Source organism: Elaeis guineensis, chromosome 5 (genome assembly GCF_000442705.2).
Source record: "Elaeis guineensis isolate ETL-2024a chromosome 5, EG11, whole genome shotgun sequence".
Classification (NCBI taxonomy): domain Eukaryota; kingdom Viridiplantae; phylum Streptophyta; class Magnoliopsida; order Arecales; family Arecaceae; genus Elaeis; species Elaeis guineensis.
Genome location: NC_025997.2, coordinates 48,727,770 through 48,799,858, shown reverse-complemented (window position 1 = coordinate 48,799,858; position 72,089 = coordinate 48,727,770). Strand labels below are relative to the sequence as shown.

Genomic DNA, 72,089 nt, shown 5'->3' with positions numbered 1-72,089 from the left:
TATGGGTTTTACCCCTTCAGGTGGATCAATCAATGTCCACACATTGTTGATCTTCATGGACTTCATTTTGAATTTCATGGCTTCAAGCCATTTTTCAGAGTCGAACCTCTACATTGCATCCATTTAGATGACTGGATCCTCATTGTTCTCATAGAGCTCAACAGGATCTCCATCCCGGATCAAGAAACTTAGGTATCTATCTGGCTGATGTGGTACTCTACTAGATTACCTTAAAGATATTTGTATATTGGGCTCCAGATTTGATCTTATCAAATCTAGTTCAAATCAGTTACTGGTGTCGGTTCTTCTACCTATCGAACTTCGTCAAGCTTGACTTTAGAGGCACTTGTTCCTTCACTAAGAAATTTTTTTTTCAAAAAATGTGCCTTGCTGCTGACAAATACCTTTTATTCAGCAGGGAGGTAAAAGTAGTATCTCCTCATTTCCTTAGGGTACCCTACAAAATTACACTTATCAGACTTAGGTCCGAGCTTGTTCGTTTGTAATCATTTGATATAAGCCGGACACCCCCAGACCTTAAGGTAAGTGAGGTTCGGCTTACGTCCTGATCATATCTCATATAGTATTTTACTAACTGACTTGCTCGAAATATTATTGAGTATAAAATAGACTATCTTAAGTGTATATCCCCAAAAAGAGATCGACAGACTTACAAACCCCATCATGGATCGAACCATGTCCAACAAAGTTCGATTCCTTCTTTCTGAGACATCATTATGCTATGGTGTCCTTGGAGAAGTCCATTATAAGAGAATCTCATTCTCTCCAAGATATGTCAGAAATTCACTAGAAAGATATTCACCCCCTCAGTTAGACCGAAGAGTCTTAATATCTTTTCCAGTTTATTTCTCTACTTCATTATGAAATCGTTTGAACATTTCAAATGATTCGGACTTATGTTTTATTAAGTAGACATACCCATACCTAGATAGGTCGTCTATGAACGTAATAAAATAGCTATACCCTCCTCTGACACTAATGTTCATAGGTCCACAAATATCACTATGTATTAGACCTAGAACATCACTAGCTTGTTCACCTTTTTCAGTAAAAGGTAACTTAGTCATCTTTTCAAGAAGACAAGACTTACAGATCGGTAATGATTCACAATCATTGATATTAAGGATACCCCCTTGTGCTAATCTGTTTATCCTGCTTTTGTTAATATGATCGAGCCTGCAATGCCAAAGGTAGGCATCTGTGACATTATCTAACTTTGGATATTTATTTGGAGTGTACATTACACTCATAGGCTGTGACAATATATAAATATCATTTCTTAATTATCCTCACATTATTGTAACATCATTCATAATGATATCACAATAATCATTCTTTATTAATAAACTATAATCATCTTTGGCCAAAAGATCAATAGAGATTATATTCATCAAGAAAGATGGATAATAGTGATAATCACTTAAAATGATACTATTAGACTTAAAAACAAGCTCGACAACTCCTAAAGTCTGGATTGAGACTTGACTTTCATCTTCCATATTTAGGAATCTCTCATCGTTCTCAAATTTTTTACTAACTTGAAGTCCTTACAACGAATTGCATATGTGAACTGGACTTTCGGTATCCAATACCCAGGTAGTTGTGTCATATATAGAGAAATTACAAGGTATTATCATATAAGCACCTTGATCAGTAACTAATTATTCATTTTTCTTTGGCTTATTTGGGTCATAGTCTGCTTGACTCGATTCAGCCCTAAACTTTTTAGCTAGATTAGACTCAAGACCCATATTTAACTTCCAATACTGGCTATCGAAGTTGGGTCCAATAAGCTCATCACTGCCAAATAGTGAGTGGAGCGATAAATTACTAGCCATTTTTTAAAAGAAAAAAAAATACATACCTAATTAGTATATGAATTAATCAAGCCTAAAGACATGGACTTTAGTCTAAAGGTTCTCCCACTATTTCATACGAATTAGTAGCCTCTACCTCTAATTCAAAAAATTATCTTAATTTTTTAGTGGGTACTAGAATCCACACAGACTGCGTACAGATCCGAGTATGGCTCGGCCAACCCATATGTATCTAGGGTAGGTTCTTAATCAATTATTTCTCTAAATAATTTTTAGTAATTGGTTTTGCCCCAGATTTTATTTCAGTGGGCGATGGGCCTCCACTGAAAGTCTTGGTTAGGTCCAACCATTAACATGAATCTACTCAGTGATTCTAACTAATGAATAATCAAGTTCGAGTATGGCTCGGCCAATCCAACCATTTATTAGATAGTATAATAGAGTCATCATATGATGAATAATAATTCCATCATTCAGAGAAACACTAGATGGATGGCACCTACAATGTCAATCAAAAATAATAGACCCATTATCATTTACCTTAATGGGAGGCTATAATTTAGTTATCACCATAACTAGCTCATTTTTTGAACCTAATAATTTAAAAAATTTGGTTAACATAATTTATCAAAATTAAATACATAGACCAACTAATCTCAATCCTCTCACTGACTTCACCAAATCAGATCAGGGTGGACTAGAAACAAGCTGGTCCAATTGGCAAGTCATCAATCCTCCCACCGACTTCATCAAGTTATGTCGAGGATAAAGACAAGTCAAACTCGGGGCACCTAAATCAGTCAAACTGATTTCTTAGTAAGCATGGGTCAACCCTAATCATTAAGCAATCTGATCAAAATATGATTCACCATGTTGGTCAGGTAAATGAGATCGGTGGGAGGGATATGCCATTAACTCATCATAAACTCAATCTATATGAGTAACTCCTAATTAATGACCACCAATCAAAAATGTCAAACTTACCTTAGACACCAACTGGTTAATCAATTTCAATTGGATCTACTTATGGATTTGGGTTCGATCACTGAGCTCAAGATCAAAGTCCATTTGGATCTAATCAAAGACATGGACTCGATCAACTATAACTATTGTATTAGCTCTAGAGAAATCTTAATTTAATCTAATTTCTCTTCTTAGTTTATTTGATCTTTGATTCTAATCCTAGATCTAATCCAATTACGAGGACCTGATCAAGCTAACCCATAAACCCATCATCCACATTTTATACGAATGATATTAGATCTTTAATTCACAATTCTAGATCTAATAGGTTCAACTTAATTCTCAATTAAGTTTGAGACTGTGGGTAGAGACTCGATATTTAAAAATAATTATAAATTTATAAAATATTTTTATAATTAATTTTATGCACAATCATTTAGATCTGAAACTTGAATCGGCTCACCCCTGGATTGAGCCTACTCATCACAATGGGTCGACTAAGTTTCAAGACTTAGTTGACTCATTGATAATAAATTATTAATCATAATTTTTAGCCTATAATAATGAGTCAGCTCAATAAAAATTGAGCTGAGGAACCAGGGTCTTGAGTCGACCCAAATAATACTGAGTCGACTCAACAGGCGAATTACAATAATTACATTAATTTTTGATCAAAATAATTCTACATAAATAGTAATAAAATTAATTATAAATTATTTTAGAACTATTCTAAATATATTCATGATTCTAGATTTTATTTGTAAAGATTAGATACAACTACTTTTCATACAATGTATCATATACACAATCTTAGAATTTTGAGAAAAGTAAATTTTTTTTTTCACATTCATCTTCATGGGATATAATCACAATGAAACTCCTACACATCATAAGATGATCCAATTGAATGAAAAAAAGAGAGATCTAATCTCTATTACCTCCTATGACCGGACGGCCTGGTGACAAACCCGATCCGATTACTTCACTACTCAGATCATCTAATCTAAATAATTTAGATCTAATTTAAATTATTTCAGATCTAATTATTATATTTTGATCATATTAAAATCAAATAATAATCATCATAAATAAATTTTATATACTTCAAATTAAAATCAGATTTTATAAAGATCAGCACAAAATAGGACAACCATCGTACTGTAAGAGGTAAATCTTACAGCAGGATAACCTTATATCAGTTTGTGCGATCAGATATACAATTAATTTTAGATCTTAATATCATATATTAGATCTAATCTAAATTAAATTATAGATCTAAATACATATAATATCATGTCATATCGAACCTGGCTCTGATACCACTGTTGGTTTGCGCAGGAATTTCATGCATGCATTTCAAAAATTTTTCAACAGATGAACATTAGATTAAACTATCTAATCTATAAATACATGCATAAGATCTGATCTTAAAACTTCTATAAATAGATCGATGATATGAATTTATATGCATAAAAATCTGAATCTAAAATGATAAGTATGTGAACCAAAAACAGCATTTAGTAATAGATCTAATCTACTACTTCTAGGGTTCTGAACCCAATACCTGAGCATAGGTAGTTAAACTCCATGATTGAGAATGTAGATCTAAAAGTTTTTTCTGATTGCTTGCAATCGCGCAAGCGTCCGGCCTCTATGGATGGTCCACACGAAGCCCCTCGAATCGATTAACCTTCCACGGGAGTACTAGCTCATGCAGTCGGCTTCTAATGGCAGATCTGACTTGATCTCCTTCTTTGATCATCTCAAATATTTTTGATATCAAAGATGGATCATAGGAGAATACTAGATGATAGAGAAAAATTAGATGAAGACTCTTTTCTCTTTAATTTTTCTCTCACCCAAAAATCTAGAACAGTTTTAGGTCTCTCACCCAAGAGAAGAACGGTCTCCTATTTTGTTCATGCTAAGAAAGAAGGAAACCAACCCAAAGCTTACATTCCAAAGAAGGATTTTCATCCCTCTTTCTCTCTAGTATCTCACAGTGAAAAGCTCTCTATTTTTGGTGCATAAAATTATGGCCTTTTTATGGTTATCGCACAAACCAGGTAAGACAGGATAAGGGCTGGAGTTTGTTACAATTCAAATTATTTTGAATTTCAATTTGACTTCAACTTTTTTTCACCCTTATCTAACTTAAAGAAAAATTTACAAAAAGAAATTAGATATGAAAAACCATCAGGAAGACTTCCTTTTCTCTCACACAATGGGCACCTTCAAAAACTACAGACGTGTGGAAGGATATGGATAAGATTTTAGGTTGAAATTCAAACCAATTTGAATTCAAATCAAAAATAATCAATTTCTATCCTTAATAGATGACAAAAGAAGGATTATTTTTTAGTTTTCTCATGCATAAATTGATTTTGTATGATAAGAAAAGGTATGAGACAATTTGGGTGGCGCAAGGGAGAGAGTCTCACTTATTTGAGACTCTAGGGTTTAACCAATTGAATTTCTTTCAAACCCAATCCAATTAGACTCAAATAAAATATAATAAATATAATCTAATTAGGCTCCTACAATCTTAATTAAATTTAATCAAATCAATAAATTAATTGAGTCATAGATCCGATCAAATCAGGATCATTTTTCTCTTACAGATTAGGTCATCTCATAACCTAATCAGATTTGACCTGATTGAATCCAATTCAATCAAACTTGATCCAGACTTTAATGCTCAATTAAATTGAGCTAATTAATGATCTAATTATTAATTAATCCTTCATTAATGATAGAGTCCAAGTCTAGTGGGACTCTTCTCTAGAGTCTCCATCCAGTGGGACTCTTCAGCAGAGTCTCCATCCAGTGAGACTCTTCATTAGAGTCTCCATCCACTAGGACTCTTTAGATTAGCCATATAATCAGAGAGAAACTTTTAATATATGTGACCCCATAGATTCGAAGCTAAGTCGATAGCACAAGAACTAATTTCTGTACCAATTGAAGAAATCATCTAGCAATGATATCCGATATCTGGATAGATCGAATGTATGCAAAGCAACACTCAAGAACCTATTTGGATATAGTTATTATATAATTCATCCCTTTGACTCTTGATGCTAGGATGACTTAGAGTTTAAACTGTTAACTCTTAACAGTATATCCATTATGTGTCTCAACCTAATAAATCCTGTGACTCCTCACAAGGATTGCCCTGGCCAAGGTCTTACTAAATTGAAGCACAAAGTATTCTCTCCAGTCTCTTGGAGTAGCCAATTCCATCTTGACTCACGCACCGACTTCACAAGTACTTGACTGTGCTCAGAAACCTTCCGATCCTAAATTAGAAATTCAGGTAGTCCGGCACCAAAGCATAGTGAGTTGCTTGCAAGTCATCGTGGTGATCTCAGATCGGAGGGATACTTATACTTATACCTTTTGGAGTGACTCTTGACACCAGAGTGCTTCAGAGTTGATCATATTCAGTAAAATATACTCCTACATTTCACCTGCATACCATACCAGCGTCTCCATGCTCTTTGATTAAGAAGACAACCAACCTATATGGCACACAAGGACCTACACTTGATATGTCTATCATCCTAGTAATAGCATATCATTTGATTGCAAACTCATTTAAGAACTAAATGATAAATCTTCTTTTATCGATTTAAAATAGTCCTAAGAACTTTCATCATAACACAGAAGTTCGATGTAGAGGATGTATAAGCTTATGATAAAAATTATCAAATAAATATTTTATTAATTAATTCATATATAATTACATCAAATAACACAACCGTCAACAGGCTGATGATTGACTTTGAGACATATTTCTCAATATCCAGGTGAAGAACACTGGATTGTTGTTAAAAATATCCTTAAGTACTTGAGAAGGACTAAAGATTTGTTGTTGGTCTTTGGTAGAGGATCGTAGCTAAAAATTTAGGGATACACCAATTCAAACTTCATGACTGATGTCGATGATGAAAAGTCTATATCGAGGTGTATCTTCTTGTGTAATGATGGTATAATTAGTTGGAAGAATTTCAAGCAGTCGATCATTGCAGATTCTGTTGGAACCAGATCTAGGGTTTCAGGATTAGATCTTGAAACTTTTTCAAGATCATACAGCGGAAGACTAAAATAAATCAAAATTTATTTTCTAAAATCAGAAAATCTCTAGATCTAAGATCCTATTACATGATTATTACATAATATTAAATCAAAAATTAAAATATATAAATATAGCATGAACTACATGTTGATCATATCAACATGTTTTTATACCACATCTAATGTATATATTAAACAATAGATCAGATGTATTACCTTGCAAGTTAGATGCTCTAACCTCACTGATCCAAGCTTAAGGATGATGTTGCAAGCCGCACACGCATCCGGCCTCCAGGAGTCATCCACACGAGCCCACGAATCTCGATCAGAAGTCCTACTTCAGGAAATCAGCACAGTATGCTAGTACTGCGATGATCCTTCTTTGATGGTTGATCAGGTGCCTCCTTCTTCTTGATTTGGACTCTTCCAAAGATGAAAAGTAGAAAGAGGAGTTTTAGATCTGAGACACTCTCAGGAAACTCAAGATGGAGGGAGGAAAGAAATGAAAACAAAAACCCTAGAAGAAGACCCTCTTCTTCTTCACGTTTTTCTCTCTAGACACCAAACTTGCATCTTTTATATCTCCACGACCCAAAGGTATTTATCTTTGATTTTTGGATGGCACAAAGGTCTCTAAAATCTCTATCTTCTCCTAAAATTTCATGAAAAAAGTCATCTTATATAGAGAGATATGATAGAGTCCTTATCTAGGTCAAACACCTAGTCGAGGCTTATCCAAACATGGCAAGTTAAGGGGCGCCCAACTCTTGAGCACCTCCTCCATATTTTCATACATGGATCACCAGAAAAGGGTTCACAATCTATATCCTAAAAGCCATGAAAATTCTAAAAAAAAATTGGATAAATTTGGTACAAAATTGAAAGAGTTTTGGATTTCTAAAACTCTATCTCATAGAATTCAAAATCCAAACTTATTCCTTTTAGATTTGATCCAAACCACCTTCCATGTAAGAAAGAAGAGAGGAGACCTTTTGTGAATGTTGGAGAGATCTGGGAGAGGGCTTTTGTCGCACAAAATAAGTGAAGATTGGCATTGAATAAAAGAGAGGGCGTGGAGAAGGCTTATGTGGCGCAAGGTGGAATCCTAGTCTTACTAGGATTCTGTCTTATGACTTGTTTTAATTTGGTTTCCCAAATCAAATCAAATCAAAATTAGATCAACCCAATTAAAATAGGTCTTAACCCAATTAAGAACCTAATTTAATCAGATTAAATTAGATTTAAATCTGATTTAATTTTCTAATCAAATTAGAAATTAGATTGACCCAAGTCCTAGTTGAACTAGGACTAGTTTTTTCTTGCACTTGGCTTATCCAATAAACCAATTGGACTTGATCCAATCAAGCCCAAATCAAATCTAATTAAATCATATTTAATTAGACTTAATCTCAGCCCATTGGCTTAATCAAATTAAGCCAATTAGCAATCAAATTGCTAATCGATCCTCCTGCAATACTTGCACTGGGTTAAATGTCAATCGTATTGATCATTTAACCCTAGAACGATTCTCAATCGTTGATCAACCATCCGATCGGATCATGAACTCTAATGTGTGTGACCTCATAGATCCGAACCTAAGCCGGTAGCATAGGAACAAATTTCTATACCAATCGAAGTGACCATCTAGCAATGGTACCCGACAATCGGATAGGTCGAATGTGTAGAACAACATCCTTAGAACCCATGCGGATATAGTTTTCATATAATTCATTCCCTTGACCAAAATGATCATAGGACACCCCAGAGTTTAACTGTCAACTCTGATCAGGTTGTCCACATTGTATTTCAAAATATCAAATCCATCTGATGGATTATCCTGGCCAAGGTTTTGCTAAATTGAAATACAGCGACTCATTCTTCTCCAACTCTTGGAGTGGTCAATCCCATCTCGATCACACTCTGACTTCGTAAGTACTTAACTGTGCCCAGAAGCCTTCCGTCCCTGAATTAGAAATTCAGTTAGTCCAGTACCAAAGCACAGTGTCACTGAGACGATCTCAAGTCTAAGGGACACTTATACCTATATCCCATCAAAGATATTCTCGACAGCAGAATACTCTGGAGTTGGTCATGTTCAATGATGATGTACCCTTACATCTCACCTGTATGCCATACCAGTGTCTCCACACTCTTTGATTAACAGGACAACCAACCCATATGGCCTACAGCGACCTATGCTCGATAGAAGCTGTCGTCCTTATTAACAGCCTATCATTTGGTCGTAAACAGTTTTAAGGACTAATCGATAAATCCTCTCTTTATCAAATCTAAATAGTCCTAAGGACTTCATCATAACAACGGAGTTCATTAGAAGATGAAAGCTTATGATGAAGATGCCAAATATATTTTATTTATTAACAAATCAATTACAATACTTGGTTGCTCAACCATCTTGACGATTGGCTTTTTTGAGACACATTTTCCAACAACTCCCACTTATCCTAAAGCCACTCGGCACAGTATCTAATACCCATCTTTGACTTGTGGTTGTCGAACTCCTTTATCGTCAGGGCTTTAGTGAAGGGGTCGGCCAGGTTCTCCTTTTCGTCGATCTTCTAAAGGTCGACGTCACCTCGATCCACGATCTCTCGGACCAGGTGGAAGCGGCGCAAGATGTGCTTCGTCCGCTGATGTGCTTTGGGTTCCTTCACCTGAGCTATGGCACCAGTGCTGTCATAGTAGAACAGGACTAGACCATCAAGGGAGGGTGCTACTCCGAGCTCGTTGATGAATTTTCTCAGCCACACAGCTTCCTTCGCGGCATCTGATGCTGCGATGTACTCCGCTTCGCAAACAGCGTCTGCCACAGTATGCTGTTTGGAACTCTTCCAGCAGATAGCTCCACCATTCAGAGTAAAGATATAACCCGACATGTTCCTGCTGTCATCATGGTCAGATTGAAAGCTGGAGTCTGTGAACCCCACAAGTTTTAGATCTGACTCGCCATAAACCAACCATTGGTCCTTAGTATTTCTCAAATACTTAAGGATGGCTTTAACCACTTTCCAATGATTTTCTCCAGGATCAGATTGGTATCTACTCACTACTCCTAGTGAGTATGCCACATCTGATCTTGTACATGTCATGGTGTACATGATAGATCCCATGACTGAAGCATATGGGACTCTACTCATACGCTCTCTCTCTTCAGGAGTTGTCGGATAATCTTTCTTAGAGAGAGAAATTCCTTGGTCTATCGGTAGATAGCCCTTCTTGAAATTCTCCATGCTAAACCTCTTCAGCACAGTTTCTATGTACATGGACTGGGATAACCCAAGCATCCTTTTAGATCTATCCCTATAGATCTTCATCCCTAGGATGTAGGATGCTTCATCCAAGTCCTTCATGGAGAACTGTGATGACAACCAAACTTTTATTCCCTGTAGTGCGGGGATGTCATTCCCGATTAAGAGAATGTCATCCATGTACAAGACAAGGAATACCACAACTGGACCATTTGCCCATTTATAGATGCAGGGCTCTTCTCCATTCTTAATAAAGCCATACGTTTTGATCACCTTATCAAAATGCATGTTCCAACTCCGAGAAGCTTGCTTCAGTCCATAAATGGATCTCTGAAGCTTGCACACCTTGGACTCATCTGTGGATGTAAACCCCTCAGGTTGTATCATATACACCTCTTCAGTCAGCTCTCCATTCAGGAAAGCTGTCTTTACATCCATCTGCCAGATCTCATAATCCAGATGGACAGCTATTGCAAGCATTATTCGAATGGATTTGAGCATTGCCACAGGGAAAAACGTCTCGTCATAGTCAATACCATAACATTGACGATACCCCTTGGCGATCAGACAGGCTTTATAGGTCTCCACCTTTCCGTCTGTGCCCCTCTTCCTTTTGAAGACCCATTTACACCCAATGGGTTTAACCCCTTCAGGTGGGTCAACCAATGTCCATACATCATTGACCTTCATGGACTCCATTTCGGATTTCATGGCTTCAAGCCATTTCTCAGAATCAGATCTCTGCATTGCATCCATATAGGTGATCAGATCCTCATTATTCTCATCAAATTCGATGGGATCACCGTCTCGGACCAAGAAACCGTAGTATCTGTCCGGCTGATGCGGTACTCTATCAGATCGCCTTAATGGTGCAGGTACATTGGGCTCCGGATCTGATCTAATCATATCCGACTCAGGTTCAGCTATTGGTGTCGGTCCTTCTATCTGTTGAACTTCATCAAGTTCAACCTTAGAGGCAACGGTTCCTTCACCAAGGAACTCCTTTTCTAAAAAGATTGCCTTAAGGCTGACGAACACCTTTTGTTCATCAGCATGGTAGAAAAAATATCCTTTTGTCTCTTTGGGGTACCTTATGAATGAGCATTTGTCAGACCTAGGTCCAAGTTTGTTAGGTCGGGCACCCCCAGACCCTAAGGTGTGAAAGTGCTGGCTTACGCCCTATCTATATCTCATATGGAGTCTTAATTACAGACTTACTTGGAACCCTATTTAACAGATAACAGGCCGATTCGAGTGCATATTCCCAGAAGGATATTGGCAAGCTAGCAAAATCCATCATGGATCTGACCATGTCTAACAGAGTCCGATTCCTCCTTTCAGACACACCATTATGCTGTGGTGTTCCTGGAGGAGTCCATTGGGAGAGAATCCCATTCTCTCCTAGATATATGAGAAACTCACTAGAAAGGTATTCTCCTCCTCGATCAGATCGAAGAGTTTTAATACTCTTTCCAATTTATTTTTCTACTTCACTTCATAATCGTTTGAACATTTTAAATGAATCCGACTTATGTTTCATCAGATAGACATATCCATATCGAGATAGGTCATCCGTGAAAGTTATAAAGTAGAAATATCCACCTCTAGCACTGGTGCTCATGGGTCTGCATACATCAGTATGTACTAGGCCCAAGAGCTCAGTAGCTCTCTCATCTTTTTCAGTAAAAGGTGACTTGGTCATTTTACCAAGAAGACAGGACTCACAGGTTGGTAGTGATTCACAATCACTAACTTCGAGGATTCTCTCTTGAGTCAACCTGTTTATTCTGTTCTTGTTTATATGACCTAGCCTACAGTGCCATAAGTAGATATCTGACACACTATCTAATCTAGGGTGCTTGCTAGTTGAATAGACTCTTATCAGGCTTGATCTTTTTGGTCTGGCTCTGCACTGATGTCCCAGCCTGAACTTGCACCTTCTTCACTTTCTTCTTCTTGTTCTTCTTCCCTTTCTCAAAAGGTCGAGAACCAGAAGACGAACCTCCCACTAAGTTCACCGACTCCTTGTGAAGTTGGTGATCCTTCTCAAAGTTCTAAAGCAACTTCAGTAATCCGTGGTAGTTTACTTCAGGCTTTGTCATTCTATAATGAGTGAGGAATGAGAGATAAGACTTGGGCAGTGAGTTCAGTATTGCATCTTTTCCAAGCTGCTCATGCAAGGGAAAGCTGAGCTTGCTCAATCGTTCCATCAGCTCGATCATGTACAATACATGATCAGTGACAGAGGCACCATCCCGCATTTTGGCGTTGAAGATGGCACAACTAGTCTTGTGCCTCTCCACGTCATCGGGTGTGCCAAAGGCATCCTCCAATACTTGAAGCATGTCCTTTGGCTGAGCCGTCTCGAATCTGCGACTGAACTCATCGCTCATAGCAGCCAGCATGATACAGCGCACCGTGGTCCAGTCACTGAGCCACTTCTGGTAAGTATCTCTGACTGTTCCACGTGCATTGACAGCTAGCTCCTCAGGTACAGGATCCATTATCACATATAGGATCCGTTCATGCTCCAGGACTATCTTCAACTTTCGATACTAGCTACCGAAGTTGGGTCCCACCAACTTGTCATTGTCCAACAATGATCGAAGCGATAGGGAAGTGACCATATTTGCACAAAGGAGAACCATAACCTAATTAGTAATTGATTCATTAAACCTAAAGATTTGGACTTTAATCAAAAAGTTTCTCCCACTATTTTATTCGAATTGGTAGCCTCTACCTCCAACTCGAGGAATTACCCTAATTCCTTAGCGGGTACTAGAATCCACTTAGACTGCACACAAGCCCAACTTTGGTTGGCCAATCCATGTACATCTAAGGGTAGGTTCATAACCAATTATTTCTCTAAATAATTTCTAGTAATTTTAGTTTTGCCCCAGAAACCTAATCAGTAGGCTTTGGCCTCCACTGTAAGGATCCGGTTAGGTCCAACCATTAACATGATCATACTTGGTGTATCTAACCAACGAATGATTAAGTCCAACTTTGGTTATCTCACCTAACCATCATTAGAGACACTTTCAAGTCGTCATATGATGAGTGATAATTCCATTAGTCAACAAGCACCAGGCCTTTGGGTCTGCAATGATTATTGAGTTAATGGACTCATTATCAAACACCTTAATGGGAGGCTATGACTCAGTTATCTCCATAACTTTATCATTTTAAGGACCTAATAATTTTAGAAGATTTAAATAATATAGAGGATGAGGTTAGATGAACCATCTTATCATGATCCTCCCACTGGCTTCACCAAGTCAGCTTAAGGGAGACCATTAAAAGGGCTGGTCTAGGAGCACCTAAATCAGTCACACTGATTTACCTAGCTGACATGGGTCAGCTCGAATAGTCAAGTGATCCGATCAAAACATAATTTCACCAAGAGGCCAGATAAGTTCGATCAGTGGGAGGGTCTGTCAAAGCTTGTCTTAGACACCATCAGAAATGGCCAGGTAAGCGGGCTCCCAATTAAAAACCACCGGTCTGATTTACCTTAGACACCAACTGGTTTAATTAGTTTCGATTAGATCAACCTAACAGTTCGTGCTAGACCACTTAGCCAAGAATCAAGTCCATTTGATTCTCGTTAAAGATATGGACTTGACCAACTACAACTATTGTAATTGATCTAGAGAATCCTTGACCTAATCTAAGACAACAATTTATTAGATTTAGTTAATTCTCTAATTAAGTCCATCTTTAATCTAACCATAGGTCTAACCCAATTAATGGACCTAATTTCCACTAACCCATTAACCCAATGTGTTATGATTTGTGTCTTAGGTTCTTCAATTCACAATCCTAGAACCTAATCAAACAACTTCTTAATTCTTAATTAAGTTTTGGGCTGAGGGTTGGGTTTGGCTTTTCAAAAAATAATTTTTATATTTGTAAAATAATTTTATAATATGATTCTACCAACCATATTGCATGTTTGATTCATAATCAAGATACAAGTGAAATAAACATGAAACTACTTTAGATCTAATCTAAATAGGTTCATGTAATTGAAACAATTTCAACTTTAAACAATTTTTTTACACAAAAATTATTAACAAAGAGATTTTATTTCAGATTTAAACATCTTTTAAATCTAATAAATCATAAATTTAATCTAGATTATATCTAACAAATTTATAATTAAAGATAGATCTACACAAACTAGGACAACCTTTGCACTGTAAGGGGTAAACCTTACAGCATGACAACCTTGCAGTTTGTGATTGATCTAAAATTTTAATTTTAGATTTAATAATCAGATTATAAATTAGATCTAATCTAAGAAATAATCTAAGCATGTATAAATAATCATGTAATAAAGAATCTAGGCTCTGATACCAATTGTTGGAACCAGATCTAGGTTTTCAGGGTTAGATCTTGAAACTTTTTCAAGATCATACAGCGGAAGACTAAAATAAATTAAAATTTATTTTTTAAAACCAGAGAATCTCTAGATCTAAGATTCTATTACATGATTATTATATATTATTAAATCAAAAATTAAAATATATAAATATAGCATGAACTACATGTTGATCATATCAACATGTTTTTATACCACATCTAATGTATGTATTAAACAATAGATCAGATCTATTACCTTGCAAGTTAGATGCTCTAACCTCACTGATCCGGGCTTAAGGATGATGTTGCAAGCCGCACACGCATCCGGCCTCTAGGAGTCGTCCACACGAGCCCACGAATCTCGATCAGAAGTCCTGCTTCAGGAAATCAGCACAGTATACTAGTACTGCGCTGATCCTTCTTTGATGGTTGATCAGGTGCCTCCTTCTTCTTGATTTGGACTCTTTCAAAGATGAAAAGTAGAAGGAGGAGTTTCAGATCTGAGACACTCTTAGGAAACTCAAGATGGAGGGAGGAAAGATATGAAAATAAAAATCCTAGAAGAAGACCCTCTTCTTCTTCACGTTTTTCTCTCTAGACACCCAAACTTGCATCTTTTATATCTCCACGACCCAAAGGTATTTCTCTCTAATTTTTGGATGGCACAAAGGTCTCTCAAATCTCTCTCTTCTCCTAAATTTCACAAAGAAACTCATCTTATATAGAGAGATATGATAGAGTCCTTGTCTAGGTCAAACACCTAGTCGAGGCTTATCCAAACATGGCAAGTTAAGGGGTGCCCAACTCTTGAGCACCTCCTCCATATTTTTATGCATAGATCATCAGAAAAGGGTGCACAATGTATACCCTAAAAGCCACAAAAATTTCAAAAAAAAATTAGATAAATTCGGTGCAAAATTGAAAGAGTTTTGAATTTCTAAAACTCTATCTCATAGAATTCGAAATCCAAACTTATTCCTTTTAGATTTGATCCAAACCACCTTCCATGTAAGAAAGAAGAGAGGAGACCTTTTGTGAACGTGGGAGAGATCTGAGAGAGGGCTTTTATCACACAAAATAAGTGGAGATTGACGTTGAATAAGAGAGAGGGCGTGGAGAAGGCTTATGTGGCGCAAGGTGGAATCCTAGTCTTATTAGGATTCTGTCTTATGACTTGTTTTAATTTGGTTTCCCAAATCAAATCAAATTAAAATTAGATCAACCCAATTAAAATAGGTCTTAACCTAATTAAGAACCTAATTTAATTATATTAAATTAGATTTAAATCTGATTTAATTTTCTAATCAAATTAGAAATTAGATTGACCCAAGTCCTAGTTGAACTAGGACTAGTTTTTTCTTGCACTTGGCTTATCCAATAAACCAATTGGACTTGATCCAATCAAGTTCAAACTAAATTTAATTAAATCATATTTAATTAGACTTAATCTCAGCCCATTGGCTTAATCAAATTAAGCCAATTAGCAATCAAATTGCTAATCGATCCTCCTGCAATACTTGCACTGGGTTAAATGTCAATCGTATTGATCATTTAACCCTAGAACGATTCTCAATCGTTGATCAACCATCCGATCGGATCATGAACTCTAATATGTGTGACCTCATAGGTTCGAACCTAAGCCAGTAGCATAGGAATAAATTTCTATACCAATTGAAGTGACCATCTAGCAATGGTACCCGACGACCGGATAGGTCGAATATGTAGAACAACATCCTTAGAACCCATGCGGATATAGTTTTCATATAATTCATCCTCTTGACCAAAATGATCATAGGACACCCCAGAGTTTAACTGTCAACTCTGATCAGGTTGTCCACATTGTATTTCAAAATATCAAATCCATCTGATGGATTACCCTGGCCAAGGTTTTGCTAAATTGAAATACAGCGACTCATTCTTCTCCAACTCTTGGAGTGGTCAATCCCATCTCGATCACACTCTGACTTCGTAAGTACTTGACTGTGTCCAGAAGCCTTCCGTCCCTGAATTAGAAATTCAGTTAGTCCAGTACCAAAGCACAGTGAGTTGCTTGCAAGTCACTGAGGCGATCTCAGATCTAAGGGACACTTATACCTATATCCCATCAAAGATATTCTCGACAGCAGAATGCTCTGGAGTTGGTCATGTTCAATGATGATGTACCCTTACATCTCACCTGTATGCCATACCAGTGTCTCCACACTCTTTGGTTAAGAGGACAACCAACCCATATGGCCTACAGCGACCTATGCTCGATAGAAGCTGTCGTCCTTATTAACAGCCTATCATTTGGTCATGAACAGTTTTAAGGACTAATCGATAAATCCTCTCTTTATCGAATCTAAATAGTCCTAAGGACTTCATCATAACAATGGAGTTCATTAGAAGATGAAAGCTTATGATGAAGATGCCAAATATATTTTATTTATTAACAAATCAATTACAATACTTGGTTGCTCAACCGTCTTGACGATTGGCTTTTTTGGGACACATTTCCCAACAGATTCAACTATGAAAGCCGAGCACATCGCCTCCTATAAAGCTGTTAAGGAAGTCTTTTGGTTCAAAAAGTTTATTGCGGAGCTGGGTGTGATGCCATCAAATGCCATTGTACTGCACTATGACAACAACGATGCCATAGCCCTTAATAAGGAGCCCAGGTCTCAGCAGAATCCAAGCATATAGAGCAGTGATTTTTCATCCTATACAAATATCTCGAGAAAAAATTTGTCAAGGTGCAGAGTGTCAACTTCATGCTAAATGTGACGGATCCGCTGATCAAGCCTCTCAGCCAGCAGAAGACTGAAGCTTACCTTGAGAAGATAGTTCTTAGATATATGGTCAATTGGCTTTAGATCAAGTAGGAGTTTGTTAGATTTATGCTCTAGAAGTCAATTATTGGCTGACACATTATGTAATTACAGGACTTAAGCTTGTAATTGTAATATTTTTATTATTAATAAAAAAATTTTTTCATTCTAATCATGTTTATGTGTTCATGATTTGTCTAAAAAATTAACAAAAATAATTTTTAGTATATTCTTAAAGTATTAAGAATTTGAGACATACATTAATTAATGGTTAATTTCTAAATACTTCTGATCAAAGAATCATCACGGAGGACAGTGATCAATCCATTCAAGATCGGTGCATGATTCACCTCTCTTATGGGCAGATGAGTCTCGAGTCTGCGGTGTAGGGACACTGGGGTGAGGGTGTGGGTGGTTGTTAGAAAATAACTTGCACTGAGCGTGATCGATACGAGAAATCTCTTGGATGTCTACTCACTCGTCAGTGATCTTCTCGATGCTACAGTGGTGTGAGTGGTCTTTTGACCTGCGGTGTCATTGGCTATTCGCAGCGAGACTACTAAGTTTGACTGCATGCTCCCTTGGTCCCTAGCCATTCGAGTCCTTGCTGTGTATGTTGGCTTCAGCAGATTCAGATTTGCTATTTGGAGTATGATGCACCTAGATGGAATCTATCGATCTTGGTAAAAAAAGAAGAAGTTCTATACAATTTATGAGACTGAGTTCAGAAAGTCTTTGGCCAAAGCAAGTGTGAATACTGAAAAAAAAATTTCACAGAATTCACAAATGAACTCGAGTCAAGTCAATCTAGTATATGACTGATGATGGGGTCTGATGAGTTTTTCATGACTTCCATCAAGTCGGGACTCATGATAAAAAAACTGAATCATACGATAACTACACCTAGAGGTTCATACTTTTATTCTACTAGGTTGCCACTACATACTACTAGATATCACTGATAGATTGTGGGACTCATCGAGCGTCATCTTGATGATCGATGACCCTCGACGTATAGAGTTAGAATTGTTCCAACCCATTGAAAAATATTTTGATCATATTGTAATGAAGATCATAATATATCTCACTACCAGATAGAATGGAACCTATGGGGTCACACATTAAGGGATTTAATCTTGAGTTTGTCTATTGGACTTATGAAGTTCTAATTGGGTTAGGATTTATTGCAATCCTATTAGATTTAAGAGAACCATGCTAGCACATGGTTAAATCTAATTCTTCTAAAATTTTGATTAGATCAAGTCCATTGTATTGAACCTAACCTAAATCCATTAGGATTTAGTTGGGTGCCTAATTGTGAGCCTACGAGGATTGGATTAAGTCAATGAGTTAGCCAAATTATCTCCTCATTATCTCCTTATTATCTCTTCATTATCTCCTAATATAGTGTGAAAATTTTGGAAAGATGTGGTGGCGCCTTCCTCCCTTTTTGGCAGGATCAAGAGGTGCCAACCCCTTGGATAGTGTAAGAGGGGCCTACCCCCTTTTGTGGCTAGGCATGGAAGGAGAGAGAGAAAGGGGCCACACCCCCTCTCTTACATGAAAAATCCTAAAATAGGGCACCAAGAGTTGGCACCCCAACCACCTGCCTTTCTTACTGAGGGGCGCCCACTCAATCTGCCTTATCTGACTGGGGTGCCCCATCTACCTGTCAAAAGAGATGATGGCCTTTTCATTTAGGTCTGATTTTCTTGAGAAAAAAATTAGATTAAAAGATAAGAGACCTTATGAGATAAGATTTAATTTTTTTAGCCTAATTGGATAATGATTTGAATAAAGAAAAGGCCTATATAAATAGAAGGTCTCCTAGGGTTTTAGAAGTTATTTATTTTTTATTAAAAAATTAGATCTCTCTCCCTCTCTCCTCTCCATGCCACACCCTCTCTCTCTCTTCTATTTCCAACACCCAAGAGTTAGGCATCCCATCCTTTTATACGTCAAGAGGTGAGGAGTTGTTCTTTTACAGTAAGAGGTGAGGAGTTGTTCTTCAAAGAGGCATAGATCTTTCTTGGAGAAAAAGGATCTAACATGAGAAGAAGGATTCAAGGTAGATTCTGATGGATATCTGTAGAGGCCAGATAAATGTACGGCTTAAAAACCTTCAAACCTGAGATCATCAGTAGCAGTGAATTTCTACCTATGCAAAAGTATTGAGATTTGATCTCATTCTTATTTTATTTTTCAGATTATATGTATATCTTTACTCTGGGGCTTGGATAAGATTAGATGAGATCTAATGTATGTGAGGTTAAAGGATTTAATTCGATTATTTTTTCACTGTAATTTTAAAAATTTTTGAAATCTATAAATGCATCCTACCCGATTTTCTAGCAGGAGGGTCATTAAAACTTCATAAATTATCTCAAATCATTACTTTATGATACTTTAACTTCAGAAAATGAATTCTATGTTGGTTCTCTTTTACTATAGCACTAGTTCTTACTTTAGGACATGATTTCTTATTCAAATGAATTGCATTTGAGTAAATGCATTATATTTGAATAAATGCATAATAGAAAAAAGTACTTGTATTATTAATAATGTACCAAGTATAATGAGCATATACGTTGGCAAATTTAAAAATTTCTTATTACATAAATTATTAGACATTACAAGTTAACCTAGAAATGTTCGCAAACAAAGCATCCACTTTTCAGACAAACCTCAAACATTCAACTCAACATACTTAGTACATTTAAAATCAGACCCTATTACATAAAAAATCATATCAATCCAGCATGCTAGCATACAGTAAACAATCCATTTGACCCTTCTTTTGTAGCTTAAAATTTGGTCCTCAAGCTTCTTGTTTCATTATATTAGTCTATTAATAAGATCCTTATTCTTACGTTTGAAGGTAGATCATGCTAATGGAAGTAACTAGAACCGCCATTTTGCTTGAAGAAATAATTTGGGGTAGAAGATTAAAGCCAAAAATCAGATAAAAATTTGAGAATGTGGAAAATGGCAATGTACCTCGTACATCCAGCATCCAAAACAATGCTGGTCAGGATTTTTGATGGTCCATGAGGTTCTCAAAGGTGATATAGTTCCGTAATAGCAAAAATTGATAGTTCGAGAGGAGTAAGTGGAACAACTTAGTTGGAAACCCTCCATGCCCATGGTCTCCTTCTCCCTTAATGACCCTCCTTTTTTTTTCGGATTTCTTCTTCTCCACCACAGCTTGATTGAAGATCTCTTCTTCTCCACCCTGGCTTGATTAAGGATTTCTTCTCTTCACATGGTTTGATTTTAGGTTTTATTTTCCATCCTTTTTGATTTAGGGTAATCGGTTATAATCACCTTAGGTCATGTGAGTCCCACATGCTTTGATAGTTTTGATGCTAGGACTAACACTTCAATGGCAACTGAAAATGAGGGTACTATTATCATTTCATAAAAATAGAAAATCATGTGAGAATCATATGACATCATTCCATTAATGGAGATAGATTGTAGGACCATATTAGGGATGGTAATGGATAGGGTTTGGATTGGATATTGTACTATCCATCCCCAAATCTGAAGTTAATATCCTATACCTAAACTCTATTCGATATCCGATCGGATAAGATAAGAGATACCCATCCCCATATCCAATAGATTCGGAGTATCCACGGATAATCTATTTCCTCATACCCAACCTATATCCATCCCATACCCAAAAAAATAAATAATCAAAATAATTTTATGCATATTATCAATCAAAACAGAATTACCAATTCAACATAGAACATAATTTATAAATTCAGATTTATAGAAATTAAATATAGAAATAGAATTACAATTCAACATGAAACATATAAACAATCAAAATAATTTTATGCATATTATCAATTAAAACAGAATTATCAAAATAGAATTATAAATATATATATTCGAGTATGGATTCGGATATTATCCATACCCGTAGGTTCGGATCAGGTTCAGATTCGAATTCGATTTCAGATAGAAAATAGTACTACCCATATCCTATCCATACCCATACTACAGTTTTTGGATTTTATCCAAATCCGGTCAAATCCTATTTTTCAAGTTTGACTGGGTTTGAGTAGGATGCATACCTATTGAGGTTGGATCGATTTTGCTATCCCTAAGCCATATTGATACACTCTGTTAAATAGAAGGGTCCGTTTGATATATTTTAGAGTATAAGTGGTGTAAGTAAAATTAGATTAAATTTGAGGAAATATTTTTATAATTTTTTTATATTTATTATATCTTAAATACTTTTACTTTAGTATTTTTTAGGAAGTTTGGAGTCCATCTTGATAGATGAAGTTTGAGTAAGCACTAGGCTTGGGCCTGGAAAGTAGGATCAAAGGGTGAGCCAAGGTCTAATCAAATTTTGTTAATTTTTGGGCAAAACTCAACTTGGTCCAGCCGGACAATGAATAGATTTATAAATAGTTATACGTCTGGTTAGAATGGGAAGTCCGCTGTTACCAACAAAATAAATGGGGTCAAGCTAGACCTAGAGCCCAATCCAGACCTGAATCCTTTTGGACTGCATCTATTGAAGTTTCTCTTTATAGATAATAATTTTAGTCGACCTACTAGATAGCCAATCCGATCTGACTCAATTAGAACTTGAGACAACATCTGAAGAAGATTTGGATCATATATGGATAATAATATGCTCAATCTGAAATCTAATCCGGTATAACTTTAATTTAATTTTTTTTTTAATTTATAATTATTTTATAATATTTATATGATGATTTTTTATTTTATTTGATCCAATCTATTTTACATCTTAATTTAATATGAGATGAGTATGATCCAAATATGAATATAAATTTTTAACTATATAATAAATATGGATCTTGATCAATTCAATCCATATCTTATCCATTGCTGTCCCTGATTCCCTGTCCTTCCCATGCTGCTTCACCCTCCTCTCGGCTCACTCGCACCAGCTACCGATCTAACACATGCTCCGGTTCAGTTTCCCTGCCACGCCCGTTCAACCCCTCTTTTCCTCTTCGCTCGCTCCATTTCCCAGTAGCAGCTCGCAAGGAAAGTGCAAAGAGAGCGGGACGGGACGAGATCTAAAATCCTCGCTCCTATCTCCCGTCTCCGACCGGCCATGGCGTCGCCTCGAATCCTCCCGTCTTCTCCCCTTCAGACCTTCAAAGATCCCGCCTTCTCCCCGGCGACGGCGGTGGCGCCACCCTCCTCCTCCGACGCGTCCCCCCTGGACTCCTTCGCCTCCGACCCCGTTTTCTCCGCTTTCCTCTCCTCTGACTTCGACTCCGCCCGCTTCTCCTCTCAGGATCTCAGCTCCGGCTCTGCCGCTGCCCGAGCTGAGTACTGCAAGACGCCATCCGGCTCCTCGAGAAGCACCTCCACTCCGAGGTCCTCGCCCGCCACTCCTCCCTCCTGTCTCAGCTCTCCTCCCTCCGTGACGCTGAGTCCTCCCTCTCCGCCGTCCGCTCCGGCGTCGCCGCCCTCCAGTCCTCCCTCCGCCGCGCCCGCCAGGAGATCGCCGACCCCCGCCGCCTCGTCCGCTCCCACACCCTCCAGCTCTCCAATCTCCACGCCGCCGTAGACCTCCTCCAGTCCTCCGCCCGCCTCCTCCGCCTCTCTTTAAGCTCCGTGACCTCATGTCTCACCCTCCCGACCGCCTTGACCTCGCCAAGGCCGCCGAGATGCGCCGCGAGATCGAGCTCCTCTACGAGGAGCGCGGCCTCGCCGGCATCTCCGTCATCGAGGACGAGATCCACTATCTCTCCGACACCGGCAACCGCATCCGATCTGAGGCCCTAAAGGCAGTCGAGAGGGGCATGGACGAGTCCAACCAGAACGACATCTGGTGCGTCCTCCGGGTGTTCTACACCTCAGTGAGCTCATGTCATGCCCCCGGACCACCGTAACCGTCGCATATTTATAAAAAAAAAATTTATAAATATATAAAATATTTTATTATATTATTTTAAAATAACAGTAAAATAATTAATCAATAATTTAAAGTCAAAATATAATGATCTAAATTTATTCTTTAATATCTTAATAAATTTAACAATAATTCATAGGCCTTACATCAAATTCAATAAAATTTTCAACCTAAAATAAAAGTATAGAGATTCTGCTTCTGATCACTCTTCCATTCATATCTTGTATAATCTTAATTCCTCAACATATGTAAAAACAGTAAAATATGAGGTAATGAGCTAGACAGTCCAGTAAGCAATGATCACTTTCAACAGATTTCATCAGGTATTTAAGTAAATAATCATTTATAAAAAATAAGCATATCGAGTTCATCAATTTAAAATCAATTTCGATTATGCAATATAATTCATATCAAATTTATTTCTTTTTCAAAATTCGAGTTTCTTTTGAGATTTCAATTTCTTTCATTTTTAAATTCTTTTCGTCAACCATGAGCTATGACCATATTTTTCTTGTGGCAGGATCATAACACCACATATCTTCTTGCGGTGAACTGCGAATCATCTTGCAGCAAAGTTCTTCGGAACCGCTGGTCTCTCTGACGGTTTGTCGGTGGTCTCTCTGACGACATAAACCCTCAGGACAAATCAATTGCCAACGTATATGCCCCCATTGGCGGGGTCCTTTACATAATCAGGTTGTCAATTCATATTGTTCTTATATTAGAATTCTTCATAAATCATGTTTCATATTCTAATTTCAATAAGAAAAAATATATAATCATGTAGTATCGAAATCAATCAATATAATGCATCATGAAATCAATATGTTCAATTATGCTTCATCGTAACATTTCGAATAAGATATTTTTCATAATAAAATATCATTTATCCAATTCATACATCGTTTCATAAATCATGTCAGAAAACTATATTATAATTTATCAATAAATCTAAAAAAAATGAAATATTACTTACCTCGAACGCATTCCAATAAATCCACATAATTCTATAAAATTTTTTTCAAAATTCTTCAGTTCATAAACCATATCACAATATCCGATTATCAGGTGTCAATGATACCTATACGAGATCAAATTCAATAATCAAAAAGAATACGAATATCATATTTCAACGATTTAGATTGGGTCCGATCATCTAATTTCATTTAATCAAAATTTAATTAGGATATAAACGATCCAAAGTTTGACCATCGGATCAAATCGGATTCGAAGTGAGAGGATCGAGATTTCTTCATTGATTTCATAAAAAATCAAGTGGAGAGAAAAAAATCAGAGGAGAGAGAATTCATGAGGTACAATTCGAATTGATCAGGTGACACAATCCAACATTACGATTGGTCCAATATCTCGATTGGTGAAATCAATATGATCAAATCAAGTCATGGCTAGTCGGGATCATGGATGTTCAAATCTAAGGATTCATGGTCTGATCAAGGTGAGTGCCAACACACTGCCCAACAATCATGGATCAATATTCTTCATCAGATCAGAAATATTAAAAAAAAATTTTCATTGATAAATCGATCAAGAGAGAAAAATCGATCGAGAGAGAAATAGCTTTAGAGAGAAAAAATTCTAGAGAGAAAAAATTCATCTTGGACTCCTCAGACGATATGATTCAACAAATCTGATCGATCAGATCAAATCATGCTAAGATTATCACGTAGATAATTCAATAAAATCATGAAAAATATAATCTTAAAAATACCTAATTTGATCAAAGTGGATGTCGATGTACCGTCCGGCGATCGCAGATCAAAAATCTATCACTAGGATCATTTAAATTCATCATCATTCTTCTCAAAATTCTAAAAATTCTTAGGAGAGAGAAATAGTCTAGAGAGAGAAAGTAGAGAGAGAAAGTTCAATTCTAGAGAGAGAAAATACTAGTTCAGGCTGAAGGGAGAGAGGAAAGAGAGAGAAACTCTCTTTCTCATATTTTATTATTTATATCATTATTTATTTATTTTTTTTTCTTTTTTTTTCTTTCTTCTTCTTTTTTTTCTTCACAAGAGAGAGAGGAGAGAGAGTCCTATTATTTTATATATTTTTTTATTTTTTTATTTTTTATTTTTCTACTTCTCTTTTCTTCTTCTTCTTCTTTTTCTTTTTCTTTTCCTTCTTCTTTTCTTTTTTTCTTTTTCTTCCTTCTTCTTTTTCTTTTTTTTCTTTTTTTTTCTTCCTTCTTCTTTTTCTTTTCTTCTTCTTTTTCTTTTCCTTCTTCTTCTTCTTTTTCCTTTTCTTCTTCCCAGGCTTTCTTTGGGCTGAAACAGGGGACCTCACAATCCCCTATTGGCTGACCGACCGATGGTGCAACCAGCATAGGAATGGCCATTGATAGGAGGACGGCGACCCACCGTCCAAGAAAACACAAATCCGATGGCTGGCGGTGACCACCGATGCTAAAACCCAATTGAAATCGAAATTTTTTTCTCAAAAAAATCCGATGACTCCGATCGTCGGCGAGCATGCACACTGGCACGGAAAGAAAGGGAGAGAAGAGAGGAAGGGGAGGAGGCTCACCTTCGATGCTAGCGAAGCTTTCCGACGTGAAAATTAGACGGGCACAGAGCCGGTCTTCCGTGATGATTTTCCAGCGATTGCCACTGACGAATTTCAGAATTTTCAGTGGAAGAGAGAGAGGAGGGATCTCCTCCTTAAATAAAGCCGGAGGGGGACTCTTTCCGACTCTGATTAGGAGTCGGTGAGAGGAGGAAGAAGACTCCCGAGGGAGTCTTCTCCTCTGTTTTCCCTTCCTTTCTTTTTTTTTTTGTTTGGACTAGGTTTGTTACATGGGCCGGGCCATCATATTCTTCCCCTCTAAAAGAAATTTCATCCTCGAAATTTTTCTTGCTGGAGTCTTCATAGTTTCTTACTTGAATCTCATCCACAAATATTTCAATATTCTAATTTTTGATATAAATTCATCCTTAAATCATTTCATAAGGAAAAAATCGATACATCAAATATCAGTATGAAACGGAACCATTCATTTTCTTATTTATCAAGACCAACATCTCAAAATTTTTTAATATTTCAAGATTTCAAAATTATGCTCTCATTCTTATAAAATAATGTTCGATACCTCATGACTAGATTAAAATCAAATCTATCTCTAGTGAATAGAAGAAAATCAATATCTTAATTTTTGAATAAGAATTTTATTTTTCATCATCATTTATTTATTTATTTATTTATTTAAAATATTAACCACTCTTAATTTCAACCCATCATAAGATAGGAAAGCATACTTCTATGAATCATTTGATGACATCCTAATCAATCAAAATTCAAAAATATTTTCTCTTATTCATATTTTCAAAAGTTGAAGATTTATCATTTCAATCTCATTCTCGAACTTTTGATATTTTAATTCTCGATGTAACTTCATCATTAAGTCATTTCATAAAGATCAATATCACCAATGTTGATTAGAATCAATATCACTATTTCTAGTCATCGAAATTTTCTTACTCAAACTCTCAAACTCTTAAATATTCTAATTCTTGAATCAAATTTTATCATTAAGTTATTCCATAATAAAAATCAATAACTCAAAAATTGATCTAAATCAAAACTATTTTTTTCTTATAATCAAAATCAATGTCTCTATTCTAATTAAGTATATCAATTTTTTTATCTAAATATTAACTACTCTTAATTAATCGATTCATTATCAAGTTAAATTATAAATAATTTCAATCCATCTTTTGTAGAACAATCGTCAATATCAATAGATAACCTTAATCTTTTCCATTCAGTTAGAGAAATAATAATGATCAAAAGAGTTCAAATTTCAAATTTTATTATACCCTGGAGATAAATATTTGAATATAATAATTTAAGATTAAAATCATTATTCGATAAATAATCTCAAATTCTTTCTAATAAATAGAGAATTATAAAATTCAATTCTAGGATAGAAAAAATTTATCTCTAAATATTCTAAATCTAAAATCAAAAATCAAGGATCCACTCATCCTAGAATTAGGATGCTAAATATTTTTTTTTAGCATAGTAGATGGAAGTGCTACTTTTGAAAATCACATTAGGGATATCCAAAAATTATTCTTTCCAATATCAATGAATTTCTTGTATCAAATAATATCATCTATCATAATTCTTTAACTCAAAAAGTCAACATTCCTGACTTACTCAAAGTAATCCAGATTACCATGCTTCCGCTGCGCACTCTGTTCTAACAATCAAAATTTTTTAGGTTCACCAAAAAAGATTTTGATCAAATTATTTCTTTATCTTATTAATAGAAAAGATCTAAAATTTTAAATTTCAATTGAAGTTAAAGATTAACTTTCGATTCTCATTCATACTTTTACTGATGTACAATAATCTTGATTAACCCTTGAGTCCAATATCATATTTAAAACCATCATATAGATTTACTATAATCAATATGCATCAAATCTTAATTCTCATATCAATTCAATTCGATAATTTCCAAATCAAAATTCTTATAAGTCAAATCAACAAAAAAATCCTTCGATGCTCTACCAAATTTGGACATAATCTGAATATATAAGAATTTCAAATCATTATTTTTTCTAAAATTTCTATCATCAAGATCCTTAATATCTATCAAGTATCCTTTCACAACAATCATACAAGCCTCAAAAATCAAATCTCTATTTAATAGTAGATTCAATTAGGGACCTCGTTAACAAAAGCAAAGAAACTCCATATTAATTTCTAAATCCAAAATTTCTAAATTGTAAATTCACATGGGTCTCATAATCTCAAATAAATATAAATCATATCTTTTATCTTAATCTAAAGATATCAATCTTTCATTAACAACCTCAACAATAATATTAGAAAATCTCTTAATCAACTTAGATACGAAATCTTTAAATTAAAATTTTATACACATCATATAGTCTCCAAGAGACACAATAAGATCTATTATTTAGATCCAAGGATGATGATTAAAGATTCCAGTACAATGAATATCCTACAATCTCATAATCCATTTCATCCATAAGAAATAGATTTCTTTGCAATATCTTCAAATATGTATTCATCCTAATATGCCACTTTATATATATGATCCACATATCAAGTTCAATTTCGATAAATATTCCAATCAAGTATCATAAAAAACTTTCTTAATCTATCCTGGAATAACATTTTATCATCAAATCTTTATCCTGCCAATAATAGTCAACTTCTCAACTAAAAGTAATATCATAGTATTATTCTCACATCGAATTTGAGCTTACGATTCACTTGAATAATCAATGATCAAATTAATAACCACAGTGCACAATAAAATTTCATGTCAATCCTTTTGCCATTACTTTCGATCAAAATCTAACTAATCATATCATGATCAATAGATCATCCATTATATTTCAAATTCTATATGTCATAATCTCTTGTAATCTTTTCATACATAATCTCAATGTTTAACCAAAAATTATAAAGATTTTTTTTTTCCACTACAATCATCAAATATCTACACCATAATGTCCCTAGTGTCTGTCCACTGACACCTATACTATACACATCTTAGTTCATCCACTAATACTCTGATACCACTTTAATTGTCACGCCTCTGACTCGAGATTGTGAATCGAGGATCATGGCAACCGCCGCATACTCATAGAAAACTCTTTCCATAAGCATGTAAGGCATCTTATCATACTATCCTAAAACAACAGCGAAAAAATTAATCAATAATTTAAATCCAAAACATAACGATCTAAATTTATTCTTTAATATCTCAATAAATTCAACAATAATTTATAGGTCTTACATCAAATTCAATAAGACTTTCAACCTAAAATAAAAGTATAGAAATTCTACTTCTGATCACTCTTCCATTCATATCTTGTATCATCTTAATTCTTCAACATCTGTAAAAACAGTAAAATAGGAGGTAATGAGCTAGACAGCCTAGTAAGCAATGATCACTTTCAACAGATTTCATCAGGTATTTAAGTAAATAATTATTTATAGAAAATAAGCATATCGTGTTCATCAATTTGAAATCAATTTTGATTATGCAATATAGTTTGTTGGGTATAAAATATCCACAGCCGAAGTCCTCAGCAGAATCGGCTCCTACGGGAGCCGGACTTCGCCCTCGACTCCAACGGCTGCAGACAGACTTCGTCCGGACTTCTACGGGAGTCGGACTCCGCTGACAACTTCGACCGCAAGCAGACTCCGCCCGGACTCCTACGGAAGCCGGGCTCTGTCCTCAACGTCAACTGCTGGTAAGCTTCGTCCGGACTCCTACGGGAGCCGGACTTCGCCCTCGACTCCAACGACTGCAGACAGACTTCGTCCAGACTCTTATGGGAGCCGGACTCCGCCGACAACTCCGACCGCAAGCAGACTTCGCCCGGACTCCTACGGGAGCCGTGCTCTGTCCTCAACGTCAACTGCTGGTAAACCCCGTCCGGACTCCTACGGGAGCCGGGCTTCACCTTTAACTTTGATTACAGGAAGACTCCGCCCGGACTCCTACAGAGGCCGGACTCCGACCGCTGTCGAGCTTCAGCCGATGGATCTGCGCCCCATGGCGGCCCTGCTCCACTTCCTACAACGGATTTCGCACAGCTCCATCACCCCTGACAGGCCGCAGTAACGGTCGCAGCCCTGCTCCACTCCCTGCGGCGGACCCTGCGCGACCCCATTACTCTCTGACAGGCTGTATCAACGGTCATGATTCTGCTCCGCTCCCTGCGGCAGGTGCTGCGTGACTCCACTACTCCCTGACAACTAGCGGCAACGGACGTCGCTCCACTACCTGCAACAGGCTCTACGTGGCAGGCCATAGCGATAGCCACGGGTCTACTCCACTACCCTTCGCAATAAATTCTCTCTGACTATGGGCGGCCCACTACCAGACGGTTACAAACGTCGCCATCAATCCGTTACCTCCTCCGCCTATAAAAAGGGGGACCCAGATACGTTATTCTATAAGCTCATTTTTTCATCTCAAAACTCTACTAAATTCTCCGTTCGAGCACTCCATTCTTGTTGAGGCAGAGAACTGACTTGAGCGTCGGAGGGTCTTGCCGGAGCAACCCCACCTCTGGTTTAGACTTCCCTTGCAGGTCCCGACGGTGACCGCGACTTTCCCGACTCCAGCTTCTCCGACGCAAGCAAATTTTTGCACCAACAGGATTGGCGCTAGAGAAAGGGTCTGAACCTCCGCAGTACCCTTGTTCTTAAAGGAGCGCTCAACGGATCCACTTCCGGCCATCTTTTCCGGCACCCACTCCTCCTTCCCTCATCTGATGCCTTCTCACGAGGCCTTTGCACAACTGCCTCCGGCTATGGTCGCCGATAAGGAGTGGCCGGATGACCGGCCCCTGCCGGATTCTGTCAATGCCATCTCGGGGGAATCCCGACGGGAGGCAACCAACATACCAGCTGCATCCTCCAAGCGGCAAAAAGTTGAAGAACCCATAACTTTTACCGAAGAAGACACCCAGGGAGTCCAATTCCCTCATAATGACGCAGTCGTAGTTTCCCTGAATATAGCGAATTACGACGTCCGTCGCATTCTCATCGACAACGAAAGTTCGACCGACATCTTGTTCTACGATGCCTTTTCAAGGATGTCCGCTCTTGGCGGTCATCTGAGATCGATTTGCTCCCCCTTGATAGGGTTTACCGGTGACACCGTTCCGACGGAGGGAATGATAGCTCTGACTGTGGCCACGGGTCAGTATCCAAAGCAGTCCAGGGCTCTGGTGAATTTCTTGGTGGTAAAGGCGCCATCCGCCTACAATGCAATCCTTGGCCGACCCGGTCTCAATGCTCTCAGAGCTGTCGTTTCAACCTACCATTTGAAATTGAAGTTCCTCACCAACCAGGGGATCGGAGAGGTCTGGAGAGACCAAGCCCTGGCCAGACATTGCTACAACATTGCCTTGCAAAGAAGCGACCGGGCTGACCCCTATCCCGTCGATGGATTGGATGCTCGCGACGACCTCACCGAAGAAAGGGGTGGCCCAATCGAAGATCTGGTACCAGTCCCCCTGAATGATGGGAACGCGGAGCATGTGGTGTTAATTGGCTCCAGCCTGGGGGAGAAGGTGCGGACGCATCTTATTGATTTCCTCCGAAGGAACGCGGACGTTTTCGCTTGGGTTCCGACGGACATGCCAGGGATTAACACGGAAGTCATGGAGCATCGTCTAGCGGTCGATCCTAAGCATCGATCGACAAAAAAAAAATCCAGAATCATGCCCCGGAGAGGCAGAAGGCGATAGCTGAGGAAGTGGATAAGCTTCTCAAGGCCGGATTCATTAAGTAAGTCAATTGTCCTGATTGGATTTTCAATGTTGTTTTGGTCAAGAAAGCAAATGGCAAGTGGAGGATGTGTATAGACTTCAAAAAGCTGAATAAGGCTTGTCCAAAGGACAGCTATCCCCTGCCCAGAATCGACCAACTGGTTGACGCTACCTCAGGCCATGAGCTCCTCACTTTTATGGACGCGTTCTCCGGCTATAATCAAATTAGAATGGCATCGGAAGATGAAGAAAAGATAGCTTTCATCACTAATCACGGCCTTTACTGCTACAGGGTCATGCCATTCGGCCTCAAGAATGCGGGCGCAACCTACCAACGGCTGGTGAACAAAATTTTCAAAGAGCAGATCGGCCGAAACATGGAGGTCTACGTGGACGATATGCTTGTAAAAAGCAAGTCTTCCAGAGATCATGTCGCCGACCTCGAGGAAACCTTTGGCGCTCTTCGAAAGTACAGAATGAAGCTGAACCCAACTAAATACGCTTTTGGGGTAACCTCAGGGAAGTTCCTGGGCTTCATGGTATCAGGGCACGGGATTGAGGCCAATCCAGAGAAAATTCACGCTATCCAAGAGATGACCGCCCCAAAGTCGATCAAGGAGGTTCAGTGCCTCACAGGGAGGATAGCGGCTCTTAATCTCTTCGTCGCGAGGTCGGCCGAACGATGTTTGCCCTTCTTTCAAACCCTCAAGCAGCCGAAGAACTTCTGTTGGACCTCTGAATGCCAACAGGCGTTCGAAGAATTAAAAAACTACCTCAGCTCACCCCCGCTGCTGGCAAAGCCTGAACCTGGGGAGGAACTATTTTTATACCTGGCGGTCTCTCCCATGGCCCTTGCGGCCGTCCTTGTCAAAGAAGAAACGAAAGTTCAGCGACCAGTCTACTACATTAGCCGCACGCTAAGGGACGTCGAGAGCAGGTACATCAAATTAAAAAAACTGACCTACGCCTTGTTGGTTGCAGCTCGGAGGCTCCAAACCTACTTTCAAGGGCACACCGTGACGCTACTCACCGATCAGCCGATCAAGGCGGTTTTGCACCGGGCTGACACCTCCGGAAGAATGGCAAAATGGACGATCGAGCTCACAGAATTCGACATCAACTACAGTCCTAGACTAGCAGTAAAGACCCAAATATTGGCAGATTTCATAGTAGAGTGCACCATCCTAGAGGAGGCCGAACCTGAGCAAAGCAAGGGTGACGACCTAAAGTCTCAACCGAACTCCCCCAACGAAGAAACCAATCCCTCCGATTGCTTTTGGACCCTCTATGTGGACGGATCTTCCAACATGGCGGGTGCGGGTGCAGGCCTGATTTTGGTCAGCCCGGAGGGAGTCATCGCAGAGTACGCTCTGCGTTTCGAGTTTCCCGCAACAAACAATGGAGCGAAATATGAAGCTCTGATCGCAGGATTAAGGATCGCCAAAGAGCTGGGAATAGGTCAACTCCGGGTACACAGTGACTCCCAACTAGTGGTGGGACAAGTCAGTGAGAGTTATGAAGCGCGGGAGGACAGTATGGCCAAATATCTTGAGAAAGTAAAGGAGCTTACCCCCGCCTTTAGCAGTTTCGACATTAGGCAGATCCCAAGGCTGGAGAATACCAGAGCCGATCTTCTCTCCAAGCTGACGACATCGGCTCCGGCCGAATTGCCCAAAGGCATCCTCTTTGAAGTTCTGAAACATCCGAGTACAGAAGAATCGCGGCCCGTAATGGAGATCGACCACGAGCCCAGCTGGGTCGACCCGCTGATAACCTATCTTAGAGATGGAGTTCTCCCCCAGGACGTGAAAGAGGCTCGGAAGCTCCAAAATCAAGCCTCCCGGTACATCCTTTATGAGGGCAAATTGTACAAAAGATCATACTCCTTGCCCCTCTTAAGATGCCTCCGGCCCTCGGAAGCTGACTACGCTTTATGGGAAGTGCACGAGGGAGCTTGCGAAAACCATTTGGGAGCCAGATCTTTATCCCACAAGCTACTCCGCCAAGGATATTACTGGCCAACAATGCATCATGATTCGATTGAATATGTCAAAAAGTGCGATCGATGCCAGAGATACGCCAACGTCCAGAGACAGCCCGCCACCGAGCTCACACCTTTGAGTGCCCCATGGCCTTTTGCACAGTGGGGGATGGACATCCTTGGCCCCTTTCCCATGGCGTCCGGACAAAGGAAGTTTCTCCTTGTAGCGATCGACTACTTCACCAAATGGGTTGAAGCCGAACCACTAGCAAAAATCACAGAAGCGAAAGTACAAGATTTCGTCTGGAAGTCAATTGTGTGCAGGTTCGGTCTGCCTAGAACCCTAATCACTGATAATGGACGGCAATTCGTAGGAGCAAGATTCGTCGAATTCTGTGAAGATCTAAATATCTCCCACAACTTCACTTCAGTAGCCCATCCTCAGGCGAACGGCGAAGCTGAGGTGACTAACAGAACCTTTTTACAGGGGATTAAGACAAGGCTTGAAAAAGCAAAAGGAACTTGGGCAGACGAGCTTTATCATGTGCTATGGGCGTATCGAACTATCCAGAGGTTACCTACGGGGGAGACCCCCTTTGCTTTAGCCTTCGGAACGGAAGCCGTCATCCCGATCGAGCTTAAACTCCCGTCGGCACGAGTCGTGGCATTCGACGAACACCAAAATTCACAAAGTCTTAGAACCAACCTCGACCTGCTGGAAGAAAGACGGGAGATCGCTCAGGTTCGAATGGCAGCCTACAGACAGAAAGTTGCTCGATATTACAACGCCCAGGTCAAGAACAAAGCCTTTAAAGTGGGAGATCTAGTGCTTCGACGAGTTGCTGTCTCACAACCTCAGGACCGGGGGAAGCTCGCCCCAAACTGGGAGGGACCTTATGAGGTCAAAGAAGTAGTCCGGCCCGAAACTTATTATCTTAAGGAGCTCGGAGGAGCCGACCTCCCGCGACCATGGAGCTCAGAAAACTTGCGGATGTACTACCAGTAACTTCGTTTCAATCAATGATCGCATACCCATACGTCTTTGGACAATTTAAACAAACTGTATCAAAAACAAAAGGGCAACCTCATAAAGTTGAAAGCCCGGTTCCATTTAGACCGGACGGGGGGAGAGGCCTTACAACACCCATATGTGCCCCCACAGCCCTGTTAGGGACAGGAGGAGAACCTCGCCCTAACTTGAGCAAAGTCGAAGGCCCGGTTCCATTTAGACCGGATGGGGGGAGAGGCCTTACAACGCCCATATGTGCCCCCACAGCCCTGTTAGGGACAGGAGGAGAACCTCGCCCTAACTTGAGCAAAGTCAAAGGCCCGGTTCCATTTAGACCGGATGGGGGGAGAGGCCTTACAACGCCCATATGTGCCCCCACAGCCCTGTTAGGGACAGGAGGAGAATCTCGCCCTAACTTGAGCAAAGTCAAAGGCCCGGTTCCATTCAGACCGGATGGGGGGAGAGGCCCTACAACGCCCATATGTGCCCCCGCAGCCATGTCAGGAACAGGAGGAGGATCTCGTCCTGACATGAACAAAGTTAAAGGCCCGGCTCTTTTAGACCGGATGGGGGGAGAGGCCCTGCAACGCCCATATGCGCCCCCCCAAGAGGAAAACCTTGCCCTAGCTTAAGCAACTTCGACCGGTGGTAAGCCCAGCCCGGACTCCTACGGGAGCCGGGCTTCGTCACCGACTTTGACTACATGACAGCTCCGCCCGGACTCCTACGGGAGCCGGGCTCCATCACCGACAGCTTCGCCCGGACTCCTATGGGAGCCGGGCTCCATCACCGACATCGACTACAGGACAACTCTGCCCGGACTCCTACGGGAGCCGGACTCCGCCGACAACAGCGACTGCCGGTAAGCCTTGTCCGGACTCCTACGGGAGCCGGACTTCGCCTATGACTTTGATTGCAGGAAGACTTCGCCTTGACTCCTACGGGAGCCAGGCTCTGTCCACGACGTCGAGGAAGGCTCCGCCCGGACTCCTACGGGAGCCAAGCTCCACCCACAACTCCAACTTCGAGAGGAATTCTCCGTTCGGACTCCCACGAGAGCCGAACTTCGCCTCGGCTTTAGCGGAGAAAGACTCCAAACGAAAAAGGAAGGCAATGGATTGCAACAGTGACGATTGGAAAACAAACAGCGCCCGAGGGTGACAGAGGCTCGGATCCTCGAATTCAAGCCTTGGGAGGGACCCCGGACCCGAATGACCCCAAGCGAACCTGCAGCCATTGACAGAATGACAACCGAGTATCTTCGAACGATGTAAAAGTCGAAAAGGAGCTCGGCAAATAACAACCCTACACGAATCAAAGAGGTCGTCGATGACCTTAGGACGACGTGAAAAAGACAAAAAGAAAATGAAGAAGTTTGACAGACAACTATTCGATGCAAGGTACATACAAGGTAATAAAATTTCTTTTTCATTTAATAAGATATACGTTACAAGACTCGGTGGGTCGAGGAAAAAAAAGATATACATCATTGCAAGCCTCGCGAATACGGCTTGGAAAGGATATACCGGAGGCCGCTCCAAGCTACGAACTCCTCTTCCCGTCTCTGTCCTTCTCAGCCGCGTTCTCCAGTGCGTGTAGCGGACCTATCGGCTCTCGTCCCATCTCACTTCACTCCATCTCCGAAGTCCCAACCCTAGGAGGAAAAGGGTGGGATAGATTCCCAGGGACGGTAAAGGCAACGACAACAGTGACGAAGACCTGTTTCAAGAAGAGCCGGAGTCACCTTGGAGGCAGCGGTGATGTCAAAGATATGCTCCACCTCCGAATGCACCGCGACAGCCGCCACCCAAAATGTTCCGGCAAGGTCGGCATGCGCTACTTCCACCGTCCCCGCAACAAGTTCCACTGCCCCACCGTCGACGCCGATCGCTTCTGGTCCCTCGACCCCGACGGCATCAAGGATCCCGCCACAGCTTGTGACGACAGCTCTGCCCTCTTGATCGGTATCACCTCGCCTTGCTACTCCAAAATTCTCGGGCAGAATAACTTTACCGACGGCCCCCGTTATTAAACCCCTGTTGCTGAAGGAATTCTTCTTTGAGCCTCCTTTGAAACGACGGGGATCCTCACCGGCCGCTGTTCTCCTCCTCGCCTTCCTCCAAGCCCTAGACATCCCTTCAAGGATGGCCTCCGGGGTAGAAGACATGGCGTGAGAACCCCTTAGAGAAGAATTGGGGGGCTGAAGACAGCAAGGACTGGTGCGGGGGAAGTAGCGGAGTGGCTAGGCTCTCAGATGAAAGAAGGGTGCCGTCTTCTCGGCAGAATGAAACCCCGAAGGAAGAGCAGGGGGTTTAAATAGACAGCGAATCTGAGCGCAATTATGGCAGCGGGCGTATCTGGGCCAACTGATACATGCCACGTGCCCGGCATGTCCCCCTCACCGCTATCGAGGATTGACCGTTCGCAGATTTTCGAAGCGCGGCGCTTGGGATCGCGTTTCGGCGGAAGTTCCGAAAAGACTCTTCGGGTCACCTTAACCAGAAAAAGAACTCCGATATGCACACATTTAATGTCAAAATATCTGGGGGCGGCGGTGCGTAGAGTTCGAAGGGATGGTTTCGGCTGTGCCCATCTCTCTGTACTTCTTTCGTTCGAAATTCGAACTCGGAAGTAGGGGGACTGGTGTTGGGTATAAAATACCCACAGCCGAAGTCCTCAGCAGAATCGGCTCCTACGGGAGCCGGACTTCGCCCTCGACTCCAACGGCTGCAGACAGACTTCGTCCGGACTCCTACGGGAGCCGGACTCCGCCAACAACTCCGACCGCAAGCAGACTCCGCCCGGACTCCTACGGGAGCCGGGCTCTGTCCTCAACGTCAACTGCTGGTAAGCTTCGTCCAGACTCCTACGGGAGTCGGACTTCGCCCTCGACTCCAACGGCTGCAGACAGACTTCGTCCGGACTCCTACGGGAGCCGGACTTCGCCGACAACTCCGACCGCAAGCAGACTCCGCCCGGACTCCTACGGGAGCCGTGCTCCGTCCTCAACGTCAACTGCTGGTAAACCCCATCCGGACTCCTACGGGAGCCGGGCTTCACCTTTAACTTTGATTACAGGAAGACTCCGCCCGGACTCCTACAGAGGCCGGACTCCGACCACTGCCGAGCTTCAGCCGATGGATCTGCGCCCCCTGGCGGCCCTGCTCCACTTCCTACAACGGATTCCGCACAGCTCCATCACCCCTGACAGGTCGCAGTAACGGTCGCAGCCCTGCTCCACTCCCTGCGGCGGACCCTACGCGACCCCATTACTCTCTGACAGGCTGTATCAACGGCCATGATTCTGCTCCGCTCCCTGCGGCAGGTACTGCGTGACTCCACTACTCCCTGACAACTAGCGGCAACGGACGTCGCTCCACTACCTGCAACAGGCTCTACGTGGCAGGCCATAGCGATAGCCACGGGTCTACTCCACTATCCTTCGTAATAAATTTTCCCTGACTATGGGCGGCCCACTACCAGACGGTTACAAACGTCGCCATCAATCCGTTACCTCCTCCGCCTATAAAAAGGGGGACCCAGATACGTTATTCTATAAGCTCATTTTTTCATCTCAAAACTCTGCTAAATTCTCCGTTCGAGCACTCCATTCTTGTTGAGGCAGAAAACTGACTTGAGCGTCGGAGGGTCTTGCCGGAGCAACCCCACCTCCGGTTTAGACTTCCCTTGCAGGTCCCGACGGCGACCGCGACTTCCCCGACTCCAGCTTCTCCGGCGCAAGCAGATTTTTGCACCAACATAGTTCATGCCAAATTTATTTCTTTTTCAAAATTCGAGTTTCTTTTGAGATTTCAATTTCTTTCATTCTTAAATTCTTTTCGTCAACCATGAGCTATGACCATATTTTTCTTGTGACAGGGTCATAACACTGCGTATCTTCTTGCGGTGAGCTGCGAATCATCTGACAGTAAAGTCCTTCGGAACCACTGGTCTCTCTGGCAGTTTGTCGCTGGTCTCTCTGACGACATAAATCCTCAGGATAAATCAATTGCCAACGTATATGCCCCCATTGGTAGGGTCCTTTACATAGTCAGGTTGTCAATTCATATTGTTCTTATATCAGAATTCTTCATAAATCATGTTTCATATTCTAATTTCAATAAGAAAATATATAATCATATAGTATCGAAATCAATCAATATAATGCATCATGAAATCAATATGTTCAATCATGCTTCATCATAACATTTTGAATAAGATATTTTTCATAATAAAATATCATTCATCCAATTCATGCATCGTTTCATAAATCATGTCAGAAAAATATATTATAATTTACCGATAAATCTAAAAAAAGTGAAACGTTACTTACCTCGAATGCATTCCAATAAATCCACATAATTCTATAAATTTTTTTTCAAAATTCTTCGGTTCATAAACCATATCACAATATCCGATTATCAGGTGTCAATGATACCTATACGAGATCAAATTCAATAATCAGAAAGAATACAAATATCATATTTCAATGGTTTAGATTTGGTCCGATCATCTAATTTCATCTAATCAAAATCTAATTAGGACATAAACGATCTAAAGTTGGACTATCGGATCAAATCGGATTCAAAGTGATAGGATCGAGATTTCTTCATTAGTTTCATAAAAAATCAAGTGGAGAGAGAAAATCAGAGGAGAGAGAATTTATGAGATACAATTCGAATTGATTAGGTGACACAATCCAACATTATGATTGGTCCAATATCTCGATTGATAAAATCAACATAATCAAATCAAGTCATGGCTAGATCGGAATCATGGATGATCAAATCTAAGGATTCATGGTCTGATCAAGGTGAGTGCCAATACACTACCCAACAATCATGGATCAAGATTTTTCATCAAATAAGAAATATTAAAAGAAATTTTTCATTGATAAATCGATCAAGAGAGAAAAATCGATCGAGAGAGAAATGGCTTTAGAGAGAGAAAAATCTAGATGAAAAAAATTTTAGAGAGAGAAAATTAATTTTGGACTCCTCAGACGATATGATTCAACAAATCTAATCGATCAGATCAAATCATGCTAAGATTATCATGTGGATAATTCAATAAAATCATGAAAAATAGAATCTTAAAAATATCTAATCTGATCAAAGTAGGTGTCGGTGTACTGTCCGACGATCGCAGATCAAAAATCTATCACTATGATCATTTAAATTCATCATCATTCTTCTCAAAATTCTAAAAAATCTTGGGAGAAAGAAATAATCTAGAGAGAGAAAGTCCAATTCTAGAGAGAGAAAATACTAGTTCAGGCTGAAGGGAGAGAGAAGAGAAAGAAACTCTCTTTCTCATATTTTATTATTTATATCATTATTTATTTATTTATTTATTTTTCTTTTTTTTCTTTCTTCTTCTTTTTTTTCTTCACAAGAGAGAGAGGAAAGAGAGTCCTATTATTTTATATAAATTTTTTTATTTTTTTATTTTTTATTTTTCTACTTCTCTTTTCTTCTTCTTCTTCTTTTTTTTCTTTTTTTCTTCTTTTTTTCTTCTCCTTCCTTCTTCTTTTTCTTTTTTTTCTTTTCCTTCTTCCTTTTCTCTTCTTCTTCTTTTTCTTTTCCTTCTTCTTCTTCTTTTTCCTTTTCTTCTTCCCGGGCTTTTTATGGGCCGAAACAGAGGACCTCACAATCCCCTATTGGTTGGCCGACCGACAGCCCAATCGACATGGGAGCGGCTATCGACAGGAGGACGGCGACCCACCGTCTAAGAAAACACAAATCTGATAGCCAATGGGGACCACCGGTGCTACAACCCAATTGAAATCGAAATTCCTTTCTCAAAGAAATCCGACGATTCCGGTCGCCGGCGAGTGTTCACACTGGCACGGGAAGAAAAGAGGAGAAGAGAGGAAGGGGAGGAGGCTCACCTTTGATGCCGGCAAAGCTTTCCGACATAAAAATTAGATGGGCACAGAACCAGTCTTCCGTGATGATTTTCCGGCGATTGTCGCTGATGAACTTCGGGATTTTCAGTGGAAGAGAGAGAAGAGGAATCTCCTCCTTAAATAGAGCTGGAGGGGGACTCTTTCCGACTCTGATTGGGAGTCGATGAGAGGAGAAAAAAAAATTTTCTTCGGGAGTCTTCTCTTCTATTTTTTTTTTTTTTTTTTTTTGGACTGGATTTGTTACATGGGCCGGGCCATCACAGCTCAGATCCACGGTCGACTCTCTCATCAACAAGTACAAGGGGCTCGGGGTGAAAAGCGTGGGGTCAGCGCTGGACATGAAGGCGATATCAGCGTCGTCGGGGGGATTTGGGCCCGGCGGAGTGCAGAGGAGCGGAATGCCGCAGATCGGGGGCGGAAAAAGGGCAGGAGAGGCCCTTTGGGAGAGGATGGCCCGGTGCATGGATGAGCTCCACAAGGTGATGACAGCTGTGTGGCAGCTCCAGACCGTTCTCTCGAAGAAGAGGGTCCCGTTCCCGCAGATCGTGTTCCTCCATGAGGTCTGGCAGGTCAGTGAGTGAATTCCTTCATCATGACAGGTAGTTCTATCAAATAGAATTGCAATTCTTGAAGTACTGCGGTCTGTGTTCATTATCGGTAGATAAAGTTTGTAAAATGAGTACAAGTGTTGGATTTTATAGCTTGTTTCTCCAAATGTTAATTTTGAATCAAAATTGTAGATTGACAACGTTGATCTTTGTTCAAGTTCTTTGGCAATTTCTGTCTATAAAGTAAGCATACGTGCATAGATCCTAGTTTTAATTTTGAATCCCAAAAAAAAAAAAATTTGAGAGGGTTGAACTTTGTTCAATTTCTTTGAGCTGTCCGAGGAATGATGGAATTATTAACTTTGGTTCCGGGTTGAACTGACATGTCTTTGTGGTATGGTAGGATGTGTTCTGATGGTTTTGGAGATATCATGAGGATATAGAATGATTTGCCCCCTATTGTGTTGTAATTTTACAATACGTTGTAATTCTTCTTCCCTTAACAATGGCTTATTGTCCAGGAAGGAGACCCTCTGCTAACAGATCGGGTCTGGGAAGCACCTGTCAAAGCTTTTGCAAGCCAAATGAAATCTGCTTTCACTGCATCAAGTTTCGTCAAAGAAGTATTCACCCATGGGTATCCAAAACTATTTACCATGGTAGAAAATCTTCTTGAAAGGATTTCACGTGATACTATTGTGAAAGGGGTCTACCCGCTCTCATGCCTGAAGGAACGGATCAAATGGTTGCTTCTATTGATATATTCCAGACAGCCTTTCTGGCTCTCTGCCTAAGTCGCCTCTCCGATTATGTTAATAGCATAATTCCTGTATCAAGCCGTGGAAGTATTCCTTCAAAGGATCAGATCTCAAAAATCATATTGCATATCCAGGAAGAGATTGAAGATGTTAGAATGCATGGGCCCTTGATGCTTCTCGTTTTGCATGAAATTGGCAAAGTTTTGCTCCTATTAGCTGAGAGAGCTGAATACCAGGTACATGATTTCCAACAATTTAAGATAGTCTGGATGACAATGTTACCTATCTGTTATATGTATTACACCATTAATTTATTTTTAAGATTAGCAAATATCACTATATTGTCAATTATACCAATTCAACGTTTGTCAGTTTTTGCTTGCCATTCTATTGGATGTAATTTGAAGATGGAATTTTAGCTGCCTTTCTTTAGTTTGGTAGTACGTGAAAATATCTGCTCCATGTTGAACATTTCACAGCCTAATTCTAGTGATTGATTTGTTTGTTTTAGGTGCTTGTTTGTATGAAATCTTTTATCTAAAACTCCACTGCCCCACTTCTTGTGGTGAGTTTTAATCATTGAAAAATTGTATCGTAACTCAAATCCTTCCTCACTAACCTTGCCTTTTTTTGTGGGGCTTGATTGAAAGACCAAGTTGTAATCTATTAGAGTTTGAGAAAGTTCTATAACCTTCATGTCAATTCTGTGAATTAGTGCCTAAATTTAAAGGGCCATTAGAGGGTAAAAGAATCCACCTTATTGGTTGAGCTTAGGCAACTAGGGAACAACATGCAATTTTCTTTATGTGAAGTAAGAAGGCAAGGTTTGATAAGTGGAACCGCAATTATCTCTAAACTACAAGTTACATTTCAGAGCCAAAATTGAAACACTTAAATTATTGAGAAAATGAAAGATAAATAGATCTATCATTGAACCATGCTTATTGTTGACGGGCTAATCATCAGGTCTACATAGGAGCATGTTCTATGATCTTATTAGGAGACATAAGTTACTGTTACATTTGAAACCAAACTTAGCATGCTCTGGAAGAGGTTAACTACTTCATTGTATAGGATTATGGGGGACAACTTCTAAGAAAGAAAAATATCTTCTTTAGATAGTGTACCAATGGCGTACTCATACAAAAAAGGCTATTTTAGTCTTCCACAATATTTGCCGTCTCAGTATTGAGCTCCATATCGGTGCCAATCTATTACAATACGAGATAGTGAGGTAAACCGAGTGTCGATATGGTACGAGACTGCATATTAGTTTAGTACTGGTATGATATGGTATGTCCGGTATGGTATCATATCAATTGGTGTGGTGAACTTTGGTTTCTCATCTAGCTGCCAGGTTTTCAATATAGTGTTCATTGGGTTCCCCTTGTTCAGTTGGGGTGATGTAGTTGGCCATCATTGGGCCTTTGAATGCTCTATTGTGCCAAGAGCATTCATAAAGTTTAGTGTCTTTGAATGATAGGAAAAACTACTCCAGATTTCAAAGAGAAACTAGTTGCAGGATTGTCAACAGTTACTACTTATAAATCCCAAGTTTGTTTAAAGAGGATCCACTCAAGTAGTGGTCACAAACAAAAAGAATTGTCTGATAGTGAGGGCAGCAGATTGTCTTAGAATTTACATATTAAGATTATTTTAAGAAGGTTCCCTAATTTGGACCCATTCAGTGGTTCATGGATTTTTGTTGCCCTTACATGGATTGTCTAGACTGGGGCTCATGGCTGTTGCCTAGCACATCCATTTGGGACGTTTGATAGCTGAAGGCTCACATACTGAATTGGCTAGCTGTCAGAGTCAAGGTCAGCTGAGGGGATGTCTGATTTTGTCTTGGGATTCATGAAGTTGATTTAGTTTTGGGAATAACTATGTTGTAGCTGAATGGTGTACAAGTTGGAATATTTGCCAGTCCTTTTCCACTTCAAGTATTGACTTGACTGTGAACTTCATTTGGATGAAAAGAATTTTAAATTTTATGCGTAGAAGGAAAAAGATATTGATAGTGAGCCCAATATATCGAAATCTCTGAAACATTAAGAAATGTTAACAAAGTCTTGTAGAAACTATTGATTTATTTAAAAATGGAGAAAGGATAAGACATCTTGGTCCCTCTTTCCTAACCCAAGTTCTAATCAATCCCCTTTTTGTATAAAAAATCATTTAGATCTCTTTTTTCTTCTTTCTAATAGGACAAATGGTCCCTACTATCCAACTAATTACGGATATTATCAATATCCTTAACTTTATGTCAAATAATAATTATACCCTTATTCTTTAATAAATGATCTTTTTGAGTGATCTATGACTTTGCTTTCCCTCTTTAAGGTAATAATGGTAGAGTAAATCAAGGTTGTGATTACCATTTAACATAAAGAGATTGATGGAGTTGGCCATTAGTTGGATGCTAGGAACCAGGATTCCAAAAATTGATAGAATAGGACCAAGTCATTCCGATGGCAAAAGTAACAGAATGGATCTTGGGATGCCGAAATTGATTGGATTGGTACATACAATTGTACTCGTCAGTACTAACTATATCAGTTCAATACATGTTGCTTTTCATTTTTATTGATTTTGACAATCTCCTCTGATAATCTCCATCCCGACCATGGTGGTACCTGTTCAATATTGTAGCATTTTGAGGCAAAATCGATGCAAAGTTTGATACTGTTATTTAAACCTTTTGTAGGGACTATTTTCTTCCATTCACAAAAAATATCTTTTTAATAAAAAGAGGGCTGAATTGAAGTTCAGTTGAGAAGGTAGATTGATACATAAAAATCCCATGAAATAAAACATCAAACATACAAGAGTCGGATGTTTTTCTTTTTTGAAATTTTCCCTCTAGAATGTTCATGAACGATCTATCATGTGTGCCTCTCAAGCTTCAAAAGTTTAAGACATAGACACTATTATCACCAAGTGGCCATTTTGTTGACTTTTAGGGAGGCCTCGAGATGGGCCCGGTATGGCTTGAGGCCAATCAGGCTAGGTCGGCTTTGAGCTGGGCCTTAGGGTAGGCTTGAGATTGTTTGGGACAGGCTTGGCCCTAAAAGTAGCACCAAAATAAATTTTGGGCTAGGGCCAATGCTTGGCCCGATACAAGTCAACTCAAGCTTGAAACCTAGTTCAATCTTTGCTTGAATTCATTATTAGAATTTTTTGGCATAAGTCTTTTAGGTTGTGTCCAAGCATTTTAGGCCCAATTGACCCAATTCAGGTTGGGCTTAAACAATCTTATTTTGATCAAGCCTTGTTGGACTTTAGTTTGGGCCTATGCTCGGGCTTAAGTGGAGATTTGGAAAGAAAATTTAGGCCTAAGCCTAGTTTGAAGCCTGAAAAATTTTTTTGGGCCGAGTTTGAGTAGGCATGTGGTCTGATCTGGCTTGGCTTGATTCCAGCCCGATTTGTAGGCTAAGTTTCAAGATCAAACTAGCTAGGCTAAAAATTTGTCCAATTTGGCTGTTTGTGAGTTCTTTTCTATTAAGGTCTAAGTCATTCAAGAGTGATAGCATTTTTAGGTCCATTTCTTTAACTTTCTTGTGCCTGTAAATTAGGTTTCCTTATCATTCACGTGATTTGGGTTCAGATTCTGAACCTTTTCATAAAAATTAATATAGTTGTCATTATGGTCTTCTCTGTTAGTCTAATCACTTGAATACAGCAATTATCATATTTTGCAAGATTTAGGCTAACTCAGCTAGTACATAGTAATTTTTCTGAGTCATGTTGGTCTGTTTTATGTCCTCTTTCTGGCTTGATTTTTTGCTGTCTGTTTTAAATTTGTCACCCTTCTTACCTTTCGTAGACTAATTCTTTTCTTCAATTCCCATAGCTTTCACTTTAGCTTCATTGATATCTTCAATTTTGAAGATCTTCAGCTCTTTTAGGGTGCTGTCATTAGAGATCCAACATGTTTTATGAAAATTGCATGATCGTCGATGGAGATCTTGAGGGAGATTGCTTGCTTGTGGAACTTAATAGTATAGTCTTGGATGGATTGATCATACTTCTATTGTACGTACTGCCACTTGATTCATCATCCTCTTTGTATCTGATTGGATAAAATTGCTTCTTGATTAGATCTTTGAATTTGCTCCATGTCAAATTAAAAATATTGTTGTTCCTCTTTTATGAGTTTCCCCAGATAAGAGCATAGCTAGAAAGCTCAAGACAAGTAAAAGTTATCTTTTCTATATTAGAGTATCCATACATTATAAAATAGGTCTCTAACTGGTCTAGCTAATTATCTAGCCTCTTTGCATCAATAGTCTCGTTGTATATAGGGATCTCAATTCGAGCTTCAACTTTAAACGATGGCATAGAGAGATTTTGCGCACCTTTAGGTTGCTTATCCTCGTTGAAAGGAGTATCGACATTTCCAGATGTAGATAATAGCTTCAAAATAGGAGTTACTGGTGCTTGTGCTAAAGGGATGTCTAATCTAGAGACGATCTTAGTAAGTTGGGCAATCTTCTCCTCCAATTATGCGAGATGTTCTTTATTTCATCTTCCATTAAGGAAGAGCTAGCAGCCATCCTTGCTTTGTCCTTCGATGTACTTAAAAGCACGGATAGTCTTTTTGATTGCTTGTATTATTTGCACATTTGGACCATGAATTAAGACCCCCACAGATGTGGGGGCCAAAATTTGATATCAATTTGATTAGGTCAAATCAAGTTGACATTCTACTAAATAAAAGCATGACTCTGATATCAACTTGATCCGATCAAATCAAGTTATGGCTTCATGAAATTTAGCATGCGATTCAGCTTTCTGACATGGTGGATCTTAGTCTTGGATCCTATTTAGTCCTACTCATAATAGCCAAAGTGATCCACATCGAATCTAGTGATCCTTCTAGATCATTCTTGCTCTACTATTACATAGATGAAAATTTAAAGCAAAAGTAAACATTTATGTTAAAATCTCTGACTTCTTCCAACATATTCACTACCAAACCCGTGTCTGAATGTTGCCATTATCCTCAAATGACAGGCTTGAACTGATTTTGGATTGTTATGGATCATTGTAGAAGTTGAAACGGATTGTCACAAAGCCAGTTCTGCCTTTTATTTCAAGTATTTTTTTTCCTTTCTGTGATGCCTGTTATTATCAGCTTGTGATGGTTGCAATACTATGAGTATTCTGTGTTGGGATAGTATTCTTACAAATAGGTATTGCCTTGTCATTTCAACTTGCTCCTGGAGTCTTTGGACACATCCTATTGCCACAGTTGGTATTGCCTCAACTCTCCTCACCTGCCTAAGCTCAAATGTTTATTTGCTTTCTTGTTGCTCAAAGTTCCACACTGGATTTTAGTAGAAGACATTTGATTTTGGATGTGTCTTCATTTTGTTTGATGCTTCCACAGCTAAGTTATAATGATACATGAAAACAGCTCCACTTATTTCCTTTGATCTTTTTATTTAGGCTCTTTTAATCCTAAACCTATTTTTGCCAGCAGGAATGCTTCAAAGCATTTGTCACCTGCATGATCAAATATTCTTTTGCTTGCTTGTTGCGCTGGTTCCCTCCAGCTTAGATGCTTGAAATTTGATTTTGGAGATGCCTGATTTGGAATCATTTTCTCAATTATTCATTAATGATTCTTTGTTCTTTTAAAAGTTCTCTTTGATGTAATTTTTATATGCAGTGGTTATTGCATCCTTCTAGTGCTCTGTTTTAGCCAGCAGACATTTCATTGCTTGACAAACTTTTTTAAGTCACTGCTGCCCTTATCTCACTAGCAGGCAGTGATCTTGTAAAATATACATCTTAGATAGGTTTAGCTAAAGCAAAATTAAAAAACCAAATCCAGACTAAGGATTTTAACATAGACACCTTAGCTGGTAAATCCCTTGATTTGATGGACTGGATCCGAAAGGGCAAGAAATCAGACTGATTGTATCAGACCCCATTGATTTTGACTCTGCCGCGCTAAAATGGACATAACTCTCTTATATGGAGTCAGAATTGCTTATGAGATCCCAATTCAAAAAGCTCTTTTTATGCTCTACGAGCTTGATGGCTTAGCGATCATAGCCAGTTTCAGGGCCAGATTCTATCATTTGACAGGTCAACAGGAGCCTAGAGGATCCTAAACGAATTGAAAGTTTTAATTTTTTTTGCTATTTTGTTTCGGATTATTTAGGCGTTAAGTTAGGGCTTTTCTTCTATAAATATGGCTCTTTTGGCCAACATTGTAGTTAATTTATTTTCTCTATTATTGAATCAAAACTCTAAAACAGAATTTCTTCTGACTTTTGCCGTTCTCTTTGTTTCGTGCGTCTTCCTTCTCTCTTTTCTATCAAAGCATGGCCTAGGCTGTGTCAGATTTGTTCGGCTCAAGGCTGTTGGAAATCTTTCTGGGAATGCATGTGTTCAATGTTGTCAGCCAACACTTTTTGGTTATTTCCTTGGATGGTATTGCACTTTTAAACTCATCATCTTCTCAATTTTTCTGCAACCTTTTGATGGTAAGCTGAAAAGCCGTGTTCTCCTGGCCTCTAGGTTCCTCACTTGTATCAGCTGCTTTCATTCATTTGCACAGACAATCTTATTTATTTCACTTAAGAAGTTCTGTTTTGTAACCAAAGTTTGGTTTATACTCTCCCTTTGGACATATGAGGATTGGTCAGGTAACAAATTACTGTAAAGCATCAAAATATGTTTTGATTGTTTTTGTTTGTGTTATCTGTAGGCATTATTATCCATGTTGGTAATGAGCCTGGTGCACATCAACATGACATTTTTTTTTAGTTCTATTTTCATGATAAGTGCTTGATGGTTTAGTTGCCATTGATCTATGTTTTTTTTTTTTCTGGTACAGGCCATTTATCTGTATTAGTATCTGATCTTAATCTCAAATTTGTAGATATCCACAGGTCCTGAAGCTCGTCAAGTTACAGGTCCTGCAACTCCGGCTCAACTCAAGAATTTTGCCCTCTGTCAGCATCTCCAAGAGATCCACACATGCATTTCCAGCACTGTGTCATCACTGCCAACTGTTGCCTCTGATGTCTTGTCTCCATTTCTTGGTGTCATCTATGGAGTTGCCTGCGACTCAGTCACTTCCCTCTTCCAAGCCATGCTTGATCGTCTCGAGTCCTGTATCATTCAAATCCATGAGCAAGACTTTGGGGACCAGGGAATGGATGCAATGATGGACCATAATGCCTCTGCTTACATGGAAGAATTTCAAAAATACAGTCCATTTCCGGAATGAGTTCCGATCTAAGCTCCCGCCTTCTTCTGCTTCACGTTCAGAGACTATATGCACCAGGCTCGTCCGGAGAATTGCCTCTCGAGTCCTCATATTCTTCATTAGACATGCTGCTCTGGTGAGGCCTCTTTCTGAATCAGGCAAGCTAAGAATGGCAAGGGACATAGCGGAGCTGGAGCTAGCAGTTGGCCAGAACTTGTTTCCTGTGGAGCAGCTTGGCACACCATACTGAGCGCTTCGTGCTTTCCGGCCTGTAATCTTCTTGGAGACATCTCAGCTTGGTGGTTCTCCACTTCTTCAGGATATGCCACCCAGCATGATACTCCACCTTTACTCTCGAGGCCCTGATGAGTTGCAATCACCATTACAAAGGAACAAGCTCACCCCACTCCAGTATTTGTTGTGGCTTGATTCACAGGGGGAGGATCAAATTTGGAAAGGAATTAAGGCAACCCTTGATGATTATGAGATAAAGGTTCGAGCTCGAGGAGACAAGGAGTTCAGTCCAGTATATCCTCTCATGCTTTGGATCGGATCATCGGTGGCCGAGACCACATCATCTCAGTCATGATATGTTTTCGTATGGAACTTGTGGTGATAGGAAGAGATCTGAGTGCCTGTTCCCATGGAGTTGCTTTGCTACAAGTACCTGTTTCTATTTTGGCATACATTTCCCATACCAGCAACTTACTAAATTTGGCAATCTGATTGTTAGTGTAAATGAACCTTCTGCAGCATTGCTTTTTCATATAGAGGCCTTGCATGCTCTCAAATTCTTTTTTGATGCATGTCACCAAGTTGAATTGGTTGTAAATCATTCAATTGCTTATTGGAGATCTTGGTTAGTCAAATAGTTCTGGATCACCATTCCTGAATTATCAGTATTTTTATAATATTCATAAATTGGAAGAATTGATCTTGAAAAGTTCATGAACATTCATGAATGATCCATGTGCCCTGACTAAGAATACATGTATTCTGCGGTCATACTTTCCTATGCATCTGGTGGCTGTGGTAGCTCATTAATCTTTGTTGAAGAACGCATTCTTTACTCTTTTCTCAGCTTTGACCATGTAACTCAAACAAGGTTCTGATAAAATTCTTTCAAAACATAGTTTGAATTCCACATCATTCTCTAGACCCTTGCCATTCATAAGTTGACTACAACTCGGAGATAGGCGGAACCAGCAATAACTACTACACTGAGAAGTCAGTTTGCATATGAAATATGCAAACAACTGTGTTTTGGAAATGTTGGAATTTAGAATTTTCAGAATCCGTCGTATTCTTCTGCTAGTTTCGGTCCTCAGAGTGGTCCTTGCAAGTGTTGGTTCAGGTAGGGGAGCCCTTTGATCGGCTATAGAGGTAGGAAGGCCGGTAAAAATAGATGGTTGTTGGACCACAATGGAACTTGTGCTTATATGAATTCATTAATGAATGATGAGTGTAAATATTATTCTTTTAGTTTTTAGCTCAAATGAAAGATTTGATTGGTGCTTATGTACTGAGCCAACTTAAAAGTATGGCAATATAGTAACTTCTTCCCAAGCTAAATATATTCTGAATATATTACATGCTGTAGTTGTTGAAACTATCTTGAGTTAAGCTGATTTAAGATATTTTGCTTATGTAACTGCTGAACTTCCAAGCTTTCAAACTTAATAACAGTAAATACTGGAATCATATTGACTGTTTAAGAATATGAAAGATTACCTTTTCTAGAAAAAAAAAGAAAGATATATAAAAAATATAGCAAGCATACATTCACATCATACTTGAGAATCACAAAGGTCCCACAGTTAAAACAAATAGATGCAATTCTTCCACATATCACACCCAGGAATAAGAACAAGCAAACCAGGAATAAGTTATACATTTAAAATTGACAGGTGATCAGAATTAGCAAGAACTAACGATATACATGAATTATGTCCTGTGATCTTTTTTAGGCATGGATCCTCACACATGGCCATCGATCCTAAATATCAAATCAGGCAGGCCAGACAATGGCTGATTCCTAGAAGAGAACTGTTCAGATCTTAAATATACTGTGTTAAGCACAAGTCTTCTTGTTTCAATGTTCTAGTTTCATTAGACCATCCCCAGTCAGAGGCATTAGTAGCAGAATGACTTTCATTATTGGCTTTCTTTTTCTTCTTCTTCTTCTTTGGAAGAGGAATGGTTTTCTATCTTTCTTTCTTTCTTTTTTTCTTTTTTTTTTTTGATGGGGCAATGGTAGTGATGAGGCCAGAGCTGCTGAAGTAGAAGTTTCAATTGTTCCTCCTAAAATCAAATTGTTTTGGGTATATACCATGCGTTGAATTCTTGATAACTAATTAAGTATAACTGAAACTTATTTATCATCTGTCTTTTTTTGTACTTGTTTATAATATTTTATTATTAAATATTTTAAAAGGATTAGTTCATCATGTGTATATGCATTCAAATATATATAAATGCATATACATTCATATATAATATGTATACAGTGCAAGCATATGCACATTAATACATGTATTAACGTACATACACATCACATGTATCCTTATATTTAAACAAAATAAACATATATGAGTTTCATTACATGTGCAAAGAATTACAAATCTATAATTGCATGTGTGAGTGCGTATATGTGTGCGTGTTCACATATTATATATAAACACATATACAAAATAGCATGTTAATATTAATCTATACACACACACACAGATACATACATACAGACGTATGTATACATTATATGTATGTATACGTATGCGTTATTAGTTTAAAAACGTTGATACGTGATGATACCCGAGCTCAGGAACAGCAGCATCAGGACAAGGCGGAAAGCAGGAGGATATATGTAGTTGACTTGGCCATTGCGAGAAAACAAGAGGAAAAGCCGGATTTTAAGTGCAATGTGATTCTTGGGAAATGAACCTTGAGCAGCAACAACTATTATCACTCATGGGTCTATGGACCCTTGGCTTGTTTTTGTTACTCGGACGCCATTGGCTGATTTTCCGTGTAAGCTACACTAAAAATGCCGTGATTACAGCCAAATAATTCCAGTATAGTTTATTGTGTTAATGGAATGGTAGAAAGGTTCAGTTCTGTGAACCGATCAGTATATGGCTCATATAATTCTTTCTCAAATGAAAATGTTATTTTAACATCATGCAATGCATGCCCTCCTTTCTTAGGATATAATTATACTGGGATAATCTCATATGGAATGTCACATCAAAAAGAATATCACCATATCTTTTATGGCTAAAGTTGAAGGGTAAGATTGTTTATTTATGGCAAAAAGATATCCCACAACATTTTGGATGGTATTGCAGATGAAATGACCCCACATGCATGACCCTGTACAGACCTAGAGTGGTTGACCAATTGATGCTTCAAGGAACATTAATTTCGATCGTATTTTTGAGAAAAGAGTAGGTGAAGAGCAACAAGGAACATTTATTTCGGTCATGTTTTCGAGAAAAGAGTAGGTAATTCCTTTTATTAGGTAAATGAATGAAAGACACTGGCGGGCGGCCAGCAAAACATAAGAACAGATCGAAGAATGCAAACGCTGGAAGTAGACATTCTCTGGGTCCAACCGTTTGCAAGAAATATGGTTTGCTACACTGGTTGATACTCAAACGTACCAATTGTATCATATCATATACAAACTGGTATAGTGGATGGCATCGGTATGGAGCTTAGTACCGCAATGGTGAACTGTGACAAAAAAAAGGAGATATTCTCCAACACTTCAGGCTTGGAGTTATATATTCTTCTATCACCCAATAGCAAGTGGAAGCCAAAACATCCCAAACCTTTCTCCAAGATGTATCATGCTAGAACTGGATTTCTGTTTTATTCAGCTAGAATGCATTAAAATTGTAAAACTTGGAATCAGTCAAGCTAAAAGACATGGAATTAAGGAGCAAATTTGGATATTTTTTTGGTAAGTTAATGTACTATACTTATATGCTGTTCTGCAATAATATAGGTGGATAATTCAGTCCTATTGCTCCCATTCCTGATTGAAACTTAATCCTAATGTGGAACTGGACGCAGAGTTGGGGCCTAGCTCTGAGATATCATGTGCTAGTCCAATAATAAATAGGCCGGGTCACATGCTTTTTACCATATGGATCACTTGTAACATCAAGTGTTTAACACATTTTGTTCAAAAAAGTAACTCGTCAACATTAAATAAAATCAGAAATATCATAGGCTACTACAAAACAAAACATGCACAGGGAAAATAAAAGGAAAAAGCTTGACTGATCAGAATTATGAGAATTGAATTCAAATTTAAAGAGGTTTAAGATGCTGTGCTAATGAGTAACTATATCAGCGTTAGTTGTTCCACCTTCAATCCTTAACAATGAACACACATCACCAATAACAAAGAGGAAAATAAAAATGAAGTGAACCTCAAACTGGATCTGTGCAGTTTGTATAGGGTCACAATTTTTTCTGACCATGATTTGTAATTCCAAGTGAATCAATAGACAATTCTCAACCACGTACCAACATCTTATCAGCAACCTAAAAATAATAAAATATTATTAATGACCATCGAATTAAATTTGGTCGACCACCTACAAGAACCTACATAGTTGAATGAGCATTCACTCATAGATCTCAGTAACCACCCAAAAGAATGGATATAAAAGGACATACATTCAGGTTCTTCAGCTTCCATCTCACTGCGTGACACAATTATCTGACACCATGAATGAATTATTCATAATATATCTGTCTTATTAGTCAGGTGCCAATATGCAATCGGGATAAAAAATTGCAGAAGCACAACCATAGCATCTTTCTGTTTTCAAGTGTCAGAGTTTCGAAGTCGTAAAAAATTCAAATGTAAGATAATAATGAAATAGTGACATTGAAATATGCATCTCTTAGCACGTATAAAAGTCACAATAATATAGTTATTATTAGTTTTATTAAAATTTGCCCTAGTGAATATTGGGAGGCATTTAAGACAAGAAAAAAAAAGCAAGCAGAAGACCTATATTGATTATTAAGTTTGTGATAGCTCCAAATTTTACATCATGGTCCAGTCAACTACTCCCTCCCTTCAAATTTGGAACAACGTTTCTAAAGTACAATTGGTAAAAGAAAAAAAGAAAAAAAATCCTAATCAAAGGGAAGTACTAGCTAACCCATGAGATTTATTTGTTTCAGGATCTTATATTCTTACTCTGAAATAGTTTGATTCTTTATCAAGGGAGGTTAAAATTATTGGGAAAAAAATAAAAATTACCCCTTATGGATTGGCTCATTCATCACTCACAACTGAGATTAATATAAAGACCTTAAGCATTATTTCAAGAAAATTTAGTCTTTATTTTTAAACTACTGCTTCTAAAACATCTTATAAAAGGAAAAGTGGTAGCCCTTTGACCTCACTCAAATCTGTGTTCCTTAGATAGGATGTACTGAATGCCAGTCGGTGCTAGGAGCAGCATGCTACTTGATGTGCTCAATTGTGAGAGAAGCAATGGCTCGAGGAATTTTTCATGCCAGAAGATGATGAATTATTGGAGACCATTCAAACTTTTTAAATCACTTAGAGAAATTTGATGGTGATATAGTAATGAATGGCATGTCAAAAATTAGTTCAGAATACTGGATGCCAAACTTTGGAAAGAAAAATCTTGGCGATGGATAAGAAATAATATACGACACCAATAGGATTCTTGTTAAAGTTTGGAGTCAATGCTTGCAACTCCACAGGGTGCTAGTGAAAGAGTCATTTAAGTGGATATAAATAGATCAATTTTCTTCTTGGATTGTCAGACACTGATCTAATGGCCCTTTAGTGCTAGCATGTTCGTCAATGTTAGAGTTACAGATAGAATGTTGTCAGATCAAGGTTTTATATTTAGATACGGACTGGAAATGTGTAATGCACAACTAACTGGTTAAAGTGTCTCCAATCGGAACTGAAGCTGTTAATATAATGAAATCCTTCCCATGGTTTTAACATTGAGGTGGGCCTTACATGGTCTCAGATTCTGGTCTCTTTCATGTTGCCAGAGTTATTGTGTCAAATGAATTATTGAAGACCGTATAATTATTCATGATGTTTTTTCTTAAGCAAAATGAGAGAGTGTTTTCCAAAACATTCTTAATTCGTCATTGTCATCATCATCATGTTTGTCGTATGAATGCAACCAATTTCCCTTATTTTCTTTTATTGAACATTATATCCACCACTGCGGCACTTTTAACCATAAAACTTGAATTAAATATTTAGAACAGTTTAGAGCCTATTACCAACTGTTGGAATCTCAACATCTCTACTATTATGGAGTCATGACCTCTGAGTTCGACTTTTTTTTTTTTTCTTTCTTATTTCTGTTTTACTACTTTCTTAAAAGGCGCATGCATTGTACTGATTTATATAATGTTGAGGGGGTTCAAGAAGGGCATACGAGCAGAATCAACAATCAATAGTTATTGCTTGAATGAGCTCTGTGTGGCTCACGATGCAAAATCTTCAAAGCAATTGTACAGCTGATGTGCTGAAAAGAACGCATTCAGAAAACAGTCCTCTTTCACTGGTTATAGTCCTAAAATGCCCTAGAAATGTTAACTAAGGAAGTGGAGCCTTTCAGATTAAGTGTGGTATGGGACAAGTTAGAATGTTATCAGATCACATTGTGACACTCGTCCTGACATTAATCCATTAATTATCATAAATCTCATTGAAAGAAGCATGTAATTCGCAAAATCTCAGACTCCAAACTATAGAATAATATTGAAAATAATAAAATGACTTTTTTGATAAGTTATAATAGATATTTCAAATCGTTTGAGCGTATGATTTCATGTCTTGAGAACTGGAAAGCCCCACAACGATGTGATACAATGCTTGCAATTACGATACAATGCTTACAATTACAGGTATTCAACGGTCAGGTCTGATGGGCAAACTGGATTGGCAAAAGGTCGTAGTTGTGCTGAAGTAGTGTCTTGTGATCCCTACTGCACAATCCTCATGCATAACTATCGATCCTAATGATGAAACCAGGCAGCCAATACCATAGCTACCTCCATAAGAGGCTGAAATAATGATGTTCACTGCTGTAGCATATTTCATTACTTACCCACAATATTTAACTTTTTAATGTTCTAACTTCAGAGTCTCATCCTTGTTCTTTATCATTAATTACAAAGGGCACGTTTTTCTTTTCTCGAGGAAATGGTCTTTACCATCTGATAATGTTTTCATGTCACCTAAAGGTATTATGTGTTCATATTACTTCCCGATCATGGTCTTGGCAATCCAGGGTCCTGGGAGAAAGATATGGGGAACAAAAATGAAACAACACCTGTTGCTGTTTGCATAAATCATAACTTTATTTATGTGGCTCATTATTTAATTTAAGCACAACTATAATAAGAGGACATAATAGAGCAATCATTGACAACCGAACCACATCACCAAACTTCCCGAAGCAGGGCAGAACTTCTATTAATCATACTTGCAGTTTCCATAACCTGCAAAAGAGAGCTTCTTTAAGTATCATTACATCAAAAAAAAAAAGGGGGGGGGGGGGGGGGGGGAGGAATAACAAGCAATTCAGTCAGCATTTACACTTACTTGGGTCACCAAAGCTTATCATGCCAGAACCACCAAAGTCACAGTTCCAGTAGTTCCTCCCATTTGCTTGGTAGTAAATGTTCATAACCACTGAAGCGTGCGATATAGTGGTGTCAGGATAGAAGCAAACACCACCTATTTGAATTGGGCTGCAGTTGATGTTGTTGCAGGCAAACTGGATGTTATCTTTTAGAGCTAGTTCAATGGTCGAAGGCTTTGCGACACACCAAGTTTTCTGAGATAACAGATGTAAAACAAATCAATAAGATGTCAATATTTCACCAGTAACATTAAGTTACCTATATGTCTTGGAGAATTTCCTACAAACTTAAACAAAATCTATTTATATTCTTTCTACTACAAGCTAATCCACCATTAGAAGCATTGAAAAAGAGGAACTCTAGGTGGTGGGATAGGATCATGGAAGCACCTGGCCATTGACAAACTTCACTATTGCCCCCGAGAATAATACAGACATATATAAGATAACCAAAATTACAAATAAATGGAAGACAGAACATACCGATTATATACTTTGAAGGAGAACAATAATTGTGTAGAACTATGGTGCATGAGTGGAATGAAGGCTTATCTCTACAATATCAAAATCTAAGCTATTTACAGAAAGGAGGAAAAAATATCTAAGCTAGAACAAGTTTCATGTCAAAGCAGCCATCCAGATGGCTTGAATGCAAATTAGACTATAAATTGGATGATCATAAATTATAAAAATTTTCAAACATTCCAATGAAGTTGTCACGCCCCCGACCCGAGATTTGTGAATCGAGGATCGCGGCAACCGCCGCATACTCATGAAGAACTCTCTCCATAAGCATGTAAGGCATCTCATCACGATATCAATGCATCACAGCGGAATAAATTCAAATAATTATTATTCAACTATAATTCAAGTAATTAAATCAAATGTCTTACATCCAATAAAATTTTTGCTAACAATAAAACAATAGATCTAAATTCAATGAAGTTGACAATGCTAATCTCGCTTCTAAAAGCTCTGTCCCAATATTTCTTCCCACGCTTGAAATTAATTATCTGAATCTGAAAAATAGAAAGAAAGGTAATGAGCTAGACAGCCCAGTAAGTAACAAATATCTCAACTAGATAATTCAGATATTATATAATTTTCAAGAATAATGCTGCAAATAAACATAAGAGTATATTTCATGCTGATTTAATACAAACCAAATATTTTCAAATATTCACATGTAATATAATCATAAATCCGATTCGATTCAAAAACACTCGTAACTCAACAGCCTTGACTATGACCAACGTTTAAACCCCATTGGCGGGGTCCACAGAATACCAGCGCACAACCCCCACTGGCAGGGTCCACAAATACCAGCGCACAACCCCACTGGCAGGGTCCACAAACACCAGCGCACAACCCCCACTGGCAGGGTCCACTGAGTACCAACGTATAATCTCCATTGGCGGGGGCCCACTGAAACATAGTTAGGTTGAGAGCATAAATCCGATCTGTATCAAAACACTTTGTACCACAATATATATTATAATCTTTCACTAAATATGTGCATAAATCGATATACCATAACATTTCAAAAGCACTTTTCTTTCAAAACATAATTTCATAAATCATGCATAATTTTAGAGAATAATTATTTATTTTCAGAATAAATATGGAATATCTCGAGAAGATGATTCATTACTTACCTTCCACGAAGCACTGAATGAACAGATCGACTAACTTCTAGGAGATTCTTCCGTGCCTATTATCCAAAATTATATTTTTTACATTAATTTTAATTTAAAATTAAATCTAAACAAATCCCAATTCAAAACCTCACTTAAAATCGACTCTTTCCTAAACTCGATCAAAATCATCAGATGAGACCTCCCACTACGCTAATCATAGAGGAATAACTTTAGAGAGAGAGGAATCCATCAAGAGAGAGAAACAACTTAGAGAGAGAAAGTAGAGAGAGAAAGTCCAATTCCAGAGAGAGAAAGTCAGGGTTCAGACTGAAAGAAGAGAGAGAAACTCTCTCTCATCAATTTCATTTTTTTATTTATTTATTTATTTACTTACTTATATATATATATATATAAATATATATATATATATATATATTTTTATTATTATTTTTTTTTCTTTTCTTTTCTTTTCTTTTTCTTCTTTTTCTTCTTTTTTTTTTCTTTCCTTTTCTTTTTCTCTTTTTCCTTCTTTCTCTTTTCTTTTTCTTCTTTTTCTTCTTTTCTTCTTTTTCTTGGTTCTTCCCGTGCCGGAACAGGGGACCCTTGGTCCTCCGACCTTGATCGGCCATTCGGGCTGCGGCCGCCACGGCGGAGGCCGGCGGCAGACGGGGGCCACTCCCCCGATCACGGAGGAGCGTGGCCGGCGATCGATTCCGATCGCCGGCGCCAGAAAATCCAAGGAAAAAGGCCCAAAAACAGGGTGTCTTTCCCGACCGAAAGATTGGCGACGCTCGTCGCCGGCCGCCTCAAGCACAGGTACGGGAAGGAGGAGAAAGAGGGGAAGAAGAAGGAGACTCACCTTGGCCTCCGGTGACCTCGTCAGCGGGCAATCACGGCGAGAAACCAACAGTGCCCGCGGCTCTACTTCGGGAAAATCGGAGAGAAAGAGAGGGAGAAGAGGCCGATAATCGATCTCAAGAGAGAGGGGAGACCTTCTTATAGAGGGTCCTAGGATTTCGAGAGATCCTAGGACTCCTAATAGGCTTGGGTCTCGCCGGAGAAGAAGACTCCTACCGGGAGTCTTCTTCCCGGTTTTTACTCTGTTTTTTTTTTTTTCGTTTTGGGTTTGGGTCTGTTAATCTAGCTTGGGCTTGGGCTATGACATTTTGCACCCCTAAAAAGAAATTTCATCCTCGAAATTTTGCATACCTGTCACCATTGTATTGGAAGCCTGTGGATTCTGTTGAGTAAGCGCATAAACTCTTCTCTGGGTTTTAGAAATCTGTCCGCCACCCTTATGTTGTCCTTCATGAGTTCTTTTGCCAGCTTGATTTTCAGTATTTAGCGGGCAGCTAGCGATTTTATGATCCATCTGACCACATTTGAAACAAGCACCTGTATTCCAATAGCAATCCTTATCTGCATGATTTTTGCCACATCTGGAGCACGGCTCACCATCAATCTATTGAGTCTTATTGTCTACTGTTCCCTTAGCTGATCTTTTGATGTTTTTATTATTCTGCCCTTGTGTATCATTTGATTTTGCTCTCTTTCTTTGCCTTCTTTCCCTTTCCATGCGTTCTTCATTGACTTCCCTTTCAATTATCAGTGCTTTGTTTACCACATCTGCATAAGTTGTCAATTCATATGGAACCACTTGTTTTCGAATTTCAGTTCTCAGTCCCATCTCGAACTTGTGAACACGTTCTTGCTCACCATCCACTAATCTCGGAGCAAATTTTGCTAATTCTGTAAATTTTGCTTCATATTCAGTCACACTCATACCCTTTTGCTTCAAATAAATAAACTCTTGCTCTTTCTGGATCCTTATACTCCGAGGAAAATACTGATCATAGAATGCAATTCGAAATCTTTCCCAGGTAAGTATTTCACCATCTTGTTCATGCTTGCGCTGTAGTCGCTGACACCAGTTGTATGCTTCTCCTTGTAGTAAATAAGCTACATATCGAATCTTTTCTTCATCAAGACACTCTTGGACAGCGAAAGCCTTCTCCATCTCCATTATCTAGTTATCAGCTTCCAAAGGTTCAGTAGTCCCCTTGAAAGCTGGAGGGACAAGCTTTTTAAATTCTGAAATGTTGTTCCGTTGTACTGGTTGCTCTCCATGTTGTGGTGGTGGATGCTGATGTTGTTGTGTATCTCGTTGTATCTGCTGTTGTTCAAACATTTGCTGCTGTATTTGTTGTTGCGCTTGTACCATCCTAATTAGGGTCTGCATTAACTGAGCCATATCTGGTTCTTGACGTGCTCTCGAAGTACTCCCATTAGGATCTACGACTCCCTCCTCCTGAGGGGTGCCACTGGTCAGATGGGGAGTGCTACCATCCTATGGTTGTGATGTCTCTCTTGAAATTTCTTGAGTAGTTCTTGTCATTCTACGGGGAGGCATGGTAACCTTGTAGTAGTAAAACCTTATTAGATTCATTTATCTATTTGTTAGGATGGGTTTATTATGATGCTCATACTCTAACATCCCAATATTCCTAATGTTTACCCACCTACACTCATACTATGTCAAATTCTATGTGTCATAATTTATCCACTTATGCTCTGATACCATATTAATTGTCACGCCCCCGACCCGAGATTTGTGAATCGAGGGTCGCGGCAACCGCCGCATACTCATGAAGAACTCTCTCCATAAGCATGCAAGGCATCTCATCACGATATCAATGCATCACAGCGGAATAAATTTAAATAATTATTATTCAACTATAATTCAAGTAATTAAATCAAATGTCTTACATCCAATAAAATTTTTGCTAACAATAAAACAATAGATCTAAATTCAATGAAGTTGACAATGCTAATCTCGCTTCTAAAAGCTCTGTCCCAATATTTCTTCCCACGCTTGAAATTAATTATCTGAATCTGAAAAATAGAAAGAAAGGTAATGAGCTAGACAGCCCAGTAAGTAACAAATATCTCAACTAGATAATTCAGATATTATATAATTTTCAAGAATAATGCTGCAAATAAACATAAGAGTATATTTCATGCTGATTTAATACAAACCAAATATTTTCAAATATTCACATGTAATATAATCATAAATCCGATTCGATTCAAAAATACTCGTAACTCAACAGCCTTGACTATGACCAACGTTTAACCCCCATTGGTGGGGTCCACAGAATACCAGCGCACAACCCCCACTGGCAGGGTCCACAAATACCAGCGCACAACCCCCACTGGCAGGATCCACTGAGTACCAACGTATAATCTCCATTGGCGGGGGCCCACTGAAACATAGTTAGGCTGAGAGCATAAATCCGATCTGTATCAAAACACTTTGTACCACAATATATATTATAATCTTTCACTAAATATGTGCATAAATCGATATACCATAACATTTCAAAAGCACTTTTCTTTCAAAACATAATTTCATAAATCATGCATAATTTTAGAGAATAATTATTTATTTTCAGAATAAATATGGAATATCTCGAGAAGATGATTCATTACTTACCTTCCACGAAGCACTGAATGAACAGATCGACTAACTTCTAGGAGATTCTTCCGTGCTTATTATCCAAAATTATATTTTTTACATTGATTTTAATTTAAAATTAAATCTAAACAAATTCCAATTCAAAACCTCACTTAAAATCGACTCTTTCCTAAACTCAATCAAAATCATCAGATGAGACCTCCCACTACGCTAATCCTAGAGGAATAACTTTAGAGAGAGAGGAATCCATCAAGAGAGAGAAACAACTTAGAGAGAGAAAGTCCAATTCCAGAGAGAGAAAGTCAGGGTTCAGACTGAAAGAAGAGAGAGAAACTCTCTCTCTCATCAATTTTATTTTATTTATTTATTTATTTATTTATTTATTTATTTACTTACTTATATATATATATAAAAATATATATATATATTTATTTATTTTTATTATTATTATTATTATTTTTTCTTTTCTTTTCTTTTCTTTTTCTTCTTTTTCTTCTTTTTTTTTCTTTCCTTTTCTTTTTCTCTTTTTCCTTCTTTCTCTTTTCTTTTTCTTCTTTTTCTTTTTCTTCTTTTTCTTCTTTTCTTCTTTTTCTTGGTTCTTCTCGTGCCGGAACAGGGGACCCTTGGTCCTCCGGCCTTGATCGGCCGTTCGGGCCGCGGCCGCCACAGCGGAGGCCGGCGGCAGACGGGGGCCACTCCCCCGGTCACGGAGGAGCGTGGCCGGCGATCGATTCCGATCGCCGGCGCCAGAAAATCCAAGGAAAAAGGCCCAAAAACAGGGTGTCTTTCCCGACCGAAAGATTGGCGACGCTCGTCGCCGGCCGCCTCAAGCACAGGTACGGGAAGGAGGAGAAAGAGGGGAAGAAGAATGAGACTCACCTTGGCCTCCAGTGACCTCGTCGGCGGGCAATCACGGCGAGAAACCAACAGTGCCCGCGGCTCTACTTCGGGAAAATTGGAGAGAAAGAGAGGGAGAAGAGGCCGATGATCGATCTCAAGAGAGAGGGGAGACCTTCTTATAGAGGGTCCAAGGATTTCGAGAGATCCTAGGACTCCTAATAGGCTTGGGTCTCGCCGGAGAAGAAGACTCCTACCGGGAGTCTTCTTCTCGATTTTTACTCTATTTTTTTTTTTTTTTTTTTTTTGGGGGTTTGGGTCTGTTAATCTAGCTTGGGCTTGGGCTATGACAGAAGTAATACCAGAGATCACGGACAGCAGCAATAGGAAAAGGTAGAAAACAGGTAGAAGCAGCACTGACTTAGCCATTGGGAGAAAATAGGAGGAAGAGACCAGTTTAAGTGTGATGAACTGCTGGGTTTCAGACCTTGGACAGCAATGCTATTTATAACACTCCTGCGGACTGCAGGCAATGCATTAAGAATAGGTTAGCAACAAAGTAGTTCCCCAATAGGTTATTGCATTAAGAATATGACCTTAGGGTCCATTTTCTCGACTAATCTATATACTCTGCATACAGCTATCTATGTAAAATGACATTATTTGAACAGCAAGCAATGCATGACCATCTTCCACAACGTAAGGGTAAATGAGGATATTCTGCTCTGATGTGTTAAAATAAAGGGATCTCACCATATCTTCTATGATTGCATTTGGTGAGTTGAACGTTTCTTTAGAGGAAAGTAAATATTAGAAGGTTTTCAATTAGTATTGCATCAAAAAAAGAAAAAAGGTCCCTATGGGCATGACCCTCCCCAGACCTAGCTTGGTCTTGGGTCTAAGATTTGGACCCAAACCTCAACTATTTATTCCATGGTTTCATCACCTAATGCTACGACTTGAATTGCCTTTGGTCGTGTAGGAGTCTAATAGTTGTTTCATTAAAGTGTCACATCAAAAGATTGCGTCTCAAAGTTTAAGTCTGACCTACAATACGCAAAGCTAGACACATGATGCTGAAGACCTTGCGGTGGATTGATGTATACTATGCACACTAAGATATCAAAAGCTCTCTTTAATATTTGTAATTATACATCATGATGGTTTATAAAGTCCTGTGGTTCAAATTGATCTAAAAGGACTTAATTTGAAACTGAATAAAGAATTGGGGCCTTGGACATCAGTTCCAAATGCACTTGCAATAGCATAGGGATTGTTGCTACTCGTTACTGTTGGGTCGGAAGATGGATGCCTGATTCTTGTATAGAAAATGCTAGAGTGACCTGCAAAAGAAGTCCAGACATGAGGTTTTCACTCATACAAAGACCCTCCGATGCTCAAGTCAGATTCAGAGAACAAATAAAGCAGCTACGAGTTCTCTGAGAGGGATGGCTTCACTTATCTTAGTCCTTAGGGCTTTGGTGATTTATAAAGAATGTCATCGAATTGCTGATTGGATAGCTGTGAGATTGTGTAATCCCGAGATTGCGGAGCTTTTCAAGATGGCACAACGGACAAGATATTTTAGCCCTTAATTGCTCCGACGAAATCAGAGGAGTTGGTTACGCTTGAGCACATCCGCTTAGGGTGGACAACTATAGTACATGCCGGGAGCTGATCCGCTAAGGCTATGGAAGGCTGGCCGAGGCAATAGCCTGTGCTACAGACTAGAGATAAATTGCTCTGCTCTACGTACCTCAATTCTATATTTGGATCGGTAACTGTGTGGATAGTCCACTGATCAGAGGTATCAATGATAATATGTCAGATTTGAGGCATTCAAGATACTACCGTAATACTATCCCCTTTTCTGAGTTTGAGAATCAGATGAAAGGAGTATCCTAAGTGATTCTTCGGATCTAGGGATGTGCACGCTTATGCTTCCATGCGCTCTCTGCATTTAAGTTTGATAATGTCAATCTTGTGAAGAACTGTGATGAACAACCACAGTTGATTAGGCCACTTGGCTAGCGATTTTCTTGAGGGTTTAATTTCCTAAACGGTGGCTCTCTATCTTCTCTTTTATTCTCTTTTAAATTCGGCCTACACATATGCCAAAAGACAATCACAAGCTCTTTTTTTGTTTTGGATTTTTATCAAGACTCCCCATAGATTCCCAACGACAACATGATGAATTCAAAGTTTATGAGAAAGCTTGAATTGATATTGACCCGATAAAGGCAAATCAAGGCTCCACCGACTGGTCCTCTGGCTCCGACGGATGGCGATATTGGGGCTCCGACCATCGAATCAACTTCTGTGGTTGTGAAGGAGGTGAATCCCCCTTCAGTTGTTGAATCCATGGTCCCCCCCTTCGAAGGTTGTGACGGAAGCCTTACCGAAAGAGATTTCGGTGAGGAAGATCTTGATAGAGGAGACTCCGACAGTGGAGATCTTGATGAAGGAGGCCCTAGTGGAGGGCACATGGCTGAAGGAGACTATTGGCCATCTGAGAGAGGCTCCAGTGGCCGTAATAAAAGTTGAGAACCCTTCAGAGCAAGTAGTGCTCGTTGTGTATCTTCTTCTTTCAGACGCTTCTCAAGTAGATCCCTCGCATCCTGTGCCTGCTGCTCCATCCGCAGTGGAGAACCTCAAATATGCAGCGGAGTTTCTAGAAAACTTTCTTTCTTTCGTCGAGAAATTATTCCTTGAAAAACAAGGGGCTCAGCAATGGATGGCAACCACCCTCAGATCCCTTGCCCAGGTAAGGGATTTCTCGAGTCTCTCCTTCCGATCTCCTGCGAGGTGCAGCATCTAATAGCCTTGATGCTAATTTTGTGTAGGTTGGGCATCATCTGGCCAGCTTCGTTGGCTCTACTTCAGATGCACCTGCACTAGAGCTTACAGCAGCAAGAGAAGAGATTGACTTGTCGAAGTGCCAATTGGGGTAGGCAAAAAGAATTGACTCCAAGTTGATCAGAGAGCTCAATTCTTCTGAAGAGGCCCTTCAAGAAGCCCGAGTAACAATCAACCATCGTGATGATGAGATTAGAAGGGCCAAAAAAAAAATTGTAGATATTGAGAGGTAGAGGTCAAGGGCTGAGAGGGACTGGCGCCGAGCCCATGATGACATAGAGCATCTGAGGAGAATGTTTGGAGGGAAGAGAGGCTGTGACTACACCTCTTCCAAGGCCTATTCTCAAGGGAGCCCCAGCAGAGGCTCGACCAAAAGGGCCAAGATTTCAGAAAAGGCCAACAATAGAAAGAAAATATAGTAAAGGGGTGGAGGCTCTACCTCCAAAGAGACTCAAGTGTCTCCGGAGCCATCCACACCTCAGGCCGAGCTTCAGGTGGCACTCTCAAAAATAGAACGCCTGAATAAGAAAGTTAAGGATAAAAAGGAAATGGTGGCTCTTCTTCATGGCCGACTCACGGACCAAGAACGTCTAACCGAGAAGGCTCAGTGGAGGATGGATCGGCTAGCTAAGAGAGGAGTTGAGATTATAAACCAAACCTATAAGTCAACATTCTCCACTGGCTTTGAGAGGTGCAAAGCAATGGCTGAACCACATCTTCATGTTCCGCACGCAGATCTTTTGAAGGCTAACCTTTTGGATGAAAGTTTGAAGGCCATAATAGCAAACAACATTGAAAGATTTGCAAGAGCATTCCAGTACCTTGTTGAGCTAAGTAAAGTTGATGCAGCCATCCAAACTAAAGAGGTTGCCAACAGCAAAATACGTCGCTCCAAAGCGAGTCGTGCCAATGATGCTTCAAAGAAATGATGTATTTTTTCTTCTTTTTTTTTTTAAACCTGAACTTTGTAATCATGTTGGGTATAAACAAATAAAGTTCATCTTTGTTAATAGTACTCAATATGTGAATGGATGTATAAACCATATTCTGAATGATATAGGCCATATTTCGAGCTAAACTAAGTTTAACTAAGTTTAATTGTAATAATAAGATCCAATCTGAGCCAAACCACTCGTACTTGTAATGCAGGTTCTAGAGGAAATCAGAATTCAAACCGTATCCATGTGGTGGATACCACCACACATCCACACATGTCTTTTTGAAAGTGACACAGAGTACATCTTACCTGCTACCAGCATTAATTGCCATATCAACGGCAGAAGCTACATCCCACTAGGGCTGCCACATGTCGAGCATCCATTTGTGCTTCATCGATTCATGCCTTCAATAATTAGTTCTAAAGATATGAATCGTCTGGAGATGATTCGATCTCTGGGTCTATATAAATCCTTGACGAGATAGCCTGTTAGGGTTACCAACTATCCTTTCCTTTCTCGATCGTCTGTTTGCTTCCCATCATCCTCTATTTTAGAATCTCCTTATTTTTCCTATAAGAAAAATGGCTTCTAGGAACTCCGACTTTGCACCACTGGGATTTCGGTTTGAGCTGTCAGAAAGAGATGTGGTTCTGCTCCACGAGCAGTATAAGATTCCTCCAGGGTTCCAACTGAAAATCTCAAGGCTAAACCATCGAGTCTGCCAACCTTCAGTGGGTTAGATTAGCCTTTATGAAGAGTGCTTCTGAGATGAGCTGAGGCTCCCCCTTCACCCCTTCTTCATCCCTTTCCTCCGGTTCTTCAAGATATCACCATGTTCGGTGGTACCCAATGTTGGGAATAGTGTCCCAAAGCCAATCGTCAGTCTGTTGACGGTTGTGCTCATTTTTGTATATGTACATGAATTATGAATTAATAAAAATTATTTTGATATTTTTTCATCACAAAATATTTCATCTTCTAATGAACTCCTATGTTGTGGTGAAGTCCTTAGGACTATTTAGACTCGATAAAGGAGGATTTGTCGTTTAGTCCTTAAACCAGTTTACAACCAAATGATACATTGTTACCAAGGACAACAATGTTTATCAAACATAGGTCATTGTGTGCTATATAGGTTGGTTGTCCTCTTAACCAATGAGTGTGGAGATACTGGTATGGCATACAGATGAGATGTAAGGGTACATCTGCACTGAACGAGACCGACTCTGGAGCTATTTCTGCTATCAAGATTTGCTCCGATGGAATATGGGTATAAATATCCCTCCAACCTGAGTCCGCCATGGTGACTTGCAAGCAACTCACTGCACTTAGGCACTGGACTACCTGAATTTTTAATTCAGTGACGGAAGGCTGCTGGGTGTAATCAAGTACTTGACTTGTCGGTGCGTATGTCAAGATGGGATTGACCACTCCAGTTTAGGAGCTGTGTACAGTCGTATTTCAATTTAGCAAAACTTTGGTCAGGGTAGTCCTAGTGAGGAGTCACAGGACTGTTTGAGTTGAGCACGATTCGGATGATCTGATCAGGATTGACAGTTTAATCCTGAGTCATCCTAAACACAGGGGTCAAAAGGATGAATTATACAGTAACCATATTCATGTAGGTTCTGACTGTTGCGATTATGATTATTCGACCTATCTAGACGTCGGGTACCATTGCTAGATGGTCACTTCGATTAGTACAGGAATTGGTTCCTGTGCTACCGGTTTAGGTTCGAACCTGCGAGGTCACACACATTAGAGGTTCCTATCTGATCTGATGGCTGGTGTAGAATCTTACATATTTGAGACTCAGTGATCGAAAATCAGGATTTTCTGATCACGAGTTTCACACATTATGGGTACCGGGGTCAAGAGTCCCACTGGTTGGGATTTTTCGATCAGGATTACATATCGATGAATTCTGATGCCCGATTACCCATCAGATTTGGACTCAATATTTATGAGAAATTTTATTAGTGATTTGATCACTAATTAACTCAATTTGATTGAGTAATTATTTTTAGATAAAGTTCAATTGAATTGGATTCAGTTGGGTTTGACCCGATTAGGTTAAGAGTTGACCTAATCATCGAGATGGTTTGGTCCCTGATTTGATCAGGGGTTGGGCTTAGTCAATTCCTAATTTGATTAAGATTTTATTGAGCCTAATTAAGCCTAATTAAGTTAGATTTAAATTAGTCTAATTGGACTTAACTTATTTGGTTCAATTAGGTTGGTTTAAATATCGAAACCACCTTGACCCAATCTCCATGCGCCACCTCACTTCCATTGCACCCATTTAAATTCATGAGAAGGAACTTCTCATGAATTTTTTTCTTACGCCAAGCCCTCTCCACGCCCCACTTTAATGTGCCAAATGAATGGATAAGGATGATTGGTTGGCCATTCAAATTCAAAATAAAGTTTGAATTTGAATGGGCAATCAATCTTTGTGCCTTATCCCTTTTTTAACGCCCCATTTATTACATGAGAAAAATATTTCTCATAAAATTACTTCATGCACAATTTAAGCCATGCCTCATGCCTTTAGTGGATAAGGGATAAGTTGGTGTCCATTTGAATTCAAATTTGATTTAAATTCAAATGTGTAATTACTCATCTTTATCCTTTCTTTTGGATAAGACGTTTGACGTTGTTATAAAAGGAAGAGAAGAGTGGGGCGTGTAGGAAGAAGATTTTTTGGAGAAAAATTTTGGGGCATGAGGAAGTCTTGTGCGTGAGAAGGAAGTCCATATCCTTCCAAGAGAAAAAGAAAGAAAAGAAAGAAAAGTGGGTGCAAAGTTTCTGGTGAATTCTCTAGAGTTTTAACCTGGGGTTCGGGAAGTGAGAAAGTGAGCTACGAGTGTCGTGAGCCCACAAAATCTCAGAAAGATCTTCAACACCCTCTCAAGCACATCTGTTGATGATCCAGAGCATCCAAAAAATCGACAGACATCGATCGAAGGAGTTCGATCATCATCGACCGTCGAAAGAGCTCTAAACGAGCTAGCACTCGTGAGGAGTCGATCAGACCGGGAGCTTCATGTGGATGATCCGCAGAGGTCAGACACGTTGTGTTACTGCATCGTGATGATTAGACTCTCCCGACGGTGATCAGATTACGACGATCTACTATCCACACAAAGGTATTGTGTTCTGAACACATTACAGTAAAATGTTTACTGTTTGAATTTGAATTTTAAATTTAAATGAATGCATGCTATATATCATATTTAAATCCTAGTATAGGATAAATTTATATTAATTAATTAGATTAATTAATAATTTCAATTACAAAATAGTAATTTTGCAAAAATTTTAAAATTATCATTTTATCCCTGCACTGAATTTCGCAACAAATGGTATCAGAGTGGATTCTTAGATATGATATATATATTTGCATGCGTAGATTAAGTTGTAATCTAAAAGTTTAAATTTGAAATTCAAAATTTAAAATTTGAATTTTGAAAGTTGTTCGAAATTCAAAATTCAAAAATTTAAAATTCAAAACTTGAAATTTAAATTTTGAAATTTAAAATTCAAAATTCAAAATTCAAAATTTTGAAATTCAAAATTTTGAAATTCAAAATTTAAAATTTGAAATTTAAAATTTGGTTGAAATTTGAAATTCAAAATTTGAAATTTAAAATTTAAATTTTAAAATTGGTATATTTAGATATACTTGATCCAAGTAGCAAGTAATTGAATTGGGTTGGTTGCCATGGCCGTCCGGTCATAGGAGAAAAGTAGGGTTTAAAGGCCCTCTCCTCCCATTCGATGGGGTCTCCTATGGTGGTAGGAGTGCCGCTGCAATTATATCCCATGCAGATGAAGCAGCGAAAGAAATTAATTATAAAAGTTCCATTGTAAAATTTATCATGAATGTGTTACATTAGATCTAAAGGAATATTCATGATTTATTTTGATTGAGTTATTTTCTGTTATGTAATTAGCAATAGGATTGCTATTTATGAAATGTGCTGATCTATTTATGAAATGAGTCAACATATTTGGTGAACAGAAAATAAAATCTTTCAAATTTAAAAATTATTTTTGAAATGCCAAACCCTGATCCATCAGCCCAAATACTTAATTAAAAGAATTAAGTGTTGTCTAGTAGGTCTAGAATTGTGAATTAAGACCTAAGATAATTGCATAAACTTGTGGGTCAATGGGTTAGATGGATTATGTCCATAATTGGGTTAGACCTAAGGTTAGCTTAAAGAAATGGATTAAATTAGAGTAATTGGTCAAATCTAATCAAAAATTGAATTAGATTAGGTCAAGGATACTCTAGACTCAACTTCAATAGTTGTAGTTGAATGGGTCCATGTCTTTAACTAGACCAAGATGGACTTAATTCATGGCTACGCGGTGGAACCCTATTTACTAAGTTGATCAAATTAAAACTAATGAACCGGTTGGTGTCTAAGGTAAGTTTGGTAGTTTGACCAATGATTTTTAAGCGGGAGCTACTCGCAGTGATTCTATCTCTGACGAGTTAATGGCTTATCCCCACCACTGATCTCACTTACCTGGCCAACCTGATGAATTAGATTTTGATTAGATCACTTGGTGATTAGGGCTCACCCATGTCATTAGGTAAATCAGTTTGACTGATTTAGGTACTCCTAATGCCAGCTTTAATTAAATCTTTTTTTAATCTGACTTGGTGAAGTCAGTGGGAGGATTGAAATTGGCTGGATATTTTCTTCTCATCTATCCTTTAATAAAATCCTCAAAAATTATTAGGTCCCTAAAAATGATTAAGTTATATTGATAACTAAGTCATAGCCTCCCATTAAGTGAGTGATAATGAGTCCATTAGTTTAATAATCATTGGAGGCCCAAAGGCCTGGTGCTTATTGACTAATGAAATTATCATTCATAATATGATAATTTGGTTTGAGTCTTTTTGATGGTGGTCAGGTTGGCCGGCCAAAGTCGGACCTGATCATTTATTGGTCCGATTCACCAAATCAAATCATGTTAATAGTTGGACCTAACCAGATCTTTTCAGTGGAGGCCAAAGCCTACTGATTAGGTTTTGAGGCAAAAACAATTACTAGAAGTTGTTTAGAGAAACAACTGGTTATGAACCTACCCATAGATGCACATGGATTGACCAACCAAAGTTGGGCTCGTGTGTAGTCTGTGTGGATTCTAGTACCCACTAAGGAATTAAAGTAATTCCTCAAATTGGAGGTTGAGGCTACCAGTTCGTAAAAATACTGGGAGAAACTTTAGACGAAAGTCCAAGTCTTTAGTATTTATAATTTATGTACTAATAGAGGTCTGGTTTTCCTTTATGCAGCTATGGCCACTACCCTGTCGCTCCGGTCATTATTAGATAATGACAAGCTCATGGGACCTAATTTCGATAGCTGGTATCGAAAATTAAAAATCATCTTTGAGCATGAACGGATCCTTTATGTAGTAACGGATCCAGCACCTGAGGAGCCAGCCCCGAATGCTAGAGGAACGGTCCGAGACACTTACCAGAAGTGGCTCAACGACCGCACCACCATTCGGTGTATTATGCTGGCGGCAATGAATGATGAGTTCAGCCGCAGGTTCGAGAATGCCCAGCCATAGGAGATGCTTCAAATGTTGAACGACTCCTTTGACACGCCTGACGATGTTGAAAGGCACAAAACTAATTGTGCCATTTTCAATGCTCGAATGAGGGATGGAGCCTCAGTCACTGATCATGTACTGTACAT

General features: G+C 39.0%; 1 protein-coding gene and 1 pseudogene across 1 annotated transcript; one reads left to right on the top strand and one right to left on the bottom strand.

Moving 5' to 3' along the window:
- The first annotated feature begins 22,266 nt into the window (after positions 1 to 22,266).
- On the top strand, positions 22,267 to 49,721 carry LOC105034402 (conserved oligomeric Golgi complex subunit 5-like; annotated as a pseudogene).
- Positions 49,722 to 56,451: 6,730 nt separating this feature from the next.
- On the bottom strand, positions 56,452 to 65,205 carry LOC105034401 (major pollen allergen Ole e 10-like). Its single transcript, XM_073257401.1, has 4 exons — positions 65,118 to 65,205; positions 63,809 to 63,912; positions 56,581 to 56,815; positions 56,452 to 56,477 (listed from the first exon to the last, which is right to left on the bottom strand). The coding sequence occupies exons 1-4, from the start codon at positions 65,203 to 65,205 to the stop codon at positions 56,452 to 56,454; spliced, it is 453 nt and encodes a 150-aa protein (XP_073113502.1).
- Between the last annotated feature and the right edge of the window lie 6,884 nt (positions 65,206 to 72,089).

Coding starts and splice junctions, on each gene's coding strand:
- LOC105034401 (XM_073257401.1), bottom strand. CDS start 65,205: ATGGAGCAGCAGGCACAGGATGCGAGGGATCTACTTGAGAAGCGTCTG. Junction 56,816..63,808: donor CAAGTGCATTTGGAACTGAT/GTCCAAGGCCCC, acceptor CTGTTATCTCAG/AAAACTTGGTGTGTCGCAAA. Junction 56,478..56,580: donor GATAAGCTTTGGTGACCCAA/GTAAGTGTAAAT, acceptor TCTCTTTTGCAG/GTTATGGAAACTGCAAGTAT.